Here is a 72,089-nt window from a genome sequence, read left to right on the forward strand (position 1 = left end):
GCACAGACAATAACACACACACACAGACACAGTGACACGCACTGACAATAACACACACACAGACACAGTGACACGCACAGACAATAACACACCTACACAGACACAGTGACACGCACAGACAATAACACACACACACACAGACACAGTGACACGCACAGACAATAACACACACACAGACAATAACACAGACATGGACACGCACAGACAATAACACACACAGACATTTAGAGGCAATGACATACACACAGTGTACTTAGACATTAAGAAACACAATTACAGACTCAGACACAATGACACACACACAGACCATGACACAAATACAAACACACACATTCACAATGACACGCACACATTTAAAGACACAATGACACACACATACAAACACTAAGAAACACAATGACACACAAATACTGACACAACAGACCGACATAATGACACACACACAGGCATGACACAATGGCACTATTACACACATACACAATGACACTATTACACACACAGACACACAGACACTATGACCCACACACAGACACAATGACACGCAGACACAATGATACTATAACACACACACAATGACATTATGACACCCACACACACACAGACAGACACAAGGATACACACACACACACACACACACAATGACACTATGACACACACACACAATGACATTATGACACCCACCCACACACAGGCACAAGGATATACACACACACACACACACACACACACACACAATGACACTATGACAGTGCCAGGGCAGGATTAACACTCCCTTGGCATTTGATGATTGAAATCTCTGGCGTGCCTGAGGCTACATCTCCCCCCCCCCCCCTCCCTGCCAAGCGCCTGTGTCCCGTCTGTCACGGGCGGGGGGGGGGGGGGAGAGGGAAAGAAGGGGACCCAGCGGGACGTGTGATCCCTCATATCCAGCGGAGGAATGAAGCCTGAGAGAAGGGAGAGATAGAGAGGGGGAGAGATAGAGAGGGGGTGGTGGGGATAGAGGGGAAGAAACAGAGAGCGAGGGGAAGAAAAAGAGAGAGAGAGGGGGAGACAGAGAGCGAGTGGTGGGGATAGAGGGGGAGAAACAGAGAGAGAGGGGGAGAAAAAGAGAGAGGGGGGGAGAGAGAGGGAGAGACAGAGAGGGGGTGGTGGGGACAGAGGGGGAGAAACAGAGAGAGAGGGGGAGAAACAGAGAGAGGGGGAGAAACAGAGAGAGACGGAGAGGGGGAGAGATAGAGAGGGGGTGGTGGGGATAGACAGGGAGAAAAAGAGAGAGCGAGGGGGAGAGAGAGAGAGAGGGGGAAAGAGAGTGGGGGAGAGACAGAGAGAGGGGGAGAAAAAGTTAAGGGGAGTGACAGGGAGGGGGAGAGGGGTTGATAGAGGGGAGGAAAGACAGCAGGGGGAGAGACAGAAGAGGTGAGAGAGGGGGAGCGATAAATAGAGATATATAGAGAAGGGGAGAGAGGGCGAGAGCTAGAGAAAGACAGTGTGGGGAAGAGAGATAGGAGGGGAGAGATAGAGAGAAGGGACAATATAAAGAGATATATACAGTAGAGGCGGAAAAATAGGGAGAAGAGAAAGAGGGGATGAATAGAGAGGGGGAGAGAGAGAGGCGGGAGAGGTAGAGGGGGGAGACAAATGGGAGAGAGATAGAGAAGGGGACAGAGAGAAAGGGGGAGAGATAGAGGGGAGAAACCGACAGGGGGAGAGACAGCAAAGGAGGAGAGACAGGGTGAGGGAGATAGGGAGAGAGACAGAGGGGGAAAGACACTGGAGTAGATAGGGGGGAGATATAGAGAGGGTAAGAGGCAGAGGAGAGATAGAGAGAGCAGAGAGAGGGAGAAAGCGTAAGAGAGATAGGGAGGGGGACAGATAGAAAGGGGGATAAATAAGAGAGAAAGACAGAGAGGGAGAAAGATAGAGGGGGAGAGATAAAGACAGAGATTGGGGTAGATGGGGGGGGGATATGAAGAGGGTGAGACAGAGGAGAGATAGAGAGGGCAAAGAGAGGAGGGAGAGAGAGAAAGAGAGAGAGAGTGGGATAGAGAGGGGGATAGATGGGGAGGGGGAAAGTTAGAGAGGGGGAGAGATAGAGAGGGGAGAGATAGAGAGGGGGAGAGATTAAAAATAGGGGTGAGAGATTGGATTGGGGCAGAGATAAATATGGGGAAGATAGAGAGAGAGTGGGGGAGAGATAGAGAGAGTGGGGAGAGATAGAGAGTGGGGGGAGAGATAGAGAGTGGGGGGAGAGATAGAGAGGTGGGAGAGATAGAGAGAGGGGGAGAGATAGAGAGAGGGGGAGAGATAGAGAGAGGTGGGAGAGATATAGAGAGGGGGAGAGATAGAGAGAGGGGGAGAGACTGGGAGGGAACAGGCATATTAATGGATGAGTGACAGTGAGAGATTTGCCTCTAGAAAGGGAGCAGTACATGAATCTGACAGATGATGTGACTGAATCTCAGACTTCTCTCCCCCTCGCAGGGAAGAGACAATTCTCTGTGTAACCAGATCACAGGGCAGCTCCCTCTCTGCTGCTACGGACAGTTTGTATAGAGGCTGAGAAACTAGAACTCAGACCACTGCTCCCTGCACCTCCACCCTACTCCCTGCACCGCCACCCTGCTCCCTGCGCCTCCACCCTGCGCCTCCACCCTACTCCCTGCGCTTCCAAACTGCTCTCTGCCTCTCCAATCTGTTCCCTGCGCCTCCACCCTGCGCCGCCACCCTACTCCCTGCGCCGCCACCCTGCTCCCTGCCCCTCCAAACTGCTCTATGCCTCTCCAACCTGCTCCTGCGCCTCCAACCCGCTCCCTGCCCCTCCAACCCGCTCCCTGCCCCTCCAACCTGCTCCTGCGCCTCCAACCCGCTCCCTGCCCCTCCAAACCGCTCCCTGCCCCTCCAACCTGCTCCCTGCTCCTCCAACCCGCTCCCTGCCCCTCCAACCTGCTCCCTGCTCCTCCAACCCGCTCCCTGCGTCTCCAACCCGCTCCCTGCCCCTCCAACCCGCTCCCTGCCCCTCCAACCCGCTCCCTGCCCCTCCAACCTGCTCCCTGCTCCTCCAACCCGCTCCCTGCCCCTCCAACCCGCTCCCTGCTCCTCCAACCCGCTCCCTGCCCCTCCAACCTGCTCCCTGCCCCTCCAACCCGCTCCCTGCTCCTCCAACCCGCTCCCTGCCCCTCCAACCCGCTCCCTGCTCCTCCAACCTGCTCCCTGCGTCCTCCAACCTGCTCCCTGCCCCTCCAACCTGCTCCCTGCTCCTCCAACCCGCTCTATGCCCCTCCAACCTGCTCCCTGCCCCTCCAACCTGCTCCCTGCACCTCCAACCTGCTCCCTGCTACTCCAACCTACTCCCTGCTCCTCCAACCCGCTCCCTGCCCCTCCAACCTGCTCCCTACCCCTCCAACCTGCTCCCTGCCCCTCCAACCCGCTCCCTGCCCCTCCAACCTGCTCCCTGCGTCCTCCAACCTGCTCCCTGCCCCTCCAACCTGCTCCTCCAACCCGCTCCCTGCCCCTCCAACCTGCTCCCTGCATCTACAACCTGCTCCCTGCCCCTCCAACCTGCTCCCTACCCCTCCAACCTGTCCCCTGCCCCTCCAACCTGCTCCCTGCCCCTCCAATCTGCTCCCTGCCCCTCCAACCTCCTCCCTGCGTCCTCCAACCTGCTCTCTGCGTCCTCCAACCTGCTCCCTGCCCCTCCAACCCGCTCCCTACCCCTCCAACCCGCTCCCTGCTCCACCAACCTGCTCCTCCAACCCGCTCCCTGCTCCTCCATCCTGCTCCCTGCTCCTCCAACCTGCTCCCTGCCCCTCCATCGTTCAGCTCAGACAATTACACAAGGTAAGTGATCTTCCAATCTGCAGTCTGTCTCTGAGTGCCCAACTGAGAGCGCAGAGCAGTGTATGGTGTGAGAGTGCAGAGCAGTGTATGGTGAGAGAGCGCAGAGCAGTGTATGGTGTCAGAGCGCACAGCAGTGTATGGTGAGAGCGCAGAGCAGTGTATGGTGTCAGAGCGCACAGCAGTGTATGGTGTGGGAGTGCAGAGCAGTGTATGGTGAGAGCGCAGAGCAGTGTATGGTGTCAGAGCGCACAGCAGTGTATGGTGAGAGCGCAGAGCAGTGTATGGTGTGAGAGAGCGCAGAGCAGTGTATGGTGTAAGAGAGCGCAGAGCAGTGTATGGTGTGAGAGTGCAGAGCAGTGCATGGTGTGAGTGTGCAGAGCAATGTATGGTGAGAGAGAGCGCAGAGAAGCGTAGGGTGTGAGAGAGTGCAGAGCAGTGTATGGGGTCAGAGCGCAGAGCAGTGTATGGTGTGAGAGAGCGCAGAGCAGTGTATGGTGTGAGAGAGCGCAGAGCAGTGTATGGTGTGAGTGAGCGCAGAGCAGTGTATGGTGTGAGAGAGCGCAGAGCAGTGTATGGTGTGAGAGTGCAGAGCAGTGTATGGTGTGAGAGAGCGCAGACCAGTGTATGGTGTGAGAGAGCGCAAATCAGTGTATGGAGTGAGAGAGCGCAGAGTAGTGTATGGTGTGAGAGAGCGCAGAGCAGTGTATGGTGTGAGAGAGCGCAGAGCAGTATATGGTGTGAGAAAGCGCAGAGCAGTGTATGGTGTGAGTGAGCGCAGAGCAGTGTATGGTGTGAGAGAGCGCAGAGCAGTGTATGGTGTGAGAGCGCAGAGCAGTGTATGGTGTGAGAGAGCGCAGAGCAGTGTATAGTGTGAGAGAGCGCAGAGCAGTGTATGGTGTGAGAAAGCGCAGAGCAGTGTATGGTGTGAGAGTGCAGAGCAGTGTTTGGTGTGAGAGAGCACAAATCAGTGTATGGTGTGAGAGAGCGCAGAGCAGTGTATGTTGTGAGAGAGCGCAAATCAGTGTATGGTGAGAGAGCGCAGAGCAGTGTATGATGTGAGAGAGCGCAGAGCAGTGTATGATGTGAGAGAGCGCAGAGCAGTGTATGATGTGAGAGAGCGCAGAGCAGTGTATGGCGTGAGAGAGCGCAGAGCAGTGTATGGTGTGAGAGAGCGCAGAGCAGTGTATGGTGTGAGAGCGTTCAGCAGTGTATGGTGTGAGAGTGCAGAGCAGTGTATGGTGTGAGAGCGTGCAGCAGTATATGGTGTGAGAGAGTGCAGAGCAGTGTATGGTGTGAGAAAGCGCAGAGCAGTGTATGGTGTGAGAAAGCGCAGAGCAGTGTATGGTGTGAGAGTGCAGAGCAGTGTATGGTGTGAGAGCGTGCAGCAGTATATGGTGTGAGAGAGCGCAGAGCAGTGTATGGTGTGAGAAAGCGCAGAGCAGTGTATGGTGTGAGAAAGCGCAGAGCAGTGTATGGTGTGAGAGAGCGCAGAGCAGTGTATGTTGTGAGAGAGCGCAGAGCAGTGTATGATGTGAGAGAGCGCAGAGCAGTGTATGATGTGAGAGAGCGCAGAGCAGTGTATGATGTGAGAGAGCGCAGAGCAGTGTATGACGTGAGAGAGCGCAGAGCAGTGTATGGCGTGAGAGAGCGCAGAGCAGTGTATGGTGTGAGAGAGCGCAGAGCAGTGTATGGTGTGAGAGCGTTCAGCAGTGTATGGTGTGAGAGTGCAGAGCAGTGTATGGTGTGAGAGCGTGCAGCAGTATATGGTGTGAGAGAGCGCAGAGCAGTGTATGGTGTGAGAGCGTGCAGCAGTGTATGGTGTGAGAGCGTGCAGCAGTGTATGGTGTGAGAGTGCAGAGCAGTGTATGGTGTGAGAGCGTGCAGCAGTATATGGTGTGAGAGAGCGCAGAGCAGTGTATGGTGTGAGAGCGTTCAGCAGTATATGGTGTGAGAGTGCAGAGCAGTGTATGGTGTGAGAGCGTGCAGCAGTATATGGTGTGAGAGAGCGCAGAGCAGTGTATGGTGTGAGAGCGTGCAGCAGTGTATGGTGTGAGAGCGTGCAGCAGTGTATGGTGTGAGAGCGTGCAGCAGTGTATAGTGTGAGAGAGTGCAGCAGTGTATGGTGTGAGAGAGAAGAGCAATGTATTATTTGTTTTATTTATAAAATGTGTTACCAGGAAGTAATACAGTGAGAGTTACCTCTCGTTTTCAAGTATGTCCTGGGCACAGTTAATATGACAAATAATACATGTTTACAAATACAGTTACATAAATGAACAGGGTATACATTATATACAATACATTGCATGCAGTTAGAGAAGATGTATATTATAGGCGTATGTAACAGTTACAGACCAGATTAAAACGTGAGACAGCCTTAGATTTGAAAGAATTTAGACTGGTGGTGGATGAGAGAGTCTCCGGTAGGTTGTTCCAGTTTTGGGGTGCACGGTAAGAGAAGGAGGAGCGGCCGGATACTTTGTTGAGCCTTGAGACCATGAGCAGTCTTTTGGAGTCAGATCTCAGATGATAAGGGCTGCATGTGGTAGGGGTGAGGAGCTTGTTCAGGTAGCTGGGTAGCTTGCCCAGAAAGTATTTGAAGACAAGACAGGAAAGGTGAACTTTGCGCCTAGACTCTAGTGATGACCAATCTAGTTCTTTGAGCATTTCGCAGTGATGTGTGTTGTAGTTGCATTGGAGAACAAAACGACAAATTGAATTGTAGAGGGTGTCAAGTTTGCCAAGGTGGGTTTGGGGTGCCGAGCCATATACTATGTCTCCATAGTCAACAATTGGCATTAGCATCTGCTGTGCGATACGCTCTCTGACCAGGAGACTTAGGGAGGATTTGTTCCTGTAAAGTACCCCTAGTTTGGCATAGGTTTTGGTTTTCAGGGTATCAATGTGCATCCCGAATGTTAAGTGGCTGTCAAACCATAAGCCCAGGTATTTAAAACTAGTAACAGGGGTTAGGGTGGTGTTAGCGTTGGTTCTAATCTGGAGCTCAGTCGCTGGAAGCTTTAAAAATTTAGTCTTTGTCCCAAATACCATTTACAGTCTTGTCAGTGTTTAAAAACAGTTTTTTATGTATGTATGTGAGAGCGTGCAGCAGTGTATGGTGTGAGAGAGCGCAGAGCAGTGTATGGTGTGAGAGAGCGCAGATCAGTGTATGGTGTGAGAGAGCGCAGAGCAGTGTATGGTGTGAGAGAGCGCAGAGCAGTGTATGGTGTGAGAGAGCGCAGAGCAGTGTATGGTGTGAGAAAGCGCAGAGCAGTGTATGGTGTGAGAGAGCGCAGAGCAGTGTATGGTGTGAGAGCGTGCAGCAGTGTATGGTGTGAGAGAGCGCAGAGCAGTGTATGGTGTGAGAGAGCGCAGAGCAGTGTATGGTGTGAGAGAGCGCAGAGCAGTGTATGGTGTGAGAGAGCGCAGAGCAGTGTATGGTGTGAGAAAGCGCAGAGCAGTGTATGGTGTGAGAGAGCGCAGAGCAGTGTATGGTGAGAAAGCGCAGAGCAGTGTATGGTGTGAGAGTGCAGAGCAGTGTATGGTGTGAGAGAGTGCAGAGCAGTGTATGGTGTGAGAGAGTGCAGAGCAGTGTATGGTGTGAGAGAATGCAGAGCAGTGTATGGTGTGAGAGAATGCAGAGCAGTGTATGGTGTGAGAGAATGCAGAGCAGTGTATGGTGTGAGAGAATGCAGAGCAGTGTATGGTGTGAGAGCGCGCAGAGCAGTGTATGGTGTGAGAGAGCAGAGGAGTGTATGGTGTGAGAGAGCGCAGAGCAGTGTATGGTGTGAGAGAGCGCAGAGCAGTGTATGGTGTGAGAGAGCGCAGAGCAGTGTATGGTGTGAGAGAGTGCAGAGCAGTGTATGGTGTGAGAGAGCACACAGACAGGGCACAGATAGACAGACACACAGATACAGAGGCAGGACACTGAGACACACACACTGAGAGACAGACAGGGCACAGATAGACAGACACACAGATACATACACAGAGATAGACAGACAGACAGACACACACACACACACACACACAGACTGACAGACACAGAGGCAGGACACAGATAGACATACACACAGACAGGGCACAGACAGGGCACAGATAGACAAACACACAGACACAGAGGCAGGACACTGAGACACACACACTGAGAGACAGACAGGGCACAGATAGACAGACACACAGATACAGAGGCAGGACACTGAGACACACACACTGAGAGACAGACAGGGCACAGATAGACAGACACACAGACACAGAGGCAGGACACTGAGACACACACACTGAGAGATAGACAGACACACACACAGACAGGGCACAGATAGACAGACACACAGAGACACAGGCAGGACACTGAGACACACACACAGGCAGGGCACTGAGACACACACACAGGCAGGACACTGAGACACACACACAGACAGGGCACTGAGACACACACACAGACAGGGCACTGAGACACACACACAGACAGGGCACAGATAGATAGACAGACACACAGACACACAGGGCACAGATAGACAGACACACAGACAGGACACTGAGACACACACACAGACAGGACACTGAGACACACACACAGACAGGACATTGAGACACACACACAGACAGGACATTGAGACACACACACGCAGGACACTGAGACACACACACACACACACACACACACACACACACACACACACACACACACAGACAGGACACACACACACACAGACACACACACAGGCAGGACACTGAGACACACACAGAGAGATAGACAGACACACACACAGGCAGGACACAGACAGACAGACACACAGGCAGGACACTGAGACACACAGACACACACGCGCAGGACACTGAGACACACAGACACACAGACACACACACAGGCAGGACACTGAGACACACAGACACACAGACACACACACACAGGCAGGACACTGAGACACACACACACACAGGCAGGACACTGAGACACACACACACAGGCAGGACACTGAGACACACAGACACACACACAGGCAGGACACTGAGACACACAGACACACACACAGGCAGGACACTGAGACACACACAGAGAGATAGACAGACACACACACAGGCAGGACACAGACAGACAGACACACAGGCAGGACACTGAGACACACAGACACACAGACACACACACAGGCAGGACACTGAGACACACAGACACACAGACACACACACACAGGCAGGACACTGAGACACACACACACACAGGCAGGACACTGAGACACACACACACAGGCAGGACACTGAGACACACAGACACACACACAGGCAGGACACTGAGACACACTGACACAGCCTCACCTCTCTTCTTCATGCTTTCCCTCCGCTCTTTGGCCCCACCCCCTAGGCTCCTGCCACCTCCCGATTGGCTGAATTACACAGCAGCAACCAATCAGAAGCTGCCCAGCCCCCTAGCAGCAGCAGCCCTGCTCATCCCATGTCCGGTATTATCTCTCATATTTTACCGGACAGGGGAAGCACATACCGGCCTGACCGGTTCAATACCCGACACCTGGCAACCCCACACCTACATGTACAGAGAGGTAATACCAGTATACACATACATGTACAGAGAGGTAATACCAGTATACACATACATGTAAGAGAGGTAATACCAGTATACACATACATGTACAGAGAGGTAATACCAGTATACACATACATGTACAGAGAGGTAATACCAATATACACATACATGTAAGAGAGATAATACCAGTATACACATACATGTACAGAGAGGTAATACCAGTATACACATACATGTAAGAGAGGTAATACCAGTATACACATACATGTACAGAGAGGTAATACCGGCACACACATACATGTACAGAGAGGTAATACCGGCACACACATACATGTACAGAGAGGTAATGCCGGCACACACATACATGTACAGAGAGGTAATACCGGCACACACATACATGTACAGAGAGGTAATACCAGTATACACATACATGTACAGAGAGGTAATACCAGTATACACATACATGTACAGAGAGGTAATTTCGGCACACACATACATGTACAGAGAGGTAATACCGGCACACACATACATGTACAGAGAGGTAATACCGGCACACACATACATGTACAGAGAGGTAATACCGGCACACACATACATGTACAGAGAGGTAATACCGGCACACACATACATGTACAGAGAGGTAATACCGGCACACACATACATGTACAGAGAGGTAATACCGGCACACACATACATGTACAGAGAGGTAATACCGACATACACATACATGTACAGAGAGGTAATACCGGCACACACATACATGTACAGAGAGGTAATACCGGCACACACATACATGTACAGAGAGGTAATACCGGCACACACATACATGTACAGAGAGGTAATACCGACACACACATACATGTACAGAGAGGTAATACCGGCACACACATACATGTACAGAGAGGTAATACCGGCACACACATACATGTGCAGAGAGGCAATACCGGCACACACATACATGTACAAAGAGGTAATACCGGCATACACATACATGTACAGAGAGGTAATACTGGCACACACATACATGTACAAAGAGGTAATACCAGTATACACATACATGTACAGAGAGGTAATACCAGTATACACATACATGTACAGAGAGGTAATACTGGCACACACATACATGTACAGAGAGGTTATACCGGCATACACATACATGTACAGAGAGGTAATACCGGCACACACATACATGTACAGAGAGGTAATACCGGCACACACATACATGTACAGAGAGGTAATACCGGCATACACATACATGTACATAGAGAGGTAATACTGGCATACACATACATGTACAGAGACGTAATACTGGCACACACATACATGTACAGAGAGGTAATACCAGTATACACATACATGTACAGAGAGGTAATACCAGTATACACATACATGTACAGAGAGGTAATACTGGCACACACATACATGTACAGAGAGGTAATACTGGCACACACATACATGTAAGAGAGGTAATACCAGTATACACATACATGTACAGAGAGGTAATACCAGTATACACATACATGTACAGAGAGGTAATACCGGCACACACATACATGTACAGAGAGGAAATACCGGCACACACATACATGTACAGAGAGGTAATACCGGCATACACATACATGTACATGTACAGAGAGATAATACCGGCACACACATACATGTACAGAGAGGTAATAACGGCACACACATACATGTAAGAGAGGTAATACCGGCACACACATACATGTAAGAGAGGTAATACCGGCACACACATACATGTACAGAGAGGTAATACCGGTACACACATACATGTACCGAGAGGTAATACCGGCACACACATACATGTACAGAGAGGTAATACCAGTATACACATACATGTACAGAGAGGTAATACCGGCACACATACATGTACAGAGAGGTAATACCAGTATACACATACATGTACAGAGAGGTAATACCGGCATACACATACATGTACACAGAGGTAATACCGGCATACACATACATGTACAGAGAGGTAATACCGGCATACACATACATGTACAGAGAGGTAATACCGGCATACACACACATGTACAGAGAGGTAATACCAGTATACACATACATGTACAGAGAGGTAATACCGGCACACACATACATGTACAGAGAGGTAATACCAGTATACACATACATGTACAGAGAGGTAATACCGGCACACACATACATGTACAGAGAGGTAATACCAGCATACACATACATGTACAGAGAGGTAATACCGGCATACACATACATGTACACAGAGGTAATACCGGCATACACATACATGTACAGAGAGGTAATACCGGCATACACATACATGTACAGAGAGGTAATACCGGCACACACATACATGTACAGAGAGGTAATACCAGTATACACATACATGTACAGAGAGGTAATACCGGCACACACATACATGTACAGAGAGGTAATACCAGTATACACATACATGTACAGAGAGGTAATACCGGCATACACATAGATGTACACAGAGGTAATACCGGCACACACATACATGTACAGAGAGGTAATACCGGCACACACATACATGTACAGAGAGGTAATACCGGTATACACATACATGTACAGAGAGGTAATACCGGCATACACATACATGTACAGAGAGGTAAATCCGGCATACACATACATGTACAGAGAGGTAATACCGGCACACACATACATGTACAGAGAGGTAATACCGGTATACACATACATGTACAGAGAGGTAATACCGGCACACACATACATGTACAGAGAGGTAATATCGGCACACACATACATGTACAGAGAGGTAATACCGACACACACATACATGTACAGAGAGGTAATACCGGCATACACATACATGTACAGAGAGGTAATACCGGCACACACATACATGTACAGAGAGGTAATACCGGCACACACATACATGTACAGAGAGGTAATACCGGCACACACATACATGTACAGAGAGGTAATAACGGCATACACATACATGTAAGAGAGGTAATACCGGCACACACATACATGTACAGAGAGGTAATACCGGCACACACATACATGTACAGGGAGGTAATACCGGCATACACATACATGTAAGAGAGGTAATACCGGCACACACATACATGTACAGAGAGGTAATACCGGCATACACATACATGTACATAGAGGTAATACCAGCATACACATACATGTAAGAGAGGTAATACCGACACACACATACATGTACAGAGAGGTAATACCGGCACACACATACATGTACAGAGAGGTAATACCGGCACACACATACATGTATAGAGAGGTAATAACGGCATACACATACATGTACAGAGAGGTAATACCGCACACACATACTTGTACAGAGAGGTAATACCGGCACACACATACATGTACAGAAAGATAATACCGGCACACACATACATGTATAGAAAGGTAATAACGACATACACATACATGTATAGAAAGGTAATAACGACATACACATACATGTAAGAGAGGTAATACCGGCATTCACATACATGTACAGAGAGGTAATACCGGCACACACATACATGTAAGAGAGGTAATACCGGCACACACATACATGTACAGAGAGGTAATACCGGCATTCACATACATGTACAGAGAGGTAATACCGGCACACACATATATGTACAGAGAGGTAATACCGGCACACACATACATGTACAGAGAGGTAATACCGGCATTCACATACATGTACAGAGAGGTAATACCGGCACACACATACATGTACAGAGAGGTAATACTGGCACACACATACATGTACAGAGAGGTAATACCGACATACATGTACAGAGAGGTAATACCGGCACACACATACATGTACAGAGAGGTAATACCGGCACACACATACATGTAAGAGAGGTAATACCGGCACACACATACATGTACAGAGAGGTAATACCGGCACACACATACATGTACAGAGAGGTAATACCGGCACACACATACATGTACAGAGAGGTAATACCGGCACACACATACATGTACAGAGAGGTAATACCGGCACACACATACATGTACAGAGAGGTAATACCGGCACACACATACATGTACAGAGAGGTAATACCGGCACACACATACATGTAAGAGAGGTAATACCGGCACACACATACATGTACAGAGAGGTAATACCGGCACACACATACATGTACAGAGAGGTAATACCGGCACACACATACATGTACAGAGAGGTAATACCGGCACACACATACATGTACAGAGAGGTAATACCGGCACACACATACATGGTGTCGGAGGTGCCTGCTCCCGGGCCGGGAGGATCCAGAGATGACATCAGCCCAACAGACCGGTGAGGATGCATCTGATTCCCAGGTTCCGGCTATGACAGTGGCCTACCTGACCGTGGAGAGTGCTTCGGCCCAGCTGGTTCCTGTGGTGGTGGCCATCTTGGAGGTACTGGCCGGTACTTCTTTCCCAGTTGTTGCTGCCACCCTTCCGGTGCAACCGGAAGTTCGTCACCCCGACTTCGGCCGCCAGGGCGGATACAGAAGTTGTGACCTCCGCTCCGGTAAGTAAGGCCGAGGCCGCACAATTTGCTAAGCCATGCTGTGCCCGAGGCAAAGGCCTGGACAGACACGCTGCCAAGGACACCACATCTAACAAGGTGTTGGCGGTGGTGGGCTGAGGTAGGCGCCAGGCCTCTAAGGCATTGGGACAAAATTCTGCGGTTAAGACCTCACCATGCGCTACCCTAGGGATGGGTTGTCTAATCTCACAATGTCTTCACGGGAAGGTTCCCATGATTCTAGAACTTCTAGACCACCATCCAGTGAGGGTTGCATGCTGGGAGAACGTAGCGTGAGGGCTCACGTTAGTGCTAAGAATGTATTGCCATGGTGGGATCCTCTGTTCCAGGGGTATGTGCCACACATAAATAGAACTGGGTTCCTATTAATTGAAAATTCCACTGTGGCTCACTGGTTGGATGAGGAAGAATTGACCCCAGAAAAAACAGCAGAGATCCTTAAGGATCGTAGTAAGGATATAAGACAAGGATGTTAACTCCTTCAGGACTGGAGGGGGTTCAGAAAGCGATCCCAGTGTCAGAGCCACTATTTTGGGTACTGCCGGGGCAAGGCTGTGGGCAGAGTTTAACCAAAAGGACAGGAAGTCACACGGTTATGACTACCCGTACATTCCTGAACCCCTTATGAGAGAGGCGGAGGCCCATAGGAATGGCTCAGAAATGCCTTGCTTGACTACTTGGCTGCTCGCTGCGTAGACGCATATTATTACAATGATGAAAACGTGTCCTATTTAATGAGTGTCTGGAAGGTAGGCCGGAACTTCTTTATGGATCGGGTCAAGTATATATCAGAGGGGCGCCAGAAGCGTTGCTATTCGGTCACTGTACCGGATAGTGAGGGCAAGAAGGTTCGTAAGCTTGATCCCAAGCACTATTATTAAAATCGGTACGGATTCCCCATGTTAGGGAGGGATCCGGGTGTATCTATGATGTTATAATGTTATACCATATCCAAGTTCTATTACCCTGTTATCAATGAGGAGAGAGGAGAGAGAGAGAAGAGAGAGAGGAGAGAGAAAGAGAGGCAGAGAGAGAGAGATCCCGCAAGGGAGGGGGAACAGCAACCCATGTTCCACCAGGGTATATGAGAGTCAGGGATAGACCTCAGTGTCCTTGTGACCTAGTATACAGCTGGTGACCTCAGTATACACCTTGTCACCTCAGTATACACCTTGTGACCTCAGTGACACCTTGGTGACCTCAGTATACCCTTGGTGACCTCAGTACAGGCATACCCCGCTTTAATGTACGCAATGGGAGCATGTATGTAAAGTGAAAATGTACTTAAAGTGAAGCACTACCTTTCCCCCACTTATCGATGCACGTACTGTACTGCAATCGTCATACACGTGCATAACTGATGTAAATAACACATGTGTAACAGGCTCTATAGTCTCCCCGCTTGCGCACAGCTTCGGTACAGGAAGGGAGCCAGTATTACTGTTCAGGACGTGCTGACAGGCGCATGCGTGAGCTGGCGTTTGTCTGTTGGGCGATATGTCCTTACTCGCGAGTGTACTTAAAGTGAGTGTCCTTAAACCGGGGTATGCCTGTATACAACTTTTGACCTCAGTATACACTTGATGACCTCAGTATACACTTGGTGACCTCAGTATACAACTTGGTGACCTCAGTATACAACTTGGTGACCTCAGTATACAACTTGTGACCTCAGTATACAACTTGTGACCTTGGTATACAGCTGGTGACCTCAGTATACACTCGGTGATCTCAGTATACAGCTGGTGATCTCAGTATATACTTGGTGACCTCAGTAGGTGACCTCAGTATACACTTGGTGACCTCGGTATACACCTGGTGACCTCGGTACACACCTGGTGACCTTGGTATACACCTGGTGACCTCAGTATACACTTGGGGACCTCGGTATACACCTGGTGACCTCGGTATACACCTGGTGACCTCGGTATACACTTGGTGACCTCGGTATACACTTGGTGACCTCAGTATACACCTGGTGACCCCAGTATTCAGCTGGTGACCCCAGTATTCAGCTGGTGACCTCGGTATACATCTGGTGACCTCTGTATACACTTGGTGTACATCTCGGTATACACTTGGTGACCTCGGTATACACTTGGTGACCTCGGTATACACTTAGTGACCTCAGTATACACCTGGTGACCCCAGTATACATCTAGTGACCTCGGTATACACTTGGTGACCTCGGTATACACTTGGTGACCTCGGTATACACCTGGTGACCTCGGTATACATCTGGTGACCTCAGTATACTGTACACTTGGTGACCTCGGTATACATCTGGTGACCTCGGTATACACCTGATGACCTCGGTATACACCTGGTGACCTCAGTATACATGTGGGGATATCTTCAGACACCTTGTGAGCAGACAGTGGATGGGACGGCGCAGGGATCGGAGCAGCACAGGTTGGCAGGTACAGGGAGCGCACACTCGGGAAGTAGGCCCAACACAAAGTTCTAACCAACCAGTGTCAGGGAAATACATTGCAGACATGTTCAGCTGTGATCTCTCGGGCTCCTTATACATAGGGGGCTCTCCAAAAATATCCCTAATTCCTCTTATACCAGCTCCCTATAACTCCTCCCCTAACTGCTCCTATACCCTCTCCCTATAACTCCTCCTATACCCTCTCCCTATAACCTCCTATACCCTCTCCCTATAACTCCTCCTATACCCTCTCCCTATAACTCCTGCTATACCCTCTCCCTATAACTCCTCCTATACCCCCTCCCTATAACTCCTCCCCTAACTGCTCCTATACCCTCTCCCTATAACTCCTCCTATACCCTCTCCCTATAACCTCCTATACCCTCTCCCTATAACTCCTCCCCTAACTCCTCCTATACCCTCTCCCTATAACCTCCTATACCCTCTCCCTATAACTCCTCCCCTAACTCCTCCTATACCCTCTCCCTATAACTCCTCCCCTAACTCCTCCTATACCCTCTCCCTATAACTCCTCCCCTAACTCCTCCTATACCCTCTCCCTATAACTCCTCCCCTAACTCCTCCTATACCCTCTCCCTATAACTCCTCCCCAAACTCCTCCTATACCCTCTCCCTATAACTCCTCCCCTAACTGCTCCTATACCCTCTCCCTATAACTCCTCCTATACCCTCTCCCTATAACCTCCTATACCCTCTCCCTATAACTCCTCCCCTAACTCCTCCTATACCCTCTCCCTATAACCTCCTATACCCTCTCCCTATAACTCCTCCCCTAACTCCTCCTATACCCTCTCCCTATAACTCCTCCCCAAACTCCTCCTATACCCGCTCTGTATAACTCCTCCCCTAACTGCTCCCTTTAACTCCTCCCCAATTCCTCTTATACCGTCTCCCTATGACTCCTCCTAAAACTCCTCCCCCAACTGCTCCTATAACTTCTCCCTATGACTCCTCCCCTAACTCCTCCTATAACCGCTCCCTATAACTCCTTAACTGCTCCTATAACCGCTCCCTATAACTCCTCCCCTAACTGCTCCTATAACCGCTCCCTATAACTCCTCCCCTAACTGCTCCTATAACCGCTCCCTATAACTCCTCCCCTAACTCCTCCTATACCCACTCCCTCTAACTCCTCCCCTAACTGCTCCTATACCCGCTCCCTCTAACTCCTCCCCTAACTCCTCCTAGACCCGCTCCCTCTAACTCCTCCCTTAACTGCTCGTATACCCGCTCCCAATAACCCCTCCCCTAACTACTCCTATAACCGCTCCTTATATCTCCTCCCCTAAATGCTCCTATACCCGCTCCCTATAACCGCTCCCTATGACTCCTCCCCTAAATGCTCCTATACCCGCTCCCTATAACCCCTCCCTATGACTCCTCCCCTAAATGCTCCTATACCCGCTCCCTATAACCCCTCCCTATGACTCCTCCCCTAAATGCTCCTATACCCGCTCCCTATAACCCCTCCCTATGACTCCTCCCCTAAATGCTCCTATACCCGCTCCCTATAACCGCTCCCTATGACTCCTCCCCTAAATGCTCCTATACCCGCTCCCTATAACCCCTCCCTATGACTCCTCCCCTAAATGCTCCTATACCCGCTCCCTATAACCGCTCCCTATGACTCCTCCCCTAAATGCTCCTATACCCGCTCCCTATAACCCCTCCCTATGACTCCTCCCCTACATGCTCCTATACCCGCTCCCTATAACCGCTCCCTATAACTCCTCCCCTAAATGCTCCTATACCCGCTCCCTATAACCGCTCCCTATAACTCCTCCCCTAAATGCTCCTATACCCGCTCCCTATAACCCCTCCCTATGACTCCTCCCCAAACTCCCTCTATAACCATTCTCAGCTAAATGAAACACAACCTCCGAAACACGGCCACCTCGTGGGAAACATGGTTTCCTTGGTGGCAGCTTCCTGGCACATACACCCTACTGGAGCCCGCCACATCCCCCCTTATATCTGTACTGGGCAGGCGATGCCACCTGAGGCCAATGTTTCCTAAGCTGATGGGATCAGGTTTAGAAAGAAGTTTATAAGGCCCTGGAAATTTTATTTCTCGTCAGTGAGAAGAAAGAGAAATGTATCTGCAAACAGAAGGATGGATTTAGGAGAGGCGGGATATACCCAGCACAGGCTCAGGAGCTGTGACCGTCACTGTGTCACCCTGAGGTGCGAAGGATGGATTCCATGGGCCATAGATCCCCTGGGTCTGTTTCACCCTCTCACCTGACCGACAGATGCCATGACCCAAAGGTCCCTTCTGTCTGACTCAGTGTCACCCTGCTGTGGAAGGTCCCTTCTGTCTGACTCAGTGTCACCCTGCCGTAGGAGGACCCTTCTGTCTGACTCAGTGTCACCCTGCTGTGGGAGATCCCTTCTGTCTGACTGTGTAACCCTGCTGTGTGAGGTCCCTTCTGTCTCTCACTCTGTGGTGGGATGGACAGACTTGACCAGCCGTGGGTCCCCTTTGTCCCCTGTGCATGTCCCATTGTAACTGACGAGACAAGAGGCAGAACGCAATTTGAATTCTTTATTCTACGGAGGGGAACAGTTCACAGGACACAACGTCTTGGACAAAGCATACTGCAGGAAAGGGACGGAGGTCTCCGCTTACTCCTCATGCGGAATTTTCTGGAGAAGGGAAGAGAGAGGTCGAAAGAGGGAGTGTGTGGAAGACAGAGAAGAGACAGAGACGAGAGAGTGTTAATGGAGACAGAGCAGGGATCTGGATCTCAGCTTGGACAGCAGTCTGTCCTTCTCCCCACATCTGTTTTGCCCTCTTTTTTCTCCAGTCTCTTCTCTCTTTTTTTGGCCTCCCTCCTTCCGTCAGGACTCACCTTAAACCCCACGTCCCGGCTCTTGGCTCTGAGCTTGTTGACCTGAGATTCTGCAATGTCGGCTCGTTCCTCGGACTCGTCCAACTCGTGCTGAACCTTCCGGAACTTGGACAGGTTTGTGTTGGCCACTTCATCCTGTGGAGAGAAGATGTCAGAGAGAGGGAGGGGAGAGATATCAGAGAGAGGAGACATCAGAGAGAGGAGACATCAGAGAGAGGAGACATCAGAGAGAGGAGACATCAGAGAGAGGAGACATCAGAGAGAGGAGACATCAGAGAGAGGAGACATCAGGGAGAGGAGACATCAGGGAGAGGGAGAGACGTCAGAGAGAGAGGAGAGACGTCAGCGAGAGAGAGGAGAGACGTCAGAGAGAGCGAGGAAAAAGACATCAGAGGGAGAGACGTCAGAGGGTGAGGGAAGAGATGTCAGAGAGAGAGAGAAAGGAAGAGACATCAAAGAGAGGGAAGAGATGTCAGAGAGAGAGAGGAGAGACGTCAGGGAGAGGGAAGAGATGTCAGAGAGGAGACGTCAGGATGGAAGAAGAGAGAGAGAGGAGAGACGTCAGAGAGAGGGAAGAGACGTCAGAGAGCAAGAGGAGATACGTCAGAGAGAGGGAGAAACATCAAAAAGTGTGAGAGAGAAGACGTTAGAGAGAGGGAGAGACGTCAGAGAGCGCAAGGGAAGATACATCAGAGAGAGAGAGAGTTAGAGGAGAGACGTCAGAGAGCGAGGGAAGAGAGAGGAGAGACGACAGAGAGACGGATAAACATCATAGACAGGGAGAGAGGAGACAGAGAGAGGAGACATCAGTGAGAGGGAGAGATAATAAGAAAAGGAGACAAATAAAGTCACTCAGTGCACTCAGGATAAACACTCACAGCCTCCTCCGACTGTCTCTTATAAGCCTTCACTTTCAGCTGCAGCTTGTCAACAAGGTCCTGAAGCCGAGCCAAGTTCTTCCTGTCCTCCTCAGTCTGGGGGGAGAAGAGGATGTGAGAGAAAGAGAGGCCATGTGAGAGACAATAAGACATGTGAGAGAGGAAGAGACATCAGGTTAGAAATAAATAGTGGTTCGTCCCCAGGACCTCTTCTCCCTTGATGCCACCCCGACCTTTCCATGGTTCTTCCCCAGGACCTCTTCTCCCTTGATGCCACCCCCTGATCTTTCCATGGTTCTTCCACAGGACCTCTTCTCCCTTGATGCCTCCCCCTGACCTTTCCTTGATGCCTCCCCATGACCTCTTCTCCTTGGCTCCTCCCCATGACTTCTCTTTGGCTCCTCCTCATGACCTCTTCTCCTTTGCTCTCCCCATTGCCCTCAAATTTGCCCCTCCCTTTGCGCCCCATACCTGGTAGGTGAGCTCCTTGTTGCGTCTCTCGTACTTTCTCATGCCCTTCACAGACTCCGCGTTGCGCTTCTGCTCGGCCTCCAGCTCATTGTCCAGCTCTCGGACCCGAGCCTCCAGCTTCTGCAGCTGCTTCTTCCCGCCCTTCAAGGCGATTTGCTCGGCCTCATCCAGCCGCATCTGCAGGTCCTTGATGGTCTGATCCATGTTCTTCTTCATCCTCTCCAGGTGGGCGCTGGTATCTTGCTCCTTCTTCAGCTCCTCCGCCATCATAGCGGCCTACAAGGTGGAAAGGGGCAGAGGTGAGACCGATCGGGGCACAAACAGTTGGGAAGGCTCTGGCCCCACCCCAGGGGCAGTGCATGCTTACATCGGTGATGGCTTTCTTGGCCTTCTCCTCTGCGTTGCGACACTCTTGCACCGCCTCCTCCACTTCCGACTGCAGCTGGGACAGGTCAGCCTCCATCTTCTTCTTCTGGTTGATCAGGCTGGTGTTCTGCGTGTGACACATGGTTACATGTTGAGAGAGTTAACTGGGAAGGAGAAACCACTCATGGGCGGCACGCCGGGGGAGGCATTCATGGGCAGCAAAGGTCAAACTATTTTTAGAAGAACAAAGGGCAGTGAAACATACCATCTATAGGATAAATAAAGGGTGGCAGAGGTAACTATTTATGGAATAAAAGGGGAGGGCTATTGAGGGACCATTCTAAGAATAGGAAGCGTGAGACAGAGGAAACCATTATCATGATAAAGGGATGCAGGATGGACCATTCAAGGGTCCACAATGCAGGCTGCCCCCACTGACCTGGGAGTGGAGAAGTTGCACCCTCTCGCTGGTCTCTATCAGCTCTTGCTCAGCCAGCTTGCGCGCTCGCTCGGTCTGCTCCACTAGCGCCCGCAGCTCCTCCAGCTCGGCTAGGAGCAGCATGTTTCTCCGCTCTACGATCGCGATGTTCTCCTTCAGATCCTCGTTGGCCCTCACTGCGTCATCCAGCTGGATCAGGGTGTCCTGGAAAATTGCAAATCCGGGCGAGTGAGAGACCAGGGAACCCAGCAGCGCATACTGTCTTTCCTTCCATCTATCTCAAGAGTCTCTTAATTCACTGTAGCTTTAAATTGGCCTGCCCTCTATGTCCCCCACCGTGAGGCTGTTCCATGCATGTACCACCATTTCGTGAAAGAAGGACCCTTTCACATGCCCCACCTCCATGTCCTTTTCAAGAGCCTCCGTTATAGTAAAACAAAGTGTTTGAACATCTCAACAAGATGCTTCACAGTGAGACTGGAAGAGGGCTGAGAGCATCATTGAGCAGACATGCCTGGGTATCGCCCATAGTACCTTTAGGTAGCCCTGCAGGCTCTTGACTTGTTTCTGTGCCTCAGACGCTTGCCGGTTGGCCTGGCTGAGCTGGATCTCCATTTCGTTCAGATCCCCCTCCATCTTCTTCTTTATCCTCAGCGCCTCATTGCGGCTCCTGGTCTCGGCCTCCAACGAGGTCTGCAGTGAGTCCACAATGCGCTGGTGGTTCCTCTTGGCCTGCTCCATCTCCTCGTCCTTCTCTGCAATCTTGCGCTCAAAGTCGGTCTTCACCTGGTGGAGCTCAAGTTGGGCACGTAGGATCTTGCCCTCCTCATGTTCCAGGGAGGCCTGGGGGGGGGGGGGGGGAAATGAAATGAGCATAAATGAGACAGACTCATAACTGGGAAAGAGAGAAAGGGAGCAGGAACAAGCTTAGTTGGCTTCCTTATTATGAGTGGAGAAGTCTGCTCCAAATATGCATTGGAGAAGTTTATCTTGCAGGCGCATGGGATAAGAAGGTGTGTTCCCTTATTGTCCCTTCGCCCAAGCACTGCTCCCTACTCCCGCCGGTGAGGTTCCCTTGCAAATCTTGAGTAGGAATTTTGGGGTTTAAACAGATTCTGACCCGTGATAGGGTTGAGAGGCCTTAGTGAGAGTCCTGTGATCCTGAGGATGGAGATACGTCCTCACCTCGGCTTCCTCCAGCGCAGACTGCAGCTCCATCTTCTCCTGCTCCAGCTGCTTCCGCACTTTCTCCAGCTCGTGGATGCTCTTCCCGCTCTCCCCCAGCTGCTCGGTCAGGTCCGAGATCTCCTCTGGAAAAGAAGAGAGTGAAATCACTCCCCACCGTGCAACCAGAAGTGCCCGCAACACAGCACGAAGATTTCTTTGCACCATCTCAAAGACACTGCAATGCAGAAAGTCTCTTGGCAGTGTAGAGTTCATGTCCTTGAATACATATACTAATAGTTGTTCAAATAAAATAGTAATACTTTGCCCTATTCAAGTCCAGACACGGGCATCTCTTCAGAGCACTGTGTGCAATCTAAGCACATACTGTATGTGTGTTTTTTTTAACTTGTGTTGGTACACTCCTGGGGTATTATTAGATGCCCCCCCTTGTGATTCCCCCGATCTCTCACCTTGCAGGTTCTTGTTCTCTCTCTTGAAGGTCTCCAGATGTTCCAGAGACTCCTCGTAGGCGTTCTTTAGCTTGAAGAGCTCGGTGCTCAGGGAACGAGCTTCCTTCTGTGAGGACTCCAGCTCCAGCTGGGACTCCTCAAACTTCTGCTTCCACTCGGATAGGATCTGTGGAGGGAATGAGGCATGGTCAAGGTCCCTTCAAACCATCTCTATTCCCCCTCCTGCTCCTCCCCAGCGTCTCCAACACTGACCTTGTCAAAGTTCCTCTGCTTCTTGTCCAGTGCGGCGGCCGCAGCATTTGACCGCTCCAGGTCCACCATCAAATCCTCCATCTCATTCTGCAGACGGTGTTTGGTCTTCTCCAGGGACGAGCATTTGGCGTTCACGACCTCTACTGCCTCCTCAGCATCCTGCAGCCTCTGCGCCAGCTTCTTCCTGCCGGGGTTAGGTGATGTTAAAGGAAGACACGGTGTGTTCTTATAACGGTGCTCCTCCCATAAGAAGGGGCAGATTAGGGCTGTCAGGAGGTGTATTATAAATTGGGTGTTCTTCCGAGTGGAGTGTTCTTCAAAGCAGGGTGTTCTTCAAAGCGGGGTGTTCCTATAATTGGGGTGTTCCTATAAGTGGGGTGTTCCTATAAGTGGGCTGTTCTTCCAAGTGGGCTGTTCTTCCAAGTGCGACGTTCCTATAAGTGGGGTGTCCCTAGCCTCCGGATACTCACTTGGCCTCCTCCAGCTCCTCGGTTCTCTGGATAGCGTCCGTCTCATACTTGGTCCTCCACTGGGCCACCTCAGTGTTGGCTTTGGACAGCACTCGCTGCAGCTCACTCTTGGCCTCCTGCTCCTCCTCATACTGCTCCCGCAGGAGGTCACAGTCATGGCGGGCAGACTGAAGGCCATGGGCCAGCGCGTTCTTAGCCTTGTGGGGAGAGAGAGGGGTTGGAAGGGATTGTACCATGAAACCCGGAGTTTGCAATAAGGTCCCATCATGGTGACACTGGCTAGAGACTGTAATACCATGTCCTGCAGCGCCCTCTGCTGTTCCCTTACTTACACTGAATACTCTGTGTTACTCACGCACCTTGGTCTCCTCCTCCAGCTGTCTCTTCAGATCTTCCAGCTGTTGGGTGTAGGACTGTTTGCCGCGGGTCAGCTGTGACACCAGTGACTCCTTCTCATCCAGCCGGCGGGACAGCTCCCCTGTGACACGGAGTGATGACCACAGAGTTATATTTCAGTCAGGTCTTCCTGCCAACCCAACGCCAAACCCGATAATTTATTAGTTACTGCAAGAGGGAATCCCATTCACAACATATTCCCCCATCAACTGGACATGCACAGGAACGGGGTCAGTGTGTGTAATGGGTCAGTGTGTGATTATCCCTCTCCTGACCCCTCTCAGCGCTCCCCTCTCCTGCCCCCTCTCAGGGTTCCCCTCTCCTGCCCGTTCAGCGCTCTCCTGCCCCCTCTCAGGGTTCCCCTCTCCTGCCCGTTCAGCGCTCTCCTGCCCCCTCTCAGGGTTCCCCTCTCCTGCCCGTTCAGGGCTGCCCTCTCCTGCCCCTCTCAGCGCTCCCCTCTCCTGCCCCCTCTCAGGGTTCCCCTCTCCTGCCCGCTCAGCGCTCCCCTCTCCTGCCCCCTCTCAGCGCTCCCCTCTCCTGCCCCCTCTCCTGCCCGCTCAGCGCTCCCCTCTCCTGCCCCTCTCAGCGCTCCCCTCTCCTGCCCCCGCTCAGCGCTCCCCTCTCCTGCCCGCTCAGCGCTCCCCTCTCCTGCCCCCTCTCAGCGCTCCCCTCTCCTGCCCGCTCAGCGCTCCCCTCTCCTGCCCGCTCAGCGCTCCCCTTTCCTGCCCGCTCAGCGCTCCCCTCTCCTGCCCCCTCTCAGCGCTCCCCTCTCCTGCCCGCTCAGCGCTCCCCTCTCAGCGCTCCCCTCTCATGCCCCCTCTCCTGCCCGCTCAGCGCTCCCCTCTCCTGCCCCCGCTCAGCGCTCCCCTCTCCTGCCCGCTCAGCGCTCCCCTCTCCTGCCCGCTCAGCACTCCCCTCTCCTGCCCGCTCAGCACTCCCCTCTCCTGCCCGCTCAGCGCTCCCCTCTCCTGCCCGCTCAGCGCTCCCCTCTCCTGCCCGCTCAGTGCTCCCCTCTCCTGCCCCCTCTCAGCGCTCCCCTCCTGCCCGCTCAGTGCTCCCCTCTCCTGCCCCCTCTCAGCGCTCCCCTCCTGCCCGCTCAGCGCTCCCCTCTCCTGCCCGCTCAGCGCTCCCCTCTCCTGACCCCTCTCAGCGCTCCCCTTTCCTGCCCCCTCTCAGCGCTCCCCTCTCCTGCCCGCTCAGCGCTCCCCTCTCCTGCCCGCTCAGCGCTCCCCTCTCCTGCCCGCTCAGCGCTCCCCTCTCCTGCCCCCTCTCAGCGCTCCCCTCTCCTGCCTGCTCAGCGCTCTCCTCTCCTGCCCGCTCAGCGCTCCCCTCTCCTGCCCGCTCAGCGCTACCCTCTCCTGCCCGCTCAGCGCTCCCCTCTCCTGCCCCCTCTCAGCGCTCCCCTCTCCTGCCCGCTCAGCGCTCCCCTCTCCTGCCCGCTCAGCACTCCCCTCTCCTGCCCCCTCTCAGCGCTCCCCTCTCCTGCCCCCTCTCTCCCCACCTCAGCGCTGGTTCCCCTTTGCTGGTCTCTGCATACCGTTCTCAGTCATGAGCTTGGCGCGCTGGGTGGACAGCTCATTCACAGCTCTCTGCGTCTCCTCAGACTTTGTGCGATGTTCATTCATCTGATCCTCTAGCGTACGGCACATCTTCTCTAGGTTAGCCTGCGAGACACAGCCGACAAGACATGAGCGGAGAGAGAACAGGGAGAGAGGGAGAGAGAACAGAGGGAGAGAGAACAAAGAGAGAGGGAGAGAGAACAAAGAGAGAGGGAGAGAGAACAGAGAGAGAGGGAGAGAACAGAGAGAGGGGGGGAGAGAACAGAGAGAGGGGGAGAGAACAGAGAGAGGAGGGAGAGAGAACAGAGAGAGGAGGGAGAGAACAGAGAGAGGAGGGAGAGAACAGAGAGAGGGAGAGAACAGAGAGAGAGGGAGAGAGAACAGAGAGAGAGGGAGAGAGAACAGAGAGAGGGAGAGGGAAAACAGAGGGAGAGAGAACAGAGAGAGAGGGGGGAGAGAACAGAGAGAGAGAGGGAGAGAGAACAGAGAGGGGGGAGAGAACAGAGAGAGAGGGGGAGAGAACAGAGAGAGAGGGGGAGAGAACAGAGAGAGAGGGGGAGAGAACAGAGAGAGAGGGAGAGAGAACAGAGCGTGAGAGAACAGAGAGAGAGGGAGAGAGCACACAGAGAGAGAGAAAGAGAGAACAGAGAGAGAGGGAGAGAGAACAGAGGGAGAGAGAACAGAGGGAGAGAGAACAGAAGGAGAGAGAACAGAAGGAGAGAGAAGAGAGAACAGAGCGAGGGGGAGAGACAGGGAGTGAGAACAGAGAGAAGGAAAACAGAGAGGGAGAGAGAACAGCGAGAGGGAGAGAGAACAGAGGGAGAGAGAACAGCGAGAGGGAAAGAGAACAGAGCAAGAGGATAATAGAGAACAGAGCAAGAGGAGAATAGAGAACAGAAAAGGGGAGGGTGAGAGAAGAGAGAACAGAGAGAGGAAGAGCGTACAGCGAGAGAAGTTAGAAAGGAAGAGAGAAAAGAGAACAGAGCGAGAGAAAGAGAGAACAGCGAGATAGGAAGAGAGAACAGTGAGAGAAGAAGAGAGAACAGGGAGAACAGCCTCCCCTCACCTTGGCCTTCACGACCTGCTGAGGCCGTCGGCCTCTCCTCACCTTGGCCTTCACGACCTGCTGAGTCCTTCAGCCTCTCCTCACCTTGGCCTTCACGACCTGCTGAGTCCTTCAGCCTCCCCTCACCTTGGCTTTCATGACCTGCTGAGGCCTTCAGCCTCCCCTCACCTTGCCTTCCACGACCTGCTGGGCCTTCAATCTCCCCTCACCTTGGCTTTCACGACCTGTTGAGGCCTTCAGCCTCCCCTCACCTTGGCTTTCATGACCTGCTGAGGCCTTCAGCCTCCCCTCACCTTGGCTTTCATGACCTGCTGGGCCTTTAGCCTCCCCTCACCTTGGCTTTCATGACCTACTGAGGCCTTCAGCCTCCCCTCACCTTGGCTTTCAGGACCTGCTGGGCCTTCAGCCTCCCCTCACCTTGGCTTTCACGACCTGCTGAGGCCTTCAGCCTCCCCTCACCTTGGCTTTCATGACCTGCTGAGGCCTTCAGCCTCCCCTCACCTTGGCTTTCATGACCTGCTGAGGCCTTCAGCCTCCCCTCACCTTGCCTTCCACGACCTGCTGGGCCTTCAATCTCCCCTCACCTTGGCTTTCACGACCTGTTGAGGCCTTCAGCCTCCCCTCACCTTGGCTTTCATGACCTGCTGAGGCCTTCAGCCTCCCCTCACCTTGGCTTTCATGACCTGCTGGGCCTTTAGCCTCCCCTCACCTTGGCTTTCATGACCTACTGAGGCCTTCAGCCTCCCCTCACCTTGGCTTTCAGGACCTGCTGGGCCTTCAGCCTCCCCTCACCTTGGCTTTCACGACCTGCTGAGGCCTTCAGCCTCCCCTCACCTTGGCTTTCATGACCTGCTGAGGCCTTCAGCCTCCCCTCACCTTGGCTTTCATGACCTACTGAGGCCTTCGGCCTCCCCTCACCTTTGCTTTCATGTCCTGCTGGGCCTTCAGCCTCCCCTTACCTTGGCTTTCACGACCTGCTCCATGTTGGAGGCCACATCGTCCAGTTCCAATTTGAATTCACTCTTCTCTTTCTCCAGCTTCTGTTTAACTCTCTGCAGATTGTCTATCTGCTCGCTCAGCTCTGCCACAGAGTCCGCGTGCTTCTTCCTCAGCGTGGCCGCGGTGGCATCTGATTGCAGGGTGGATTCCTCCAGGTCCCTCCTCAGTTTCAGGAACTCAGCCTCCCTCTTCTTGTTCATCTCCACCTGCACCGAGGTGGCTCCTCCGGCCTCCTCCAGACGCTCACCGATCTCATCCAGCTCACGAGACAGTTCAGACCGAAGCTTCTCCACCTTGGCCCGAGCCGTCCTCTCGGCTTCCAACTCCTCCTCCAGCTCCTCGATTCGGGCCTGGGAAGAGGAGGTGAGGAGGAATGAGGGATGAACAGGGAAGGGAAACTCTGGAGTCCTTACCATCTAATGCTGCCGATGTACGGTCAGGGTCCCGCTGCCAGGAGATGGGGGCTTACCTGCTGATCTTTCATCTTCTTCTGGAGCTGAATGCTCATGTTCTGCTCATCCTCAATCCTCGTATTCAGCTGATTGATCTCAAAATCTTTCCTGGGGTGGAGGAGAAAGATGCAGTGAGCGCGGCACTGACGCCGAGGGGGGGAGGGGGGTCTGGGAGTGGTCACTCACTTCTTCAGCTTCTCCTCCAGCTGCTGCTTGTCATTCTCCAGGTCCATCAAACTCTCCAGTGTCAGCTTCAGATCGCCTTCCAGCTTCCTCTTCACTCGCTCCAGGTCCAATCGGACCTTCTTCTCCTGCTCCAGTGACCCTTCCAGCTGCAGAGGTCAAGTCATCAGACATCGTTAGTAACATCATTCAAATCTCCAGCTATAATCAATACACCTGCTTCTCTCAGCCTACGGGTCAATCAATCAATGATTTTCATAAGTGTGCCATCAATCATGACTCCATTAGTGACATCAGATAATCAATAATATTATACTTCTCCGCATGTTATTGTATTGTATTATTATATCGCTCTGTGTGTTATTATATTGCTCTGTGTGTTATTATATTGCTCTGTGTGTTATTATATCGCTCTGTGTGTTATTATATCGCTCTGTGTGTTATTATATTGCTCTGTGTGTTATTATATCGCTCTGTGTGTTATTATATCGCTCTGTGTGTTATTATATCGCTCTGTGTGTTATTATATCGCTCTGTGTGTTATTATATCGCTCTGTGTGTTATTATATCGCTCTGTGTGTTATTATATCGCTCTGTGTGTTATTATATCGCTCTGTGTGTTATTATATCGCTCTGTGTGTTATTATATTGCTCTGTGTGTTATTATATTGCTCTGTGTGTTATTATATCGCTCTGTGTGTTATTATATCGCTCTGTGTGTTATTATATTGCTCTGTGTGTTATTATATCGCTCTGTGTGTTATTATATCGCTCTGTGTATTATTATATCGCTCTGTGTGTTATTATATTGCTCTGTGTGTTATTATATTGCTCTGTGTGTTATTATATCGCTCTGTGTGTTATTATATCGCTCTGTGTGTTATTATATTGCTCTGTGTGTTATTATATCGCTCTGTGTGTTATTATATCGCTCTGTGTGTTATTATATCGCTCTGTGTGTTATTATATTGCTCTGTGTGTTATTATATCGCTCTGTGTGTTATTATATCGCTCTGTGTGTTATTATATTGCTCTGTGTGTTATTATATCGCTCTGTGTGTTATTATATCGCTCTGTGTGTTATTATATCGCTCTGTGTGTTATTATATTGCTCTGTGTGTTATTATATCGCTCTGTGTGTTATTATATCGCTCTGTGTGTTATTATATCGCTCTGTGTGTTATTATATCGCTCTGTGTGTTATTATATCGCTCTGTGTGTTATTATATCGCTCTGTGTGTTATTATATCGCTCTGTGTGTTATTATATCGCTCTGTGTGTTATTATATCGCTCTGTGTGTTATTATATTGCTCTGTGTGTTATTATATCGCTCTGTGTGTTATTATATCGCTCTGTGTGTTATTATATCGCTCTGTGTATTATTATATCGCTCTGTGTGTTATTATATCGCTCTGTGTGTTATTATATCGCTCTGTGTGTTATTATATCGCTCTGCGTGTTATTATATCACTCTGCGTGTTATTATATCACTGCGTGTTATTATATCTCTGCCTGTTATTATATCGCTCTGCGTGTTATTATATCGCTCTGCGTGTTATTATATCTCTTTGCGTGTAATTATATCTCTCTGCGTGTTATTATATCTCTCTGCGTGTTATTGTATCTCTCTGCGAGTTATTATATCTCTCTGCATGTTATTATATCTCTCTGCGTGTTATTAAATCTCTCTGCGTGTTATTATATCTCCGCGTGTTATTATATCTCTCTGCGCGTTATTATATCTCTCTGCGTGTTATTATATCTCCGCGTGTTATTATATCTCTCTGCGTGTTATTATATCTCTCTGCGTGTTATTATATCTCCACATGTTATTATATCTCTCTGCGTGTTATTATATATCTCTGCGTGTTATTATATCTCTCTGCGTGTTATTATATCTCTCTGCGTGTTATTATATCTCTCTGCGAGTTATTATATCTCTCTGCGTGTTATTATATCTCTCTGCGTGTTATTATATCTCTCTGCATGTTATTATATCTCTGCGTGTTTTATATCTCTCTGCGTGTTATTATATCTCTCTGCGTGTTATTATATCTCTCTGCATGTTATTATATCTCTGCGTGTTTTATATCTCTCTGCGTGTTATTATATCTCTCTGCGTGTTATTATATCTCCGCATGTTATTATATCTCTCTGCTTGTTATTATATCTCTCTGCGTGTTATTATATCTCTCTGCGTGTTATTGTATCTCTCTGCGAGTTATTATATCTCTCTGCATGTTATTATATCTCTCTGCGTGTTATTATATCTCTCTGCGAGTTATTATATCTCTCTGCGTGTTATTATATCTCTCTGCGTGTTATTATATCTCTCTGCATGTTATTATATCTCTGCGTGTTTTATATCTCTCTGCGTGTTATTATATCTCTCTGCGTGTTATTATATCTCCGCGTGTTATTATATCTCTCTGCGTGTTATTATATCTGTCTGCGTGTTATTATATCTCCGCATGTTATTATATCTCTCTGCGTGTTATTATATCTCTCTGCGTGTTATTATATCTCTCTGCGTGTTATTATATCTCTCTGCGTGTTATTATATCTCTCTGCGTGTTATTATATCTCTCTGCGTGTTATTATATCTCTCTGCGAGTTATTATATTTCTATGTGTTACTATATCGCTCTGTGTGTTATTATACCGCTCTGTGTGTTATTATATTCAATGATCCTGTTTTTCAGGATAACATCGGTTCTGAACACATTTTTCTTTTAAATGGCCCAATTAAAAGGTGTCAGAACCAAGATGCAGTCCAGCTCTTTTTCTACTTACATCGTCCACCTGCTGCTCCAGCTTGACCTTGGCTTTGGTCAGCACATTGACCTTGTCCTCCTCAGCCTGGAGGTCATCCAGTGTCTGCTGGTGAGCCTCCTGAAGGGCTTTCTTCTCCTTGGTCAGTCTGGCGATAATCTCATCCAGACCGGCCATCTCTTCAGTCATATTCTTGACCTGTTGGTGGAAAATTAGTCAGGTGAGAAGGAGGGAAGAGGGGGAGAGAGAGTGTTAGAGGGTGGATGATAGACGGAAGCTTCTCGCCTTGTTCTCCATAGCATGCTTCTCCTTCTCTACTTTGGCCAGGGTCAGCTCAAGGTCATCAATGTCCTTCTTCAGCTCGGAGCACTCGTCCTCCAGTTTCCTCTTCTTGGCGGTCAGCTCGGAGTTCATCTCTTCCTCATCCTCCAGTCTCTCCGTCTGCTCCTTCAGCTTGGCCTCCATCTGGATCTTGTTCTTGATCAGCTGGTCGCACCGCTCGTCCGAGTCCGCCAGGTTATCTTGTTCCTTGAAGAAGGAGAAGAAGGGATATGGGTAATACCTTTATAACGGATAGACAGCCGGTGAGAGGGATCACCTTTACCCAGCCATGTGTAGGAGACTCAGATCTACAGCCTCCCTTCCCTTTCTACTGCCTGATCGTTTTGAACTGCCTACCTTCCTCATCCAGAACCTTCTCTTGGATATACCCTCAGAAACATGTTTACTAAGCAGTGCTTTTCCATAGGACCGCTTCCGGCAGCAGAGTACACCCCACGGCTCATTCAATTGAGGTGTCTTTCTGCGCCAGAATGTGTTTTATGGTAAAGCACTATTTAGTAAACATGGTCCTGTGATTTTTGTGATGAATATACAAATAATTGCCATTATTGATTTCCGGCTGGCTCTCACAGTAACACACTCCATAAAGTTTCATTTGTTTAGAGTAACTGGACAATTTATGGAAATTCTTAAAAGGATTCACATGGAAGATGGAATCCTCTTGGCGCATCTTAGCTCCCTAGCTCATGGGGCTCCTCTCGGGCTACCATGAGTTATGGGCTTAGGATTGACATGAGGCTGTTCTACTGTATGAATAATATGTGTCCCAATCTGTCCTCTGGCTTCTCTGAACCTTCAAATGCCCCCTTCCCCACCACAGCGACGGGCACTCACAGCCTGGACTTGCAGCTGCAGATCATTCTTCTCCTGCAGCAGGGACACCATCTTCTCCTCCAGCTCCTTCCGTCGGGTCTCCGACTTCTCCAGGGCTTCCTTCAGCCTATGGAACTCCTCCTTCATGATCGCCATCTCCTTCTCAGTCTCCGCACTCTTCAATAGGGGCTTGATCTTGAAGTACAGCTTCATCCAGGGCCAGTTCTTCACGCCCATGAAGGCTCGGATGTTCCACTGGATCACGTGGATGGCATCTCTGCAGAGGGAGAGGTGAGAATCAGAGATTTTTTTTTTAATACTTCTATTTTATTAAAGGTTTTATAAATAGGGATTAGGGCACCATAAATAAGAAGGGGACGTCCATCACAGGACTCCAGTGGTCCACTTTACACCTCTTAATAACCTAGGCCACGTTTGTGCCACCTGATTAGTATTTTAGCTCATAACCTTAACCTCAATGTCCATTACTGTTGGTAAGAGTAGGAGGTTAACTTTTGGAATCTATTGGGATTTAAGGGGTTAAATCCTTTTCTTAGGGTAGTTGCTCGGGGATTATGTGTACGCATGAAAGGTTTTGCCACATTGTAATAAATGTGTTTTCTTTGCAACCCTTGGAGACCCTCAGAAAGTCGTTTCTGGCATGTTCTGGAACCTTCCAGAGAGGGGTTATAAATAAGGGTGCTGAGCTTGGGCCAAGTTAGTTCTAACTTCTTAGTTGTTCCAGTTTTTTGTTACCCATGTAGGGTTACAATAGCAGAGGGTTGCGGCGGCATCCCTGCTCTGGGACTTACCAGCTGGAGGTGAGGGCAAGTTAGAGGAGGTTCTCAAGATCCGTTCAAGCGGAGGTGGAAGGGTGAGCTTCTGGCTACATTGCTAGACTTCCTTCTGAAGGATGAGCTTCTGGCCTTGCTAGACTTCTTTCTGAAGGATGAGCTTCTGGCTACATTGCTAGACTTCCTTCTGAAGGTTGAGCTTCTGGCTACATTGCTAGACTTCCTTCTGAAGGTTGAGCTTCTGGCTACATTTCTAGACTTCCTTCTGAAGGGTGATCTTCTGGCTTCTTTGCTAGACTTCCTTCTGAAGGGTGAGCTTCTGGCGTTGCTAGACTTCCTTCTGAAGGGTGAGCTTCTGGCCTTGCTAGACTTCCTTCTGAAGGGTGAGCTTCTGGCCTTGCTGCTATTCTTCCTTCTGAAGGGTGAGCTTCTGGCCTTGCTAGGCTTCCTTCTGAAGGGTGATCTTCTGGCTTCATTGCTAGACTTCCTTCTGAAGGGTGAGCTTCTGGCCTTGCTCGACTTTCTTCTGAAGGATGAGCTTCTGGCTTAAACACTAGATTTCTTTCTTAACTGAGACTAGCCCGAGACCGGTCACCGTTCCTATAACAAGCCGACAGCGTGCTGTGTCCAGTGCCCTCTACGAGATATGCCCCTGGTACTGGATGGTGCCTGTAGCCCAGTCCAGGTGATTTGCTGTAATTAATTTCTAAATAAAGGATCCCTGTTGTACAAGGAAAGTGCCTGTGTCCCTGAAGACACCAGCAGCTGAGAAGAAAGCTTGGTCACATTATTATCCTAGCCCTCCATCCATGGATCCTTCCAAAACATTTCTGTCCTATGCTTGAGAGGTTCTCCCCTATGCTTGAGAGGTTCTCCAGAAGCCTGATTTCGTTTGTTGTCCTGGTCACTGTGGTTAAGGAAGGCGGAGGTTGTTTTTCTTATAGGCATCTTTGCTCCGTATATGAGAGCACATCTTTCCTTGTGAGGGAGAGTGGATTGCTGTAATCTCTAATCTGATCCTCGATTAGGTCTCTCACTTTAGACCAAAACCTTTTCATTTGGGGGCATGACCACCTGTCCGCATGCTCTCTAGCATTTATCTGATGTTCCTGGATAGATTATACAGAGTCTTTTTGGGGCGTCAAGTAGAGAATCTACTTTGAAAGACTTTCTCCCCCTCATTTCTCCATGATCACACATTGGGGCCTATTCTAGCAGCTTCGATAAAATTGCTGCCATCTCGAACGGTTTGGCATGACCCTATCGAACGGTTTGGCATGACTCCATCGAACGGTTTGACATTTGTGTTATCACGGTATTCATGGTAATGAAAGGGTTAACTCTTCCCGCATCCCTCCCGCAAGGCCTAAACACCCACCATGGGCCAAATACCACCTTCACCCACCCACGCTAGCCACAATAAACCGGGCACTGGTATTTAACCCCTTTATTACCTCCGCGGTTAGCCGCTAAGGTAACAAAGCTGTGTGTAAATATATTTTTATTACATAGGATGGAAGCCGGGGGGTCTCCGTAGCTGATATTAAAGCGGGACAACTCCGGAGACTCCCGGCTTCAATCTGATGCAATAAAAATACATCTTTTCTTCTAAGTCCTACCTCAAAGCCCAACCCGCCACCCTTGGGGTGGCGAGATGAAATTTGCGAGTAGCTCGCTTGTTCAGAGACTCAATGATCTCATTGAAGCTACTGGAATAGGGGGATTTTCTAAATCAAACGTGAGTTGAAGCTGTTTTTCGACTTCCGCTCGGTGTTTGAGCCGGAGCGCTACCCGATGCACGTCCCGAACGAGTTTGTCAGGTCATCGGAGCTTTCTGAATAGCTACCTTGCCAAATCGTTCGGGAATTGTTCAAAAATAGTTAATTATCTAAGCTCATAGAATAAGCCCCTTTGTGTGATAGAGACCCTCTAATATAGAGATGGCGTGTTACAGAGAAACCTGAAACATTGATGGAAAACAAGCTATATGCAGCACTTTGACCAGACTCTGATGGTTCTGCAACTATGGTCCGGAGCTGTGGAATATTTCTAGGAAGGGGGTTACCTGCGATCCATGATCTTCCTGAACTCGATTCGGGAGAGGACACCCCTGGACTGCGCCTGGATGCGTGTGATGATCCTGGAGAGACACTCGTCTCTCATTTCCTCCAGCTGGCCCAACATACCAGCCTTGAAGAAGACCTGCAGGGGTCAGGAAGTGCATGTCACTAAGGGGTCATCAGGTCTCACTTGGATCACCTTCCTTAGTTGCTCCAGGTGGCCTTTGTACCTTGGTGTGCCCGAACTTGTACTGAGAGTGGTCCAGCTCCAGCGAGGCCAAGAGCTTCTCTGCTCCCTTTCTGCTGTCTATAAACTGCCCCTCGGGGATGGCCGCTGGGTTCAGGATTCGGTACCTGGGTAATAAAAAAAAGGCAATTCAGCTACAACCCAGAGTGCCATCAAATTGGGTCATATACAGGAACCAAAATGTGACACACACACTTATACCGATGGAACTTTCTGAATGGGTCATGTATTCTAGATGTCAACAATGAAAAAAGAAAAATCCGGAGCAACAACGAAACCGATGGCATCAAAAATCGAAGGGCACCCAGGTTAGTGGCAAATGTAAACAACGGCTTTATTTGGACATACCAAAGACGGCAGCCTCCAAGGAAAACCCCGCCTAAGTGGCGCTTTCTCAAGGAGTAGTATTTAAGTGCTAGAGCCACGGACTCCGGATCACAGATCCCCCCACGATATGCAAGAACAAAAGATAAGACCCTTTGCCAGCTCACTCCTGAGCGCACGACAGTAGACACTCATTATTCTAGATGTCATCCTACAGTGGGAGCGACAAACTCTATGGGCCATAGGTCCCTGCTGTCGGTGTCACTGTGTCACCCACCCCTTCTGTGCTACTGAGACTATGTGGTCCCTTCTAGGTTGGGAGAGACGACTCACCGCTGCCTGAAGTCTCCGTACAGGATACGGTTGGGGAATCCCTTCCGGCAGATTCTGATACCCTCCAGGACGCCGTTACAGCGCAGCTGGTGCATGACCAGGCGGTTATCTATCATTCCTGCAGTGAGAGAAGGGGTGAGTGAATATTTATCTTCTGTGGGGAAGAAGGAGGCTTATTTTGATTCTGGGTAAGAGGGGGTGAGTAGAATCAAAGACCCATAGAGTGAATGGTGGCCACTATTCCCACTCACCTGAAGTCTTGGTATCATTTGGGATGATGCAGCGAACAAAGTGAGGGTGAGTAGAGCGAAGGTTTGTCATCAGCTTGTTGAGGTTCTCCTGGAAAAAAGAGAGGTAAATGGAGAGAGAGGAGGACGGTGAGGGGGGAGACAGATCATATTTTGAAATAGACAGACCACGAGCAATAAGACACCTATGTTGTAGATGGAAAGATACAAGAGGAGAGCACAAATAATGGATAGAAAAGAAAATGAGAAAAAGGAGGACACACATGAGGGGAGAGGAGACCATAAATGGTGCCACCCTCACTCACCCGATGCAGAGCGGACACAGTCTGGAACGAGGACCCCTTCTTCTTACTGCCCTTGCCTTTAGCATGATCTGAGGAGTAAGGCGGAGAGAGGGGGTTAAATTGAGAGACCGCTGGGATAAAAAAGAGAGAAGAGACAGAAAAGGAAAGGCAGATGGGATAAGAAAGAGGAGAGGGACAGAGACAGACAGGAGAAGACAGAGAGGGATAGAGGAGACAGACAGACAGTGGGAGAAAAGCCAGGAAATAATAGAGGGTGAAAGTCAGAGAAAGTGATGGGAAGAGAATGATAAATAGAAAGCAGAGAGAGGTTGTGATGGAAGAAAGAGAAGATAAGATAAGAGACTGATTCATAGAAGAAGGTTTAGTTCCTGTCTCTGTGTCATACCCGAGTCAGCGCTGGCGTAGTTAACAAAAAGGAGCGACAGCAGCTTGAGGGAGGACTTCTGGTACAGCCCCACCACCGTCTCGTTCAGGGGGTCCTTGTTCTTCTGCAGCCAGCCCATGATGTTGTAGTCCACGGTGCCGGCGTAATGCATCAGAGCAAAGTGAGCCTCGGGCTTCCCCTTGATGTTACGCGGCTTCTGGAAGTTGTTGGACTTGCCCAGGTGGTTGTCGTAGAGTTTGGCCTTGAAGGTCGTGTCGGAGGCTTTGGGGAACATGCACTCCTCTTCCAGGATGGACATGATGCCCATGGGCTGTGGGGGGAGAGAGGGTGTGATGACTACATGTCCCAGCATGCACTGGGAAGACGGAGTCACATGGCTGATACACAGATGTTAAAAAAGTTGGAGGAGAGTTTAAACTAGGAAGGAGGGGGAGGGACAAGAAAGAGATAATGTACTAGATAGAATAGATAGGAATGGAGACATGGGGTCATGGAGGTAGAATGGGGGGAAGTGGGAGTTTGGCAAGCAGCAAAACACCCATATTAAATACAGATAATACTAGAAAACTTCTAAAGACTAAACCCAATGGGCGCAGAAAGGCAGGAGCAGATATGATAACAATGGTACAGACTGGAGAACCTTAAATGCATGCTTGCTAATGCAAGAAGCCTGACAGATAAAATGGGGGAGCTTGAATTAATAGCTACAAGGGAGAAGTATGATATCATAGGCATTACTGAAACATGGTGGGATGAAACTCATGACTGGACAGTTAATTTAGAGGGGTATTCCTTTTTTCGGAAGAATCGAGCAAAGAGAAGAGGAGGTGGAGTATGTAATCTAAATTTAACATAGGTTGAACCTGATGGACGTATGCCTTTTTTCAAACCTCATGCCCTGACTCTACTATGTAATAGAGGGTGTGAGGACTACATGTCCAAGCATGCACTGGGGACACAGAGTCACGTGGTTGATACAGAGAGGAACATGGAGGAGGAATGGAAAGAGCTCATAGAGAGAGAGAAGGGAAAGAGAGAGACAGCGAGAAATAGGAAAAGAGACTACAAACAGAGGAGCCAGATCAGGAGGGAGAGATAACAAGAACAACAGACTGAGGTAGATGTCCGTGTCGCTTTAGAAGAGTGCTGTAGATTAGAAGTCACACAGGGTTGGGCGATGGCACAGGACTATGCAGGTATCCTGGGACCTCAGATCTGCTGCAGAGTTGGACACCTCTCACCTTCTCTATCAGGTCAATGCAGGCCTGCAGGTCCATGCCAAAGTCTATAAACTCCCACTCAATGCCCTCCTTCTTGTACTCCTCCTGCTCCAGCACGAACATGTGGTGATTAAAGAACTGCTGCAGCTTCTCGTTGGTGAAGTTAATGCAGAGCTGCTCAAAGCTGTTAAACTGCAGGGAGACCGAGGGGACAGCGAGAGAGAGATGGGGGAGACCGAGGGGAGAGATTGGGAAGAGAGAGAGAGATGGGGGAGAGACAGAGAGAGATAGAAAGGGGATGAGAGAAAGGGAGAGGGGAGAAACATGGGGAGAGAGAGAGGGGGAAAATGAAAGAGGGAGAGAGAGAGGGAAAGTGAAAGGAGAGAAAGAGGGAGGATGAGGGGCAGAGAGAGGCAGAAAGGTATAGACAAAGATGAGAGAAACAATGAGAGAGATAGGGTGAAAGAGAAAGGGAGCGAGAGGGTTGGACAGAGAGAGAGAAAAGGGAGACAGAGAGCGAGGGCACCGGGCAAGTGAGAGAGAGGGAACGGGTGAGAGAGAAAGGGCATGGGGAGAGAGACAGAGAGTGAGGGGGCACAGGGAGAGAGAGAGAGGGAATGGGGGAGAGACAGCGAGGGCACGGGGCAAGAGGGAGGGCACGGGGGGAGAGAGAACGGAGAGAGAGAGAGAGCAATGGAACGGGGGAGAGAGAGGAGGGACGGGAGAGAGACAGAGCGAGAGGGCACAGGGAGAGAGAGACAGAAAGAAGGAGAGGGGGAGAGCGAGACAGATGGGTGGAGAGAAAGAGTGAGAGACGAAAACAATAAAGGGGAAAATATAGGAGAAAACGAGAAGAAAGAGATGAACCAGGTCATGCTTTCAGAATTCAGACAATGGTTCCCCTGCCCCCCCAACCAGCGCTCTTACAGACCAGCCCACCCCCCAACCAGCACTCTTTCACCCAACCCTGCCGCCCAACCAGCGCTCTTTCACCCAACACCGCCACCCAACCAGCGCTCTTACAGACCAGCCCACCACCAACCAGCACTCTTTCACCCAACCCTGCCGCCCAACCAGCGCTCTTTCACCCAACACCGCCACCCAACCAGCGCTCTTACAGACCAGCCCACCACCAACCAGCACTCTTTCACCCAACCCTGCCGCCCAACCAGCGCTCTTTCACCCAACCCCGCCACCCAAACAGCGTTCTTGCACCCAACCCCACCACCTAACCAGTGCTCTTACACCCAACCTCGCCCCCCAACCAGCGCTCTTACATCCCTACCCCCCCAACCTGTGCGCTTACATCCCTACCCCCCCCAACCTGCGCTCTTACATCCCTACCCCCCCCAACCAGCGCTCTTACATCCCTACCCCCCCAACCTGCGCTCTTACATCCCTACCCCCCCAACCTGCGCTCTTACATCACTACCCCCCAACCTACGCTCTTACATCCCTACCCCACCCAACCAGTGCTCCTACACCTGTCCTCCACAACCAGCGCTCTTACATCCCTACCCCCGAACCTGCGCGCTTACATCCCTACCCCCCCAACCAGTGCTCTTACATCCCTACCCCTCAACATGCGCACTTACATCCCTACCCCCCCAATCAGCGCTCTTACATCCGTACCCCCCAACCAGTGCTCTTACATCCCTACCCCTCAACATGCGCACTTACATCCCTACCCCCCAACCAGCGCTCTTACATCCCTACCCCCCCAACCTGTGCGCTTACATCCCTACCCCCCCAACCTGTGCGCTTACATCCCTACCCCCCAACCAATGCTCTTACATCCCTACCCCCCCCAACCTGCGCTCTTACATCCCTACCCCCCCAACCTACGCTCTTACATCCCTACCCCCCTAACCTACGCTCTTACATCCCTACCCCCCCAACCTGCGCACTTACATCCCTACCCCCCAACCAGTGCTCTTACATCCCTACCCCCCCAACCTGTGCGCTTACATCCCTACCCCCCAACCTGCGCTCTTACATCCCTACCCCCCAACCAGTGCTCTTACATCCCTACCCCCCCCAACCTGCGCTCTTACATCACTACCCCCAACCAGCGCTCTTACATCCCTACCCCCCCAACCTGCGCACTTACATCCCTACCCCCCAACCAGCGCTCTTACATCCCTACCCCCCCCAACCTGCGCTCTTACATCCCTACCCCCCAACCTGCGCTCTTACATCCCTACCCCCCAACCAGTGCTCTTACATCCCTACCCCCCCAACCTGTGCGCTTACATCCCTACCCCCCAACCAGCGCTCTTACATCCCTACCCCCCCCAACCTGCGCTCTTACATCCCTACCCCCCAACCAATGCTCTTACATCCCTACCCCCCCCAACCTGCGCTCTTACATCCCTACCCCCCAACCAATGCTCTTACATCCCTACCCCCCCAACCTGTGCGCTTACATCCCTACCCCCCAACCAGCGCTCTTACATCCCTACCCCCCCCAACCTGCGCTCTTACATCCCTACCCCCCAACCAATGCTCTTACATCCCTACCCCCCCCAACCTGCGCACTTACATCCCTACCCCCCAACCAGTGCTCTTACATCCCTACCCCCCCAACCTGTGCGCTTACATCCCTACCCCCCAACCTGCGCTCTTACATCCCTACCCCCCAACCAGTGCTCTTACATCCCTACCCCCCCCAACCTGCGCTCTTACATCCCTACCCCCCCAACCTACGCTCTTACATCCCTACCCCCCCCAACCTGCGCTCTTACATCACTACCCCCAACCAGCGCTCTTACATCCCTACCCCCCCAACCTGCGCACTTACATCCCTACCCCCCAACCAGTGCTCTTACATCCCTACCCCCCCAACCTGTGCGCTTACATCCCTACCCCCCAACCTGCGCTCTTACATCCCTACCCCCCAACCAGTGCTCTTACATCCCTACCCCCCCCAACCTGCGCTCTTACATCACTACCCCCAACCAGCGCTCTTACATCCCTACCCCCCCAACCTGCGCTCTTACATCCCTACCCCCCCCAACCTGCGCTCTTACATCCCTACCCCCCAACCTGCGCTCTTACATCCCTACCCCCCAACCAGTGCTCTTACATCCCTACCCCCCCAACCTGTGCGCTTACATCCCTACCCCCCAACCAGCGCTCTTACATCCCTACCCCCCCCAACCTGCGCTCTTACATCCCTACCCCCCAACCAATGCTCTTACATCCCTACCCCCCCCAACCTGCGCTCTTACATCCCTACCCCCCAACCAATGCTCTTACATCCCTACCCCCCAACCAGCGCTCTTACATCCCTACCCCCCCCAACCTGCGCTCTTACATCCCTACCCCCCAACCAATGCTCTTACATCCCTACCCCCCCCAACCTGCGCACTTACATCCCTACCCCCCAACCAGTGCTCTTACATCCCTACCCCCCCAACCTGTGCGCTTACATCCCTACCCCCCAACCTGCGCTCTTACATCCCTACCCCCCAACCAGTGCTCTTACATCCCTACCCCCCCCAACCTGCGCTCTTACATCACTACCCCCAACCAGCGCTCTTACATCCCTACCCCCCCAACCTGCGCACTTACATCCCTACCCCACCCAACCTGCGCTCTTACATCCCTACCCCCCAACCTGCGCTCTTACATCCCTACCCCCCAACCAGTGCTCTTACATCCCTACCCCCCCAACCTGTGCGCTTACATCCCTACCCCCCAACCAGCGCTCTTACATCCCTACCCCCCCCAACCTGCGCTCTTACATCCCTACCCCCCAACCAATGCTCTTACATCCCTACCCCCCCCAACCTGCGCTCTTACATCCCTACCCCCCAACCAATGCTCTTACATCCCTACCCCCCCAACCTGTGCGCTTACATCCCTACCCCCCAACCAGCGCTCTTACATCCCTACCCCCCCCAACCTGCGCTCTTACATCCCTACCCCCCAACCAATGCTCTTACATCCCTACCCCCCCCAACCTGCGCTCTTACATCCCTACCCCCCCAACCTACGCTCTTACATCCCTACCCCCCTAACCTACGCTCTTACATCCCTACCCCCCCAACCTACGCTCTTACATCCCTACCCCCCCCAACCTGCGCTCTTACATCACTACCCCCAACCAGCGCTCTTACATCCCTACCCCCCCAACCTGCGCTCTTACATCCCTACCCCCCCAACCTACGCTCTTACATCCCTACCCCCCTAACCTACGCACTTACATCCCTACCCCCCAACCAGTGCTCTTACATCCCTACCCCCCCAACCTGTGCGCTTACATCCCTACCCCCCAACCTGCGCTCTTACATCCCTACCCCCCAACCAGTGCTCTTACATCCCTACCCCCCCCAACCTGCGCTCTTACATCACTACCCCCAACCAGCGCTCTTACATCCCTACCCCCCCAACCTGCGCACTTACATCCCTACCCCCCAACCAGCGCTCTTACATCCCTACCCCCCCCAACCTGCGCTCTTACATCCCTACCCCCCAACCTGCGCTCTTACATCCCTACCCCCCAACCAGTGCTCTTACATCCCTACCCCCCCAACCTGTGCGCTTACATCCCTACCCCCCAACCAGCGCTCTTACATCCCTACCCCCCCCAACCTGCGCTCTTACATCCCTACCCCCCAACCAATGCTCTTACATCCCTACCCCCCCCAACCTGCGCTCTTACATCCCTACCCCCCAACCAATGCTCTTACATCCCTACCCCCCCCAACCTGTGCGCTTACATCCCTACCCCCCAACCAGCGCTCTTACATCCCTACCCCCCCCCAACCTGCGCTCTTACATCCCTACCCCCCAACCAATGCTCTTACATCCCTACCCCCCCCAACCTGCGCACTTACATCCCTACCCCCCAACCAGTGCTCTTACATCCCTACCCCCCCAACCTGTGCGCTTACATCCCTACCCCCCAACCTGCGCTCTTACATCCCTACCCCCCAACCAGTGCTCTTACATCCCTACCCCCCCCAACCTGCGCTCTTACATCCCTACCCCCCCAACCTACGCTCTTACATCCCTACCCCCCCCAACCTGCGCTCTTACATCACTACCCCCAACCAGCGCTCTTACATCCCTACCCCCCCAACCTGCGCACTTACATCCCTACCCCCCACCAGTGCTCTTACATCCCTACCCCCCCAACCTGTGCGCTTACATCCCTACCCCCCAACCTGCGCTCTTACATCCCTACCCCCCAACCAGTGCTCTTACATCCCTACCCCCCCCAACCTGCGCTCTTACATCACTACCCCCAACCAGCGCTCTTACATCCCTACCCCCCCCAACCTGCGCTCTTACATCCCTACCCCCCAACCTGCGCTCTTACATCACTACCCCCAACCAGCGCTCTTACATCCCTACCCCCCCAACCTGCGCACTTACATCCCTACCCCCCAACCAGCGCTCTTACATCCCTACCCCCCCCAACCTGCGCTCTTACATCCCTACCCCCCCAACCTGCGCTCTTACATCCCTACCCCCCCAACCTACGCTCTTACATCCCTACCCCCCCCAACCTGCGCTCTTACATCCCTACCCCCCCAACCTACGCTCTTACATCCCTACCCCCCCCAACCTGCGCTCTTACATCCCTACCCCCCCAACCTGCGCTCTTACATCCCTACCCCCCCAACCTACGCTCTTACATCCCTACCCCCCCCAACCAGTGCTCTTACATCCCTACCCCCCCCAACCTGCGCTCTTACATCCCTACCCCCCCAACCTACGCTCTTACATCCCTACCCCCCCCAACCTGCGCTCTTACATCACTACCCCCAACCAGCGCTCTTACATCCCTACCCCCCCAACCTGCGCACTTACATCCCTACCCCCCAACCAGCGCTCTTACATCCCTACCCCCCCCAACCTGCGCTCTTACATCCCTACCCCCCAACCTGCGCTCTTACATCCCTACCCCCCAACCAGTGCTCTTACATCCCTACCCCCCCAACCTGTGCGCTTACATCCCTACCCCCCAACCAGCGCTCTTACATCCCTACCCCCCCCAACCTGCGCTCTTACATCCCTACCCCCCAACCAATGCTCTTACATCCCTACCCCCCCCAACCTGCGCTCTTACATCCCTACCCCCCAACCAATGCTCTTACATCCCTACCCCCCCAACCTGTGCGCTTACATCCCTACCCCCCAACCAGCGCTCTTACATCCCTACCCCCCCCAACCTGCGCTCTTACATCCCTACCCCCCAACCAATGCTCTTACATCCCTACCCCCCCCAACCTGCGCTCTTACATCCCTACCCCCCCAACCTACGCTCTTACATCCCTACCCCCCTAACCTACGCGCTTACATCCCTACCCCCCCAACCTACGCTCTTACATCCCTACCCCCCCCAACCTGCGCTCTTACATCACTACCCCCAACCAGCGCTCTTACATCCCTACCCCCCCAACCTGCGCTCTTACATCACTACCCCCCCAACCTACGCTCTTACATCCCTACCCCCCCAACCTGTGCGCTTACATCCCTACCCCCCCAACCTACGCTCTTACATCCCTACCCCCCCCAACCTGCGCTCTTACATCCCTACCCCCCCAACCTACGCTCTTACATCCCTACCCCCCCCAACCAGCGCTCTTACATCCCTACCCCCCCAACCTGCGCTCTTACATCACTACCCCCCCAACCTGCGCTCTTACATCCCTACCCCCCCAACCTGCGCTCTTACATCACTACCCCCCCAACCTACGCTCTTACATCCCTACCCCACCCAACCAGTGCTCCTACACCTGTCCTCCACAACCAGCGCTCTTACATCCCTACCCCCGAACCTGCGCGCTTACATCCCTACCCCCCCAATCAGCGCTCTTACATCCGTACCCCCCAACCAGTGCTCTTACATCCCTACCCCTCAACATGCGCACTTACATCCCTACCCCCCAACCAGCGCTCTTACATCCCTACCCCACCCAACCAGCGCACTTACATCCCTACCCCCCAACCAGCGCTCTTACATCCCTACCCCCCTAACCTACGCTCTTACATCCCTACCCCCAACCAGCGCTCTTACATCCCTACCCCACCCAACCAATGCTCTTACATCCCTACCCCCCAACCAGCGCTCTTACATCCCTACCCCCCAACCAGTGCGCTTACATCCCTACCCCCCCAACCTGTGCGCTTACATCCCTACCCCCCCCAACCAGCGCTCTTACATCCCTACCCCCCTAACCTACGCTCTTACATCCCTACCCCCACAACCTGCGCTCTTACATCCCTACCCCCCAACCTACGCTCTTACATCCCTACCCCCCAACCAGCGCTCTTACATCACTACCCCCCCAACCTACGCTCTTACATCCCTACCCCCACAATCAGCGTTCTTACATCCCTACCCCCAAGCCAGTGCTTCTTGCTCATTCTACCCACCCTCCCCTCCTCCCCCACCTATTCCCCCACCCTGCTCCTTACATCGAAGATCTCGAAGCCTGCGATGTCCAGCACTCCTATGAAGTACTGTCTGGGCTGCTTGGTCTCCAGTGTGGTGTTGATTCTCACCACCATCCACATGAACATCTTCTCGTACACTGACTTTGCCAGGGCACCGGTGGAGTAATTCACCTGGAGTTAGAGAGGACACATGCATGGGTGAGTGTGAGTGCAGGGATGCGATGTGTTTCAGTACTGTATTGTGTTGCATTGTTGTGCCACGTTGCGTTGTTGGGCTGCGTTGTGTTGCAAGGCTGCATTGCAGTGTGTAGAAGTGGGAGGTAACACTGACCTGCTGGACATTCTGTCCCTTGGTGACATACTCATTCCCCACCTTGACACGGGGGTGACACAGACCCTTCAGCAGGTCTGCGGAGTTCATGCCCATGAGATAGGCAGCTTTATCAGCCTCTGTAACACAGAACAGTTTATATAAAACATAATATATTCAAAAACTGTGTATGTAACGTGCGTTTTATACCCGCGCACACACAGGGTATCATCATCATCCCCATCCCTGGTCTCCCCACTGCTGGATGAAGACCCTCCAATGATCCCCCAGGTCCTGCAGTTACAGGCTCTCTTTCCAACGTCGCTCCATCACATGTTCTCATCTCCTCCTCCCATCTTACTTTGGGGCATCGTCGTGGTCTTTTAATCTCTCTTAGAATTCAGTCGAGTTCCATCTTTGTCCAACGATGGTCATTTCTTCTTGCGATGTGTCCGGCCCACCGCCATTTTAATTTCTTCCCCCGTGTGATGGTGTCACAGACTTTTGTTTGGTTTCGAACCCATTCATTCTGTTTCCTGTCTCTTCGGGTAATACCCAGCATGCATCTTTCCATACTTCTTTGCATTGTTTGAAGCATCTGAATTATCTTCGCATTTAGGGTTCAAGTTTCACATCCATACGTGAGCAGGGGCTGGATACACTGGTCACATCCATACATGAGCGCGGACAGGATACACTGGTCACATCCATACATGAGCGCGGGCAGGATACACTGGTCACATCCATACGTGAGCGCGGACAGGATACACTTGTCACATCTATACGTGAGCACGGGCAGGATACACTGGTCACATCCATACATGAGCGCGGGCAGGATACACTTGTCACATCCATACATGAGCGCGGGCAGGATACACTTGTCACATCCATACATGAGCGCGGGCAGGATACACTGGTCACATCCATTCATGAGCGCGGGCAGGATACACTGGTCACATCCATTCATGAGCGCGGGCAGGATACACTGGTCACATCCATTCATGAGCGCGGGCAGGATACACTGGTCACATCCATTCATGAGCGCGGGCAGGATACACTGGTCACATCCATGCATGAGCGCGGGCAGGATACACTGGTCACATCCATTCATGAGCGCGGGCAGGATACACTGGTCACATCCATACGTGAGCGTGGGCAGGATACACTGGTCACATCCATTCATGAGCGCGGGCAGGATACACTGGTCACATCCATACATGAGCGCGGGCAGGATACACAGGTCACATCCATACATGAGCGCGGGCAGGATACACTGGTCACATCCATACATGAGCGCGGGCAGGATACACTGGTCACATCCATACATGAGCGCGGGCAGGATACACTGGTCACATCCATACATGAGCGCGGGCAGGATACACTGGTCACATCCATACATGAGTGCGGGCAGGATACACTGGTCACATCCATACATGAGCGCGGGCAGGATACACTGGTCACATCCCTACATGAGCGCGGGCAGGATACACTTGTCACATCCATACATGAGCGCGGGCAGGATACACTTGTCACATCCATACATGAGCGCGGGCAGGATACACTGGTCACATCCATTCATGAGCGCGGGCAGGATACACTGGTCACATCCATTCATGAGCGCGGGCAGGATACACTGGTCACATCCATTCATGAGCGCGGGCAGGATACACTGGTCACATCCATGCATGAGCGCGGGCAGGATACACTGGTCACATCCATTCATGAGCGTGGGCAGGATACACTGGTGACATCCATACATGAGCGCGGGCAGGATACACTGGTCACATCCATACGTGAGCGCGGGCAGGATACACTGGTCACATCCATACATGAGCGCGGGCAGGATACACTGGTCACATCCATACATGAGCGCGGGCAGGATACACTGGTCACATCCATACATGAGCGCGGGCAGGATACACTGGTCACATCCATACATGAGCGCGGGCAGGATACACTGGTCACATCCATACATGAGCGCGGGCAGGATACACTGGTCACATCCATACATGAGTGCGGGCAGGATACACTGGTCACATCCATACATGAGCGCGGGCAGGATACACTGGTCACATCCATACATGAGCGCGGGCAGGATACACTGGTCACATCCATACATGAGCGCGGGCAGGATACACGGGTCACATCCATACATGAGCGCGGGCAGGATACACTGGTCACATCCATACATGAGCGCGGGCAGGATACACTGGTCACATCCATACGTGAGCGCGGACAGGATACACTTGTCACATCTATACGTGAGCACGGGCAGGATACACTTGTCACATCTATACGTGAGCACGGGCAGGATACACTGGTCACATCCATACATGAGCGCGGGCAGGATACACTGGTCACATCCATTCATGAGCGCGGGCAGGATACACTGGTGACATCCATACATGAGCGCGGGCAGGATACACTGCTCATATCCATACATGAGCGCGGGCAGGATACACTGGTCACATCCATACATGAGCGCGGGCAGGATACACTGGTCACATCCATACGTGAGCGCGGGCAGGATACACTGGTCACATCCATTCATGAGCGCGGGCAGGATACACTGGTGACATCCATACATGAGCGCGGGCAGGATACACTGGTCACATCCATACGTGAGCGCGGGCAGGATACACTGGTCACATCCATTCATGAGCGCGGGCAGGATACACTGGTCACATCCATACATGAGCGCGGGCAGGATACACTGGTCACATCCATACATGAGCGCGGGCAGGATACACTGGTCACATCCATACATGAGCGCGGGCAGGATACACTGGTCACATCCATACATGAGCGCGGGCAGGATACACTGGTCACATCCATACATGAGCGCGGGCAGGATACACTGGTCACATCCATACATGAGCGCGGGCAGGATACACTGGTCACATCCATACATGAGCGCGGGCAGGATACACTGGTCACATCCATACATGAGCGCGGGCAGGATACACTGGTCACATCCATACATGAGCGCGGGCAGGATACACTTGTCACATCCATACATGAGCGCGGGCAGGATACACTTGTCACATCCATACATGAGCGCGGGCAGGATACACTGGTCACATCTATTCATGAGCGCGGGCAGGATACACTGGTCACATCCATTCATGAGCGCGGGCAGGATACACTGGTCACATCCATTCATGAGCGCGGGCAGGATACACTGGTCACATCCATGCATGAGCGCGGGCAGGATACACTGGTCACATCCATTCATGAGCGCGGGCAGGATACACTGGTGACATCCATACATGAGCGCGGGCAGGATACACTGGTCACATCCATACGTGAGCGCGGGCAGGATACACTGGTCACATCCATTCATGAGCGCGGGCAGGATACACTGGTCACATCCATACATGAGCGCGGGCAGGATACACTGGTCACATCCATACATGAGCGCGGGCAGGATACACTGGTCACATCCATACATGAGCGCGGGCAGGATACACTGGTCACATCCATACATGAGCGCGGGCAAGATACACTTGTCACATCCATACATGAGCGCGGGCAGGATACACTGGTCACATCCATACATGAGCGCGGGCAGGATACACTGGTCACATCCATACATGAGCGCGGGCAGGATACACTGGTCACATCCATACATGAGCGCGGGCAGGATACACTGGTCACATCCATACATGAGCGCGGGCAGGATACACTGGTCACATCCATACATGAGCGCGGGCAGGATACACTGGTCACATCCATACATGAGCGCGGGCAGGATACACTTGTCACATCCATACATGAGCGCGGGCAGGATACACTTGTCACATCCATACATGAGCGCGGGCAGGATACACTGGTCACATCCATTCATGAGCGCGGGCAGGATACACTGGTCACATCCATTCATGAGCGCGGGCAGGATACACTGGTCACATCCATTCATGAGCGCGGGCAGGATACACTGGTCACATCCATGCATGAGCGCGGGCAGGATACACTGGTCACATCCATTCATGAGCGCGGGCAGGATACACTGGTGACATCCATACATGAGCGCGGGCAGGATACACTGGTCACATCCATACGTGAGCGCGGGCAGGATACACTGGTCACATCCATTCATGAGCGCGGGCAGGATACACTGGTCACATCCATACATGAGCGCGGGCAGGATACACTGGTCACATCCATACATGAGCGCGGGCAGGATACACTGGTCACATCCATACATGAGCGCGGGCAGGATACACTGGTCACATCCATACATGAGCGCGGGCAGGATACACTTGTCACATCCATACATGAGCGCGGGCAGGATACACTGGTCACATCCATACATGAGCGCGGGCAGGATACACTGGTCACATCCATACATGAGCGCGGGCAGGATACACTGGTCACATCCATACATGAGCGCGGGCAGGATACACTGGTCACATCCATACATGAGCGCGGGCAGGATACACGGGTCACATCCATACATGAGCGCGGGCAGGATACACTGTTCACATCCATACATGAGCGCGGGCAGGATACACTGGTCACATCCATACGTGAGCGCGGACAGGATACACTTGTCACATCTATACGTGAGCACGGGCAGGATACACTGGTCACATCCATACATGAGCGCGGGCAGGATACACTGGTCACATCCATTCATGAGCGCGGGCAGGATACACTGGTGACATCCATACATGAGCGCGGGCAGGATACACTGGTCACATCCATACATGAGCGCGGGCAGGATACACTGGTCACATCCATACATGAGCGCGGGCAGGATACACTGGTCACATCCATACATGAGCGCGGGCAGGATACACTGTTCACATCCATACATGAGCGCGGGCAGGATACACTGGTCACGTCCATACGTGAGCGCAGACAGGATACACTTGTCACATCTATACGTGAGCACGGGCAGGATACACTGGTCACATCCATACATGAGCGCGGGCAGGATACACTGGTCACATCCATTCATGAGCGCGGGCAGGATACACTGGTGACATCCATACATGAGCGCGGGCAGGATACACTGGTCACATCCATACATGAGTGCGGGCAGGATACACTGGTCACATCCATACATGAGCGCGGGCAGGATACACTGGTCACATCCATTCATGAGCGCGGGCAGGATACACTGGTCACATCCATACATGAGCGCGGGCAGGATACACTGGTCACATCCATACATGAGCGTGGGCAGGATACACTGGTCACATCCATACATGAGCGCGGGCAGGATACACTGGTCACATCCATACATGAGCGCGGGCAGGATACACTGGTCACATCCATACATGAGCGCGGGCAGGATACACTGGTCACATCCATACATGAGCGTGGGCAGGATACACTGGTCACATCCATACATGAGCGCGGGCAGGATACACTGGTCACATCCATACATGAGCGCGGGCAGGATACACTGGTCGAAAACTTTTTTCTTGAGACTCAGTGGAAAGTTTGCTTGAAAGATTGTCTTGTTTCTCCCAAATACGCTCTATCCTATCTTAATTCTCCTATAAATTTCATTCTAAAGGTTCCCACCCATTGTTACTTTGTTACTTGCCGACCGAGGTAGACATTGTCTTCCACTTCTTCTAGTTCTATTCCATTTATTTCCATCTTCGCAGAGCTGACACATTTGTAGAACATCACTTTATCTCGCTGAGAGTCACACGGAGGCCACTTTCTTACTCGCTCCGGCGCCTTCTCAGATCTGTTGCTGGAGGTCTTCTGGCTTGTGCCAAAAATAACAATGTCATCTGCAGATCGGAGGTGACACAAATAGTCACCGATGATTTTGATTTCTTTTTCTTCCCAATCCAATGTCTTGAACAATTCTTCGTGTTGCAGTGATACGGTGTCTCCCTGCCGCACTCCCTTACTGATCTTGGTTACACGGTGTCTCCCTGCCGCACTCCATTACTGATCTTGGTTACACGGTGTCTCCCTGCCGCACTCCCTTACTGATCCTGGTGACACGGTGTCTCCCTGCCACACTCCCTTACTGATCCTGGTGACACAGTGTCTCACTGCCGCACGCCCTTACTGATCCTGGTGACATGGTGTCTCCCTGCCGCACTCCCTTACTGATCCTGGTTACACGGTGTCTCCCTGCCGCACTCCCTTACTGATCCTTCCAGGTTTTTCTGCATTTTCAACTACAATTTTCATTTGTTAAAGTGTCCATAGGGTATATATCTATATGTCTCCTCACCCTCGGTGCCGTCAGGCTCAGCCTGCTCCTCCCGTTGCTTCAGCTTAAACTTCATGTTCCCAAAGTGCATGATGGCGCCCGTCAGCTTGTAGATGGAATTCTTCTCATCCTGAGTGAAGCCCAGCACGTCGAAAGCGCTCTGCGGAGAGGGAGGAGAGAGGGAGAGGTGGGGGGAAAGGAGGAGTAAATACGGAGGGAGAAAAAGTGGGAGAAGACAGGAACAGGAAGTGTAGAGAGAGGACAATAGTGAGATTGGGAATGAGAGGGGAGGAGAAGATCCCCAGGATTCCTGTGACATTAACTTCCCCCATTGCTTCGCTCGTCGTGTGGCCCACTCATGGTACTCACATCCGTGGCCAGCAGCTCCTCTCCATCATCGATTGAGGGCACAGTTGTTTCCCCCTGGGAGATGTACGCGTAATCGTAAGGGTTATTGGTGACCAGCATCATATCTGTAAAGGGGAAATGGAAAGTCAGATGGGTCAACGACAGTCTGTGCCAAAAAGCCACGGGAGAGAACAGACACAGCTCAGTGCCAAGGGAGAGAATGGACACAGCTCAGTGCCACAGAAGAGGTGGGAACATGCTCAGTGCCATGGGAGAGGAGCTCTTAGGAGGGTGAGATGTTGGTGTCACTGACTAACCCAGAAGTTCCGGCTTCTTATTGGACAGGATCTGGTAGAAGATGTGATAATCCCTCTCAGACTTCAGCTGGAATATGCAGCGAGATTTCTCCAGGAGATCTGAGAAGAAGAGAGACACACGGTGCTGAGTGATGGGAGAGGAGAGTCGGGGGCAGGAGGTGGGAAGATGGAGAGATGACAGTAGAGAAGGAAATTGACTCACACGTCTCGATATCGGCAGACGCAAGTTTCCCAGACGCACCAAAGTGAATTCTAATGAATTTACCCTGAGGAGGGGATGGAGAGATAAGGAAGGAAAAGTACAGGGTGATGAAGATCAGGTGTGTGTGATACAACACGGACATTGAAGAAGAGAGAGGGGAGATTTTTGGATATAGCTGGGGGAGGTCCAGTACTCACAAATCGGGATGAGTTGTCGTTTCGGACGGTTTTGGCGTTACCGAAAGCCTCCAGGGCAGGGTTGGCCTGGATGATTTGATCTTCCAGACTTCCCTGGGATGAAGCACAAAGATGTCAGTCAGACGCAGAATCCCAAGCATGGAGCTTCTCTCAATCCACCTGGGCCATCTTCTGTCTCTGTAATCTCCCTTTCCTCTACTCCCGCTCCCTTGCCTTTTACACCCCTCATTAAATTCTACCACGATCCCATCCATCCCTTCTCTGCCCTATTGCCTTCCCTCTCTCTCTCTCACCCCCTTTCAGTCTCCTCTCCTCGTCATCTCTCACCTTGTTGGCGCTGGCTGCGTCCTTCTTCCCTCCGATGGCTGCGATACTGGCAAAGTACTGGATGACGCGTTTGGTGTTCACCGTCTTTCCTGCACCGGATTCTCCACTGGGGGCAGGAAGAGAGAGGCAGAGAGAGGGGCAGGAAGAGAGAGGCAGAGAGAGGGGGAGGCAGTGAGAAAGACTGAATGAGAGAGAGAGAGGAGGAAGAAACCATGAATATGAAGGAGAGAGAGATGAGATGAACTCACGTGATCAGGATAGACTGGTTCTCACGATCTGTAAGAACAAGATGGAGGATTAATTCCTGAGAGAGTGTGATGGAGAAGACACAGAGAGAAACGGTCAGACAGAAAGTCATTGGAAGGCACTCTGCCCTTCATATGCAGTGAGTGTCACTCAGTCCTTGGACTCACAAACTGAGAAGAAGTCTCACTCACAGGTGGACTGTACATGTGGGACAGACAGACATACGCAGCCCCTGACCTGTCAGCATGTATTGATACGCGTTGTCAGAGATGGAGAAGATATGGGGGGGAGCTTCACTCCTCTTCTTCCCACGATAAGCAGAAACCACCGATGCGCTATACACAGGGAGCGCCTTGTAGGGATTCACGGTCACACAGAACAGACCGGAGTACGTCTGGGAGGGGAGAAGTGTAGAATCAGAGAGAGAGAGAGAGGCAGAGAGATGAGAACATATACATGTGACATACGTCTTGGAGGGGAGAAGGGGAGAATCACAGAGAGAGGCAGAGAGATGAGAACATACATGTGACATACAGTGACATCTAGGAGGAGAGAGGCAGAGAGATGAGAACATACATGTGACATACGTCTCGGAGGAGAGAGTTAGAGATGAGAACATACATGTGACATACAGTGACGTCTGGGAGAGAGGCGGAGAGATGAGAACATACATGTGACATACAGTGACACGTCTGGGAGGAGAGAGGCGGAGAGATGAGAACATACATGTGACATACAGTGATGCACATCTGGGAGGAGAGAACGGGAGAATCACAGAGAGAGAGATGAGAATATACACATGATAGACATCTGGTAAAGAAAAAGTGATGAGTCAGAGACAGAGGGATAACATATGTGCGCTAAATGGAAGCGCAGTGAGTGTAACCCTCATTTCCCGGGTCTGAAGGAGTTTACATCGAGTGTCTATTTACATGGTAGCACTCAGATTGTGTTACTGTGAGAGAGTGAAGAGTTAAACTCTCTCTGTTCTCTCATGAAACCCCACCCTAGTCTCAGGTATCCTGAGCTGTTTCAAGTGAACTCCTGATTCCTGATTCCAGCTTCCTGAGAGAACAGAGAGTTTAACTCTTCACTCTCTCACAATGACCTTCTCAGGGTGCTGGATTCGTGCAGGTCGGGGGTTGTAAATGAAATGATGGGAGCCAGGAACTTTATTCCTAAGACCTTACGATTGTCTTTGTTCTCTCCACTGTTTATACCATTTATTTTCTCTTCCCTGGCTACCCTACTCATCCTGGGTTACCTAACTGATCCATTTCCTTTATACTGTCTATGGCACTCTGTCCCTTGGGGGCCCCATCTGGGTGCGATGCTATCTCCTCTCGAGCTGTCCTTGGTATCCCCACCTCGTGGCCGTCTGTGTTAGAGTCAGCTAAGGATCCTCAGTTGGGCTGATCCTGCTCTGCCTTGAGTCCTCGGCGGGGGGAACCCTGTCTAGGTATAGGCTTGTACAATGGGGGAGCAGGGACGAGCCATTCCTATCGACACTAACTAGGAAGGGCAGTGTCCCCAACCCCAAAACAAGAAAGGGGATCCCTGCCCTACTATAGGATCATCTATACACTAACCTATATACACTATGCACAGTGAGGTCCCTCCACAGTGACTCCTCCAGGGACCTAAGTTCCAGACCATTCTCTCACACTATATATATATTTTACGGTAATGTCACTGTTACCAGGCAGAACTGGGCGGGGTTTACCCTCTAAGGCCATAGTAGACTCAAGGGGGTGGGGGAGGGTTACATGATGTGTTATTTACTAATATCTCATCCCACCAATTAGTCCAAATATTTTGGCTCATGTGAGAGGTCATCAGGTGCAGTGAGAGGTAAGTTACCTAGACATTACAACGAGATGAGGAAAAGTCCCCACTCTCCCTGTTATATCGAGGTGAAGAAACTTGAAGAAGTTTGTTTACTAGGACACAAGTCCTAACCGATGACGAAGAGCACGTGTGATAAGGTTCCTTGTTTTTTTGTGGGGTTACAGCATAGGGAAAGAGTAGGGTTATAGCTAGAATATGGGGGAAACAGAAGGATTCGTTTTAGGGGATTTGGGAGTGTTAGGTGAAGGGTATGATGTGGGTTACATGTGAGAGCACCAGTACTAGGGTTAGATTGTAGTGTTGGAGTCAGCTATGAGGTTTGCAGTATTAATAGGATCAGGGTTATATGGACGCTGGGTGTGACTCACATATATCATCCAGGAGGCGTAACGCTCCTTGAGGTTATACAGGACGGCCGGCTCGTTCAGGAAGGTCAGCATCGCCATGTCCTCGATCTTATCAAACTTGGGCGGGTTCTGCTGCATCAACAGGCTGGCCTTCACGGTCACCGTCTGGAGTACGTACACAGGGCATCATGAAGCAGACACAAGCCATATTACATGCACACGGAAATCACGCACACAAACACATAGACACAGGGTCATCACACATATATCCGGTGGTAGATACACAGAGAGGTCAACATGGAGATGCAGAAGAAGTCCTGTAAGAAGAGTGGGGACATAGGAAGGGGGCAGAAGAAGTCCTGTAAGAAGAGCACGGGACATAGGAAGGGGACAGAAGAAGTCCTGTAAGAAGAGCGGGGCAGAAGAAGTCCTGTAAGAAGAGTGGGACATCGGAAGGGGGTAGAAGAAGTCCTGTAAGAAGAGCAGGGACATAGAATGGGTCGGACAGACAGACGTCACCTTGCCGTGTTCGGTATCGGCAGTAACATTTTCCCCTTCACGGCTGGTCACTTTGGCCTTCACATACTCCTCCTTATCATCTGGGACAAAGATGTCCTTCTTCAAGTCGAAGGTCCTGGTTTGAGACTCCAGACGCTCCTTGTCCGACTTCCGCAGGAACGGCGCGGCTGGCCCAAACTCTGCCATGTGAGCATCACCCATCTCTGCACCTGCGGGGGGGGGGGGGAGGGGAGAGAGTGTTACTGTAGCTCCTAGGACAAGCACATAAGAAAGCACATAGGATCCCTGTGGGTATGAATGGTTTATGAGGGGTCAGTGCCTTGGAACCCCCACCGGAATGAGCGGTCAGTGCCATGGGACCCCCGTGGGTATAAAGGGGTCAGTGTCCTGGTACCCACATGGGTATGAGGGGTCAGTGCCGTGGGACCCCTGTGTGTATGAGGGGTCAGTGCCCTGGGACCCCTGTGAGTATGAGGGGTCAGTGCCCTGGGACTCCTGTGGGTATGAGGGGGCAGTACCCTGGGACCCCTGTGGGTATGAGGGGTCAGTGCCCTGGGACCCCTATGGGTATGAGGGGTCAGTGTCCTGGGACCCCGTGGGTATGAGGGGTTATTGCCCTGGTACCCCCATGGGTATGAGGGGTCAGTGCCCTGGGACCCCTGTGGGTATGAGGGGTCAGTGCCCTGGGACCCCTGTGGCTATGAGGGGTCAGTGCCCTGGGACCCCTGTGGGTATGAGGGGGTCAGTGTCCTAGGACCCCATGGGTATGAGGAGTCAGTGCCCTGGTACCCCCGTGGGAATGAGGGGTCAGTGCCCTGGTATCCCCGTGGGAATGAGGGGTCAGTGCCCTGGGACCCCTGTGGGTATGAGGGTCAGTGCCCTGGGACCCCCATGGGTATGAGGGTCAGTGCCCTGGGACCCCTGTGGGTAAGGGGGTCAGTGTCCTAGGACCCCATGGGTATGAGGTGTCAGTGTCCTGGTACCCACATGGGTATGAGGGGTCAGTACCCTGGGACCCCCATGTGTATGAGGGTCAGTGCCCTGGGACCCCTGTGGGTATGAGGGTCAGTGCCCTGTACTCCCGTGGGTATGAGGGGTCAGTGCCCTGGTAACTCCGTGGGTGAGGGGTCAGTGTCCTGAGACTCCCGTGGGTATGAGCAGTCAGTGTCCTGGGACCCCCTTAGGTATGAGGGATCAGTGACCTAGGACCCCCATGGGTGTGAGGGGTCAGCGACCTGGGACCCCTGTGGGTATGAGGGGTCAGTGCCCCGGGACACCTGCGGGTATGGCGGGTCAGTGACCCCTAAATCTGACCCAGACAATTAAATAAAGTGTGTAAATGTCATGCACACCGACATATTCAACAAACGCATACACAGTGTGATAAAATTAACACATATTACACACACAGTGTGACACATTATTACACACAGAAATACACAAACATTGTGACATCACACGCATCAATACACACACATTGTGACATACATATAAATAACACAAATTGTGACACACATAAATACACACATTGTGACTGACACATACACACATTGGGACATACACACAAATACACACATTGGGACACAAATACACACATATTGTGACATTGACCTAATCACATCTCTTGGGTTTAAATATCACCTCTATGCCGATGACGCACAAATTTACTTTTCTACCCCTGACCTTACACCTGCTGTACAGACCAAAGTTTCTGAATGTCTCTCTGCTATATCATCCTGGATGGCCCTCCGCCGCCTTAAACTCAACATGGCTAAAACAGAGCTCCTCATACTTCCTCCCAAACTTGGCCCTACTACCTCCTTCCACATTACTGTTGGAAGAACGATCATTCACCCAGTAGCCCAAGCACGCTGACTACGGGTCACACTTGACTCCTCTGTCACATTCACAATGTATCTAAAACCTGTCACTTTTTCCTCCGCAATATAACAAAGATACGCCCGTTCCTGTTACTCGACTGCTAAAACTCTGACTCAGGCCCTCATTCTCTCCCGTCTCGATAACTGCAACCTCCAGCTGTCCGGCCTCCCTGCCTCTCACCTGTCTCCCCTACAATCTATCCTAAACGCTGCTGCCAGAATCACGCTACTCTTTCCTAAATCTGTCTCCGCGTCTCTCCTCCTGAAATCTCTCTCCTGGCTTCCTATCAAATCCCGCATCTCGCACTCAATTCTCCTCCTCACTTTTAAAGCTTTACACTCTTCTGCCCCTCCTAAGCCCGGGGCCATGGTAAAAAATACAGCGCTGACGCTCATGCTCTCCTGCTAAAGCAGGAGCTTTTTTGTGTGCTGGCATGGGCGTCAGCGAGCGCGCTTGGGAGGCGGGGCGGGAGATGGGGCTAGCGCGCCACGTCACGGAGTGCCATTGGCTTTTGCCGGTCACGTGACCGGCCCTCCGCTTCCCTCAGCACGAAAAATTAAATGAATCTGTCGGCTGCAATTCCGCACGCCTCCGCACACCTCCGCACGCCAGCGGAAGCGTCTACCAAAGCCCCACACATGCCGGGTGCAGGAGGTAAGTTTCCTGGCTCAGCGCTGTGTTTTTTACCACGGCCCCGTCCTTACAGCTCAGCCCTAATTTCTCGCTATGCACCATCCCGGCTCTTGTGTTCGGCTCAAGGATGTCTTCTTTCTACCCCTTTTGTATCTAAAGCCCTCTCCCGCCTTAAACCTTTCTCACTGACTGCCCCTCACCTCTGGAATGCCCTTCCCCTCAGTACCCAACTAGCACCCTCTCTATCCACCTTTAAGACCCACATTCTAACACACTTGCTTAAAGAAGCATATGAATAGCACCGTGGCTAATACTATACACATGATAGATAAAGCTTGGCCCCCTGCAGACGCACTTACCAGAACTCCCTCCTACTGTCTCTGTACGTTCCCCCTACCTACCAATTAGACTGTAAGCTCCTCGGAGCAGGGACTCCTCTTCCTTAATGTTACGTTTCTCTGAAGCTCTTATTCCCATTATCTGTTATTTATATTATCTGTTATTTATATTATTTGTTTATTTGATTACCACGTGTATTACTGCTGTGAAGCGCTATGTACACTAATGGCGCTATACAAATAAAGACATACAATACAATACAATAGACACAAATACACACTCATTGGGACATACACATAAATACACACACATTGCTCACCTGGAAGTAGTCAGACAGCGTCCTTGTATGCAGCACTGTATCACACACACACACACGTGTATATATATACACACCTGTCCCTCTCACACCTCCTCCCCTGGACACATTTAGGTCCCATTGTCCGGCAGCCTCGCCCCTCACACGCCCCCACACACGCACAGAACAATAGGGGATCTCTCGTCATTGTGCTGGAATCAGGGGGGGACGCGGGGGACATGCGAGAGGCCGAGAACACGGCAACTGTCACATACCACGGAGGCCACGCGTGATCCCCGAGGGGACCCGCAGAGCAATGATTAACCCCTTCCCTGTCAGAGACCCGCAAAGCAATGATTAATTCCTCCCTGCCAGAGACCCACAGAGCAATGATTAACCCCTTCCCTGCCAGAGACCTGCAGAGCAATGATTAACCCCTGCCCTGCCAGAGGCACGAAGAGCAATGATTAACCCCTTCCCTGCCAGAGACCCCCAGAGCCATGATTAACCCCTTCCCTGTCAGAGACCCGCAGAGCAATGATTAACCCCTTCCACGCCATAGAGACAACAAAGCAATGATTAACCCCTTCCCTGCCAAAGACCTCCAGAACAATGATTAACCCCTTATCTGCCAGAGAGACCTGCAGAGCAATAATTAACCCAATCCGTGCTGGAGACCTGCAGAAAAATGATTAACCCCTTCCCTGCCAGAGGAACGCACAGAGAAATTATTAACCCCTTCCCTGTCAGAGACTCGCAGAGCAATGATTAACCCCTTCCCTGCCAGAGAAACGACGCGCAATAATTAACCCCTTCCCTGCCAAAGAGGCTTGCAGAATAATGATTAACCCCATCCCTGCCAGAGACCTGAAGAGCAATAATTAACCCCTTCCCTGCCAAAGAGACCCACAGAACAATGATTAACCTCTTCCTTGCCAAAGAGACCCACAGAGCAATGATTAAACCATTTGCTGCCAGATAGGCACGCTGAGCAATGATTAACCTCTTCCCTGCCAGAGACCTGTAGAGCAAATATTAACCCCCTCCCTACCAGAGAGCTCTAGTGCAATGATTAACCCCTTCCCTGCCACAGAGACCTAAAGAGCAATGATTAACCCCTTCCTGTCAGACCAGCATAGCAATGATTAACCCTTTCCTTGCCAGAGACCCACAGAGCAATGATTGACCCCTTTCCTACCAGAGACCTCCAGAGCAATGATTAACCCATTCCCTGCAGAGCAATGATTAACCTCTTCACTGCCAGAGAGACCTGCAGAGCAATAATTAACCCTATCCGTGCTAGAGACCTGCAGATAAATGATTAACCCCTTCCCTGCCAGAGACAGACACACAGAAATGATTAACCCCTTCCCGGCCAGAGACCCGCAGATCAATGATTAACTCCTTCCCTGCTAGAGAGAGCCACAGAGCAACGATTAAATGATCATCCCCTTCCCTGTCAGAGACACGCAGAGCATTGATTAACCCCTTCCCTGCCAGAGAGACCCAAAGAGCAATGATTAACCCCTTCCCTGCCAGAGAAACTTGAAGAGCAATAATTAACCCCTTCTCTGACAAAGAGCCACAGAGCAATGATTAACACCTTCACTGCAAGAGAGACTTGCAGAATAATGATTAACCCCTTCCCTGCCAGAAACCCTCAGAGCCATGATTAACCCCATCCCTGCCAGAGACCCGAAGAGCAATTATTAACCCCTTCCCTGCCAGAGAGACCCGCACAGCAATTATTAACCCCTTCCCTACCAAAGAGACCCACAGAACAATGATTAACCTCTTCCTTGCCAAAGAGACCCACAGAGCAATGATTAAACCATGTGCTGCCAGATAGGCACGCTGAGCAATGATTAACCTCTTCCCTGCCAGAGATCTGTAGAGCAAATATTAACCCCCTTCCTACCAGAGCTCTAGTGCAATGATTAACCCCTTCCTTGCCACAGAGACCTAAAGAGCAATGATTAACCCTTCCCCTGCCAGAGAGACCCGCCGAACAATGATTAACCCTTCCCTGCCAGACACCCACATAGCAATGATTAACCCCTTGCTGCCAGAGAGATCACCAGATCCACAATTAACCCCTTCCCTGCCACCGAAAGAACTATTTGAGTGCCCCCGCCATCGCTTTCCCTCCCCCCCCCCCGAGCTCTGGGATCCGGATAAGCTGCTGTCATCACGTGTCCCACATCACAGAGCGCGGGTTAGAAGGTGAATAGACACGTCTGAGGTCTCTATAAATACAGAGGTATCGATGTCCGTTATGTGCTTGTCACCTCTTTATAAGGCAGCGCCGGGCGCCAAAGGTCACCCATCCTTTATTATCCTGCAGACAAGTATTGTCAGCTGCCCCCCTCCAGGATTAAAGACTAGAAGGGGGGGGGGGGGGAATCTGGTTACTGTCCCATCTCTCCATTTATCAGGGGACTCAGGCATGCTTGTCCCAGACAATATTCCCCTCCCCTTAATGTATGTATGCATAGCTTCCATTTACCGTACGTAGCGCCTGCGGTGTCCTCAGTGCTCTACACACGAGACAATGCAGGGAAGGATAAAACAATCACCCCACAGGAAGTCCCTGTCCCGAAGAGCTTACAATCTAAGTGGGAGTAAGCGCAGGGCTAACGCGTCACAATGTCAAGGAGGGGCAGAGGGGATATACAGTAAAGAGACCGGGGGGGACACCGTGTATGGGAAACTGGTGGCACGTGTGTACTGGGCGGCAAAACGCTGAGAAAAATGAACCACTGTCCATTTCAGGTCTGTCAAGTCTCATTCATTGGAAGGCAGTCACTCGTTGGAAGGTAGTGTCACACATTAGCAGGTGGTCTCACTTATTGGAAGGTAGTCTTACTCTCCTGAAGGAGGTCTCACTCATTGAAGGCAGTCTCACTCATTGGAAGGCAGTATCACTCATTGGAAAGTAGTTTCAATCATTAGAAAGCAGTCACACTCTTTGGAAGGCAGTCTCACTCATTGGAAGGCAGTCTCACACATTGGAAGGCAGGATAATGCATTGGAAGGCAGTCTCACTCACTGGAAAGCAGTCTCACACATTGGAAGGCCGTCTCACTCATTGGAAGGCAGTATCACTAATTGGAAGGTAGTTTCAATCATTAGAAAGCAGTCACACTCATTGGAAGGCAGTCTCACTCATTGGAAGGCAGTCTCACTCATTGGAAGGCAGTCTCACTCATTGGAAGGCAGTCTCACTCATTGGAAGGCAGTCTCACTCATTGGAAAGCAGTCTCACACATTGGAAGGCAGTCTCACTCCTTGCAAGGAAGCCTTACTCATTAAAAGGCGGCCTCATTCATTGGAATCCATTCACACTCATTGGAGGGCAGGCTCACTCATTGGAAGCCAGTCACTTTTATTGGAAGGCCATCTCACTCAATAGAAGGCAGGGCCACTCATTAGAAGGCCGCCTCACTCATTAGAAGGCTGTCTCACTCATTGGAAGGCAGTCTCACTCATTGGAAGGCAGTCTCACTCATTGGAAAGCAGTCTCACTCATTAGAAGGCAATGTCACTCATTGGAAGCCAGACACACTCATTGCAACTCAGACACACTCATTGGAAGGCTTTCTCATTCATTAGAAGCCATTCGCACACATTGGAAGGCAGGGTAACTCATTGGAAGGCATGATAACTCATTGGAAGGCAGTCTCTCTCATTGGAAGGCAGGGTAACTCATTGGAAGGCAGTCTCACTCATTGGAAGGCAGTGTCACCAATTGGAAGGCATTATCACTCATTGGAAGACATTATCACTCATTGGAAGGCTGTCTCACTCATTGGAATGCAGTCTCACTCATTGGAAGGCAGTATCACTCATTGGAAGGCAGTCTAACTCATTGGAAGGCAGTCTCACTTATTGGAAGGCAGTCTCACTCATTGGAAGGCAGAGCCATTCATTGGACGGCAGTGTCACTTGTTTAAAGGTAATCTCACTCATTAGAAGGCAGGGTCACTCATTGGAAGGCAGAGTCATTCATTGAAAGGCAGGCTCACTCATTGGAAGGCAGTCTCACTCATTGGAAGGCAGTCTCACTCATTGTAAGGCAGTCTCACTCATTGGAAGGCAGTCTCACACATTGGAAGACATTCACACTCAATAGAAGGCAGAGCCACTCATTGGAAGGCTGCCTCACTCATTAGAAGACAGTCTCACTCATTAGAAGGCAGTCTGACTCATTGGAAAGCAGTCTCACTCATTAGAAGGCAGTGTCACTCATTGGAAGCCAGACACACTCATTGCAAGCCAGACACACTCACTGGAAGGCTTTCTCACTCATTAGAAGCCTATCCAACACATTGGAAGGCAGGGTAACTCATTGGAAGGCAGTCTCTCTCATTGGAAGGCAGGGTAACTCATTGGAAGGCAGCCTCTCTCATTGGAAGACAGGGTAACTCATTGGAAGACTGTCTCACTCATTGGAAGGCAGTCTCACTCATTGGAAGGCAGTCTTACTCATTGGAATGCAGTATCACTCATTGGAAGGCAGTCTCACCAATTGGAAGGCAGTATCACTCATTGGAAGGCAGTGTCACACATTGGAAGGCATTATCACTCATTGGAAGGCATTATCACTCATTGGAAGGCTGTCTCACTCATTGGAATGTAGTCTCACTCATTGGAAGGCAGTATCACTTATTGGAAGGCAGTCTCACCCATTGGAAGGCAGTCATTCATTGGAAGGCAGTGTCACTCATTTAAAGATAGTCTCACTCATTAGAAGACAGGGTCACTCATTGGAAGGCAGAGTCATTCATTGAAAGGCAGTCTCACTCATTGGAAGGCTGTCTCACTCATTGGAATGTAGTCTCACTCATTGGAAGGCAGTATCACTCATTGGAAGGCAGCCTCACTCATTGGAAGGCAGTCTCACTTATTGGAATGCAGTCTCACTCATTGGAAGGCAGTCATTCATTGGAAGGCAGTGTCACTCATTTAAAGGTAGTCTCACTCATTAGAAGACAGGGTCACTCATTGGAAGGCAGGGGCACTCATTGGAAGGCAGAGTCATTCATTGAAAGGCAATCTCACTCATTGGAAGGCAGTCTCACTCATTGGAAGACTGTCTCACTCATTGGAAGGCCGTCTCACTCATTGGAAGGCCGTCTCACTCATTGGAAGGTAGTTTCAATCATTAGAAAGCAGTCACACTCTTTGGAAGGCAGTCTCACTCATTGGAAGGCAGTCTCACACATTGGAAGGCAGGATAATGCATTGGAAGGCAGTCTCACTCATTGGAAAGCAGTCTCACTCATTGGAAAGCAGTCTCACACATTGGAAGGCAGTCTCACACATTGGAAGGCAGTCTCACTCCTTGCAAGGAAGCCTCACTCATTAAAAGGCGGCCTCATTCATTGGAATCCATTCACACTCATTGGAGGGCAGGCGCACTCATTGGAAGGCAGGATAATGCATTGGAAGGCAGTCTCACTCATTGGAAAGCAGTCTCACTCATTGGAAAGCAGTCTCACACATTGGAAGGCAGTCTCACACATTGGAAGGCAGTCTCACACATTGGAAGGCAGTCTCACTCCTTGCAAGGAAGCCTCACTCATTAAAAGGCGGCCTCATTCATTGGAATCCATTCACACTCATTGGAGGGCAGGCGCACTCATTGGAAGGCTGTCTCACTCAATAGAAGGCAGGGCCACTCATTAGAAGGCCGCCTCACTCATTAAAAGGCTGTCTCACTCATTGGAAGGCAGTCTCACTCATTGGAAGGCAGTCTCACTCATTGGAAAGCAGTCTCACTCATTAGAAGGCAATGTCACTCATTGGAAGCCAGACACACTCATTGCAACTCAGACACACTCATTGGAAGGCTTTCTCATCCATTAGAAGCCATTCGCACACATTGGAAGGCAGGGTAACTCATTGGAAGGCAGGATAACTCATTGGAAGGCAGTCTCTCTCATTGGAAGGCAGGGTAACTCATTGGAAGGCAGTCTCACTCATTGGAAGACAGTCTCACGCATTGGAAGGCGGTATCACTCATTGGAAGGCAGTGTCACCAATTGGAAGGCATTATCACTCATTGGAAGACATTATCACTCATTGGAAGGCTGTCTCACTCATTGGAATGCAGTCTCACTCATTGGAAGTCAGTATCACTCATTGGAAGGCAGTCTCACTCATTGGAAGGCAGTCTCACTTATTGGAAGGCAGTCTCACTCATTGGAAGGCAGAGCCATTCATTGGACGGCAGTGTCACTCATTTAAAGGTAATCTCACTCATTAGAAGGCAGGGTCACTCATTGGAAGGCAGAGTCATTCATTGAAAGGCAGGCTCACTCATTGTAAGGCAGTCTCACTCATTGTAAGGCAGTCTCACTCATTGGAAGGCAGTCTCACACATTGGAAGACATTCACGCTCATTGGAGGGCAGGCTCACTCAATAGAAGGCAGGGCCACTCATTGGAAGGCTGCCTCACTCATTAGAAGACAGTCTCACTCATTGGAAGGCAGTCTCACTCATTAGAAGGCAGTCTGACTCATTGGAAAGCAGTCTCACTCAGAAGGCAGTGTCACTCATTGGAAGCCAGACACACTCATTGCAAGCCAGACACACTCACTGGAAGGCTTTCTCACTCATTAGAAGCCTATCCAACACATTGGAAGGCAGGGTAACTCATTGGAAGGCAGTCTCTATCATTGGAAGGCAGGGTAACTCATTGGAAGGCAGTCTCTCTCATTGGAAGACAGGGTAACTCATTGGAAGACTGTCTCACTCATTGGAAGGCAGTCTCACTCATTGGAAGGCAGTCTTACTCATTGGAATGCAGTATCACTCATTGGAAGGCAGTCTCACCCACTGGAAGGCAGTATCACTCATTGGAAGGCAGTGTCACACATTGGAAGGCATTATCACTCATTGGAAGGCATTATCACTCATTGGAAGGCTGTCTCACTCATTGGAATGTAGTCTCACTCATTGGAAGGCAGTATCACTTATTGGAAGGCAGTCTCACTCATTGGAAGGCAGTCATTCATTGGAAGGCAGTGTCACTCATTTAAAGATAGTCTCACTCATTAGAAGACAGGGTCACTCATTGGAAGGCAGGGTCACTCATTGGAAGGCAGAGTCATTCATTGAAAGGCAGTCTCACTCATTGGAAGGCTGTCTCACTCATTGGAATGTAATCTCACTCATTGGAAGGCAGTATCACTCATTGGAAGGCAGCCTCACTCATTGGAAGGCAGTCTCACTTATTGGAATGCAGTCTCACTCATTGGAAGGCAGTCATTCATTGGAAGGCAGTGTCACTCATTTAAAGGTAGTCTCACTCATTAGAAGACAGGGTCACTCATTGGAAGGCAGGGGCACTCATTGGAAGGCAGTCTCACTCATTGGAAGACTGTCTCACTCATTGGAAGGCCGTCTCACTCATTGGAAGGCCGTCTCACTCATTGGAAGGCCGTCTCACTCATTGGAAGGCAGTATCACTCATTGGAAGGTAGTTTCAATCATTAGAAAGCAGTCACACTCTTTGGAAGGCAGTCTCACTCATTGGAAGGCAGTCTCACTCATTGGAAGGCAGTTTCACACATTGGAAGGCAGGATAATGCATTGGAAGGCAGTCTCACTCATTGGAAAGCAGTCTCACACATTGGAAGGCAGTCTCACACATTGGAAGGCAGTCTCACACATTGGAAGGCAGTCTCACACATTGGAAGGCAGTCTCACTCCTTGCAAGGAAGCCTCACTCATTAAAAGGCGGCCTCATTCATTGGAATCCATTCACACTCATTGGAGGGCAGGCGCACTCATTGGAAGGCAGGATAATGCATTGGAAGGCAGTCTCACTCATTGGAAAGCAGTCTCACTCATTGGAAAGCAGTCTCACACATTGGAAGGCAGTCTCACACATTGGAAGGCAGTCTCACACATTGGAAGGCAGTCTCACTCCTTGCAAGGAAGCCTCACTCATTAAAAGGCGGCCTCATTCATTGGAATCCATTCACACTCATTGGAGGGCAGGCGCACTCATTGGAAGGCTGTCTCACTCAATAGAAGGCAGGGCCACTCATTAGAAGGCCGCCTCACTCATTAAAAGGCTGTCTCACTCATTGGAAGGCAGTCTCACTCATTGGAAGGCAGTCTCACTCATTGGAAAGCAGTCTCACTCATTAGAAGGCAATGTCACTCATTGGAAGCCAGACACACTCATTGCAACTCAGACACACTCATTGGAAGGCTTTCTCATCCATTAGAAGCCATTCGCACACATTGGAAGGCAGGGTAACTCATTGGAAGGCAGGATAACTCATTGGAAGGCAGTCTCTCTCATTGGAAGGCAGGGTAACTCATTGGAAGGCAGTCTCACTCATTGGAAGACAGTCTCACGCATTGGAAGGCGGTATCACTCATTGGAAGGCAGTGTCACCAATTGGAAGGCATTATCACTCATTGGAAGACATTATCACTCATTGGAAGGCTGTCTCACTCATTGGAATGCAGTCTCACTCATTGGAAGTCAGTATCACTCATTGGAAGGCAGTCTCACTCATTGGAAGGCAGTCTCACTTATTGGAAGGCAGTCTCACTCATTGGAAGGCAGAGCCATTCATTGGATGGCAGTGTCACTCATTTAAAGGTAATCTCACTCATTAGAAGGCAGGGTCACTCATTGGAAGGCAGAGTCATTCATTGAAAGGCAGGCTCACTCATTGTAAGGCAGTCTCACTCATTGTAAGGCAGTCTCACTCATTGGAAGGCAGTCTCACACATTGGAAGACATTCACGCTCATTGGAGGGCAGGCTCACTCAATAGAAGGCAGGGCCACTCATTGGAAGGCTGCCTCACTCATTAGAAGACAGTCTCACTCATTGGAAGGCAGTCTCACTCATTAGAAGGCAGTCTGACTCATTGGAAAGCAGTCTCACTCAGAAGGCAGTGTCACTCATTGGAAGCCAGACACACTCATTGCAAGCCAGACACACTCACTGGAAGGCTTTCTCACTCATTAGAAGCCTATCCAACACATTGGAAGGCAGGGTAACTCATTGGAAGGCAGTCTCTATCATTGGAAGGCAGGGTAACTCATTGGAAGGCAGTCTCTCTCATTGGAAGACAGGGTAACTCATTGGAAGACTGTCTCACTCATTGGAAGGCAGTCTCACTCATTGGAAGGCAGTCTTACTCATTGGAATGCAGTATCACTCATTGGAAGGCAGTCTCACCCACTGGAAGGCAGTATCACTCATTGGAAGGCAGTGTCACACATTGGAAGGCATTATCACTCATTGGAAGGCATTATCACTCATTGGAAGGCTGTCTCACTCATTGGAATGTAGTCTCACTCATTGGAAGGCAGTATCACTTATTGGAAGGCAGTCTCACTCATTGGAAGGCAGTCATTCATTGGAAGGCAGTGTCACTCATTTAAAGATAGTCTCACTCATTAGAAGACAGGGTCACTCATTGGAAGGCAGGGTCACTCATTGGAAGGCAGAGTCATTCATTGAAAGGCAGTCTCACTCATTGGAAGGCTGTCTCACTCATTGGAATGTAATCTCACTCATTGGAAGGCAGTATCACTCATTGGAAGGCAGCCTCACTCATTGGAAGGCAGTCTCACTTATTGGAATGCAGTCTCACTCATTGGAAGGCAGTCATTCATTGGAAGGCAGTGTCACTCATTTAAAGGTAGTCTCACTCATTAGAAGACAGGGTCACTCATTGGAAGGCAGGGGCACTCATTGGAAGGCAGTCTCACTCATTGGAAGACTGTCTCACTCATTGGAAGGCCGTCTCACTCATTGGAAGGCCGTCTCACTCATTGGAAGGCCGTCTCACTCATTGGAAGGCAGTATCACTCATTGGAAGGTAGTTTCAATCATTAGAAAGCAGTCACACTCTTTGGAAGGCAGTCTCACTCATTGGAAGGCAGTCTCACTCATTGGAAGGCAGTTTCACACATTGGAAGGCAGGATAATGCATTGGAAGGCAGTCTCACTCATTGGAAAGCAGTCTCACACATTGGAAGGCAGTCTCACACATTGGAAGGCAGTCTCACACATTGGAAGGCAGTCTCACTCCTTGCAAGGAAGCCTCACTCATTAAAAGGCGGCCTCATTCATTGGAATCCATTCACACTCATTGGAGGGCAGGCTCACTCATTGGAAGCCAGTCACACTTATTGGAAGTCCGTCTCACTCAATAGAAGGCAGGGCCACTCATTAGAAGGCCGCCTCACTCATTAGAAGGCTGTCTCACTCATTGGAAGGCAGTCTCACTCATTGGAAGGCAGTCTCACTCATTGGAAAGCAGTCTCACTCATTAGAAGGCAATGTCACTCATTGGAAGCCAGACACACTCATTGCAACTCAGACACATTCATTGGAAGGCTTTCTCGTTCATTAGAAGCCATTCGCACACATTGGAAGGCAGGGTAACTCATTGGAAGGCAGGATAACTCATTGGAAGGCAGTCTCTCTCATTGGAAGGCAGGGTAACTCATTGGAAGGCAGTCTCACTCATTGGAAGGCAGGGTAACTCATTGGAAGGCAGTCTCACTTATTTGAAGGCTGTCTCACTCAATAGAAGGCAGGGCCAATCATTGGAAGGCCGCCTCACTCATTAGAAGGCAGTCTCACTCATTGGAAGGCAGTATCACTCATTAGAAGTCATTATCACTCATTGGAAGGCAGTCTCGCTCATTGGAAGGCAGTCTCACTCATTGGAAGCCAGACACACTCATTGCAAGCCAGACACACACATTGGAAGGCTTTCTCACTCATTAGAAGCCATTCCCACACATTGGAAGGCAGGGTAACTCATTGGAAGGCAGTCTCTCTCATTGGAAGGCAGGGTAACTCATTGGAAGGCAGTCTCACTCATTGGAAGGCAGGGTAACTCATTGGAAGGCAGTCTCTGTCATTGGAAGCCATAAACACTCATTGGAAGGCAGTCACACTTATTTGAAGGCTGAGTGACTCATTGAAAGGCAGTATCACTCAATAGAAGGCAGTCTCACTCATTGGAAGGCAGTCTCACTCATAGGAAGGCAGTCTCACTCATTGGAAGGCAGTCTCACTGATTGGAAGGCAGTCTAACTTATTGGAAGGTAGTCTCACTCATTGGAAGGCAGAGTCATTCATTGGAAGGCAGTGTCACTCATTTAAAGGTAGTCTCACTCATTGCAAAAAAGAGTCACTCATTAGAAAACAGGGTCACTGTGACAGGGTAAATAAAAGCCACCAGCTATATGCCTGGCAACCCTTCCAACCCTTCTCATTTGAGATTCAGCTCAGGCCGGGAAAAGAGAACGCAAATGCTGATTTCTATTCTAGAGAAGGGGTGGATGGTTGGGCTTCATCCGTGCGTAGCACCAGCCACACACTAACAGGGGAGGAATGTGACAGGGTAAATAAAAGCCACCAGCTATATGCCTGGCAGACATATGTTTAGTCTGCAGTACAGCAGTGATGAGGTTAACTTCAGCTGGGAAGCTCATGGCAATTAGTTGGATCCCAGCTGCCTAATCAAGGTGTGTTAAAAACCCCGGGCTGTGCACACATGCAGGCTAGCTGGTCAGGAGACAGGAGTGAGTTACTGAAGAGATTACTGATAGAAGGTCTGTTTGCAAAGTACATGGTTTATGAACTGTTGTGTCCTGTATGTTGAAGAGAAACTGCTTTGTTTGCCATGCTAAAGAGAAACTGCTTTGTTTGCCACGCTGAAGATAAGCAATTTTGTTTTGTCTGCTGAAGAGAAGCTATTTTGTTTTGTGAGCTGTATGTTTTTTTTAAGGCTAAATAAATAAGCCTTGTCAAGACCCCGTGTGTGTAGTTGCATGAAAGGCCCCTGCAGTAAAAGGGCCACACACACAAACAAGGAGAAAAATTTAAGAAATTTTGAAAGAGTTTCTGTGCGAGCAGACCAGACAGCAGGGACAGTTAATGCAGGAGCAGGTCCGGCTACAAGCAGAGAGAGATGAAAGACTACAGGCAGCACAGGATGAGCAGATAGCCAGGCTGCTGACCCAATTCCAGGGGTCTGCCAGTCCAGAACCTGCAAACAAACCCCCGGTTCTCCTGAGGAAAATGGCTCCGAACGAGGATCCAGAGGCTTTTTTACTGACATTTGAAAGGGTTGCCAAAGCTCAGGCCTGGACTGCAGATCGCTGGGCCACTGCTTTGGCTCCGCTCCTCACAGGAGAAGCCCAGGTCTCATATCAGGGCCTCCCTGCAGATCAGGCATTGGACTACTGACAAGTAAAAGCCGCCATACTGGATCGCTTAGGTCTGACCCCAGAGACCTACCAGCAGCAGTTCCGGAACATGAAGTACACCGCTAAGATGAGACCCCGGGTCCTCGCTCAGCGGTTATTGGACTTGTGTACGCGCTGCATACAACCCGAGGAGTGCACTAAAGAGGCAATTCTTGAGCAGGTGGTGTTGGAAC

At 51.1% G+C, this 72,089-nt stretch overlaps 1 protein-coding gene across 1 annotated transcript; it reads right to left on the reverse strand.

The window, feature by feature from the left end:
* Nucleotides 1–18,914: 18,914 nt before the first annotated feature.
* LOC142465135 (myosin-7) lies at nucleotides 18,915–59,816 on the reverse strand. The gene is made up of 39 exons (XM_075569077.1): nucleotides 59,677–59,816; nucleotides 56,505–56,713; nucleotides 56,007–56,150; nucleotides 54,028–54,184; nucleotides 53,793–53,820; nucleotides 53,545–53,650; nucleotides 53,218–53,310; nucleotides 53,021–53,084; nucleotides 52,819–52,917; nucleotides 52,523–52,626; nucleotides 52,175–52,313; nucleotides 45,988–46,106; nucleotides 45,678–45,827; nucleotides 38,268–38,438; nucleotides 37,027–37,336; nucleotides 36,642–36,709; nucleotides 36,340–36,427; nucleotides 36,089–36,206; nucleotides 35,415–35,538; nucleotides 35,190–35,326; nucleotides 32,352–32,607; nucleotides 31,461–31,703; nucleotides 31,197–31,373; nucleotides 28,407–28,552; nucleotides 28,238–28,328; nucleotides 27,729–28,118; nucleotides 25,682–25,808; nucleotides 24,108–24,226; nucleotides 23,749–23,945; nucleotides 23,279–23,462; nucleotides 23,027–23,192; nucleotides 22,575–22,699; nucleotides 21,924–22,232; nucleotides 21,390–21,593; nucleotides 20,952–21,077; nucleotides 20,585–20,860; nucleotides 20,114–20,209; nucleotides 19,236–19,370; nucleotides 18,915–19,029 (listed from the first exon to the last, which is right to left on the reverse strand). The coding sequence occupies exons 2-39, from the start codon at nucleotides 56,703–56,705 to the stop codon at nucleotides 19,009–19,011; spliced, it is 5,808 nt and encodes a 1,935-aa protein (XP_075425192.1). The 5' UTR covers nucleotides 56,706–56,713; nucleotides 59,677–59,816; the 3' UTR covers nucleotides 18,915–19,008.
* Nucleotides 59,817–72,089: the final 12,273 nt, after the last annotated feature.

This window comes from Ascaphus truei, chromosome 13 (assembly GCF_040206685.1).
Source record: "Ascaphus truei isolate aAscTru1 chromosome 13, aAscTru1.hap1, whole genome shotgun sequence".
In the NCBI taxonomy this organism is placed as follows: Eukaryota; Metazoa; Chordata; class Amphibia; order Anura; family Ascaphidae; genus Ascaphus; species Ascaphus truei.

Excerpts from the sequence above, each read along its gene's own strand:
- LOC142465135 (XM_075569077.1), bottom strand. The coding sequence starts at position 56,705 with ATGGGTGATGCTCACATGGCAGAGTTTGGGCCAGCCGCGCCGTTCCTG. Across the intron at positions 38,439-45,677 it reads CAGGCTTCGAGATCTTCGAT|TTTAACAGCTTTGAGCAGCT; the intron begins GTAAGGAGCAGG and ends GTCTCCCTGCAG. Across the intron at positions 31,704-32,351 it reads TGCAGCTGCAAGTCCAGGCT|GAACAAGATAACCTGGCGGA; the intron begins GTGAGTGCCCGT and ends TCCTTCTTCAAG.